General features: G+C 44.6%; 1 protein-coding gene across 1 annotated transcript; it reads right to left on the bottom strand.

Annotated features, from left to right (window-relative positions):
• Nucleotides 1-4,072: 4,072 nt before the first annotated feature.
• On the bottom strand, nt 4,073-49,775 carry LOC139645690 (carboxyl-terminal PDZ ligand of neuronal nitric oxide synthase protein-like). Its single transcript, XM_071521477.1, has 7 exons — nt 49,667-49,775; nt 35,634-35,769; nt 30,216-30,385; nt 16,930-17,091; nt 6,158-6,323; nt 4,413-4,674; nt 4,073-4,322 (listed from the first exon to the last, which is right to left on the bottom strand). The coding sequence occupies exons 2-7, from the start codon at nt 35,758-35,760 to the stop codon at nt 4,073-4,075; spliced, it is 1,137 nt and encodes a 378-aa protein (XP_071377578.1). The 5' UTR covers nt 35,761-35,769; nt 49,667-49,775.
• Between the last annotated feature and the right edge of the window lie 7,801 nt (nt 49,776-57,576).

The raw sequence follows: 57,576 nt of genomic DNA, 5'->3' as shown, positions 1-57,576 counted from the left end.
TTTAGTTTTTATTAGTTTCAGTGTTAGTTTTAGTCTTTTTTTTTGTAATATGGGGTATTTGTCAGGAGCGAAATTCAAAAATTCAAAATACTAGGATTATGTATGAAATAAATTGACAGATGAAAACTAAAGACATTTTCTCTATAATTTTAGTTTATTTTAGTTAGTTTTGTAAACACACAATACAGTTTCAGTTATCGTTTTTTTGTAAAGCCTCGTTTTTTCACACCTACTTTTCGTTATTTCGGTAGTTTTCGTTAACGATAATAACCTTGGTCTGATGTGGCTTATTGCAGGTTCAAAGGGTTAAGGGTTTGAGAGGGGATGTAGTCGGTGAAGGTCCTCACGAGCACAACAATACTCTCTCTTTGCTTCTCTCTATTCCTCTCTTCCATAATCCACTTTTTCCTCCCTTTCTGTCAATGCAATGTTTCCATTCCTTGTCAAAGAGCTCTAGTTGGGAAACAGAGAAAATGCTGAGGTTCAGGCACAGCAGACAAATGAGGTCGGGGATGCAATTTTCAGGAATTAAACGTTTCGCCCAGCCAACCGATGCTTTGCCGCACAGCTAGTTTGAAATATTTTCAAATTATTGGCGAGGGCAGCATCTAATAATATAACTTCCCAACAATGTAATAACTTGTCAAAATGTGATAAAGTGTCCCTCTAAATGAGTCCAAAATGTAATAAGGTCTGATATCGCTATAATTTCCTTGCTGATAATGTCATGTATTATTTCATTAACCGCAATTATTTCATAATGAGAGGGGGTCACTTTTTTTTTTTATTATTACAATATCAGTCTGATGATGTTATTACCTGGCAAGTTATTGCATTGACAGGTTTGATTTCATTTCAGAAGGACGTTTCATTACATTATCTGACCATTATTACATTATCAGCTGCTAAAAGGAGATTTAAACAGGACATTTTATAGTTTCAAAAAAAACTAGAGAGGAGAGAAGAGGAAAGAAGAGAGGAGAAGAGGGAAGAAGAGAAGATGAGAGGAGAGAAGAGGAGGTGAGGTGAGAGGAGAGGGAAGTAGAGATGAGACGATGGGAGGAGAGGGAAGAAGAGAAGATGAGAGGAGGTGAGGCGAGAGGAGAGGGGAGTAGAGAGGAGGAGAGGGGAGGCTGTCAAACAGAGGAGGACATCCTCCGTGCCCTTGTCTGTCTGACAGACGGCTGTCTCCTCTGTCTGTCTCCTGTCTGTCTGGGCCGGCCAGGTTAGAACACACACACTCACACACACACACACACTCACAGCCAATGGACGCTGACGCAATCACACATCCACACACCTAGAGCAGGGGTTCTCAAAGCGGGGTCCGGGGACCACCGGGGAAGAGGGTTCGAGGGGGTCCCGTGCAAAATGAGGAACAGTTTCATTTCATTGTAACAGCTGATTGTCTGATTCACAGAATGGGAATTGCTCTAAATTTTGGAGAAATCTTTTGCAGGATTTGTTCAAACATAATTCCCACCATTACTTCTGTGTTTGCCGCATCGCAGAAATTATAGGGCCCTACTCCTGCAATCATAGCTTGCACTCTCACCCCTATTATCTCACAGTGTAGAAAGTTCTACAATTCAATGCTAAATCGACAACTAAAATCTTATGGGGTCCCTGGCATAAAAAAAAATCTTTATCAAACATCCGTTGCCCCAATGTGTGTCTATTTGAGTCGAGACACATGAAAAAGTTCGAGAGCCCGCCGGCCTACACACACATACACACACACACACACACACACGGGTTACTTCTCATCTGAGATTCAGTTGGCAAGGCTTGGCACAGATTTCCAGATTACCTTTGGAGAAAACCGCATCTCAGATAGCATCTCTGTTATCCTTTAATACAAATTCTTTCAGAGGAGGGTGAGCGGTTAACTCTGGAGTTAGTTTCTCACTAGATTGGTTCGATCATATCGGGCTAAGGCTCTTTGCGCGAGATAGGGCGCGCACCGAGATTTGGCCCCGTTCCCCTATAACTCGCTCCGATTTCTGTATCGCCCCGCCAAATATATGAGAAAATACGCTTTGTTGATATGCTGGGGCTGAGCAGAGGAGAAAAATACTCCGCGGGTTTCTTGGGTGAAACAAACGGAATAGTTTAATAGTGCGTTTTGGCCTGGAGGCCGTACACAGAGCCGGGTTTTTTTTTTTAACAAACAAACACTTTTTTTTGGCTGTCGTCCGCGAGTCGCTGTTCCGGCACGAGGGGAAAGGGGGGGGGGGGGGGTTGTTTACGGGATGAATAAAAGAATCGACCGGCGTTTCCTCGAGGTCCGACTAATCCCGGCTTTACATAAATGAAAAAAGCAGGGGGATGCGCGGACGGGGAAGAAGAGTGCAAACACGCTCCGGCTACCGGGTCGACAAAAGGGGGTGAAGGAACCAAAAAAAAGAAAAGAAAGAGGGTCGACCCCGGGGGAGGGAGCGGTGCGGCGGGTTTCACGGGACGACGTAGAAAAAGAAAAGACATTTGTACAGTACATACAGATATAAGAGGTTATATTTTTCTGTCTAAAAATAGTCTTTTGAGTAATTAAGAACTGAGCAAAGGAGGCCGTTCCCCCTCTCCAAACGTACAGACGGTGACAGAGTTCCTCCCCGGATTTGGGTTCAAGTCTCATTTCGGATGAGTCAGTCTATACTCCTCCTGGTGGTCCTGGAGCTCGCCGGTCTCTCTCCAGTCCCGAACCCGCAAGATTATGTACATATTTTTACCCGGAGGAGCGACTTCACCTGGTGGCTCAATTTCTGTCCCGCTGGCATCCTGACAATCCCCCGTGATAAAGACCAGTGTGCACACAAGTGACATTTTGAATTTGAGTTTGAAAAAAAAAAAAACAGGTGTATTAGTACTTTAAATTATATGAAATACAGCAGAATTGTTACTATTCCTCATTTAAACCACCGGCTGTAAAGACATCTCGCCTCGCAGCTAGCAGTTCTTTCAATGAGGAATTCTACACCAAAAAGCCATTTCAGGCTAGCTGAAGGACAAATGGAGGAACTAGTCGCTGAAATTTGGAAAATTTAAGAATGCCAGACTTAAAATTCAATTATTAGGTACGCCTCTCAGTCATGAACATACACAGAAGCGCAGGAAAGGAGATGATAAGACGCAGGAGATGATCATTTTACGACTAGATGCGCAGAGAAGAGAAAGTAACTGGTTGTCAGAACACAACAGCGCTCTCAATTAAATTCGTGGCTGTTTCACTGGGTGGGTGGGTCGGCAGTGTGTATGCGTGTGTGTGTGTGTGAGAGATGAGTGGTTTGTGTGTGAAAGAGTAGGCAAAAAAGAAAGAAAACGGAGAGAGAGAAAGCGCTTTAGGAATAAGTAGGCGGGTGGCGGGTGTATGTGCACACAACCTTCTCCTGAGACACTTTGAGTGTGTGTGTGTGTGTGTGTGTGTGTGTGTGTGTAAGAGTGGGAGGAGGTCCATGTTAGGGTTCAACAAATATGGGTTTTATATTACCGATATTTTTAGGCTGAAGTCCCCAATAGCCGATATTTTGTGCCGATATTCGATATTGTTAAATTTGACAAATTCCAAGTATTCAGTGTTTTTCCCACGGAATCTGAAGCAGCATTTAGACCATCATGGGACACTAAAACTCTCCACTGAAACCCGGACTAAGGAAATTATTTTCGGTAGGTGAGCAGCTCCTGTTGGGGGAAACTGGGATACATTACTGCCTTTAAATGAAGAATTCATATACAAAAAAAACCCCACTTTTGAACAATGAAATAAAATGTGCAAAGAAAATCTAATTTCCTTACAGGTTTGACAGACAGTTTTTCTGTAGCTGTGGTCAGGGAGGAACCTCCATCATAAAACACCGACTGGCCGATATCCTACATTTAATAAAAGGCCTGATATATCGGGAAACGGATATATCGGTCTAACCCTAGTACATGTGTTTGTGCGCGTCCGACAGAGGTTAGTCCGCTATGTGGCTTTCCTACAGAGCAGTCTAAGTGAGCGGACGAAGACGGGTAAAGGCTACTGTGTCCTATCTCAGTGCTGGGATGCTTTAGGGGAGCTGGGGGGGGAAATGTGTTACACCGCTATCTCGTCTCCCAGGCAGTCGGGGGTTCCCTGCCTGTTGAGAACGTTGAGCAGCCTCAGCGTCTCCTCGTCCGTCCCCCAGCCATAGATCTCCATCCCCTCCCCCCTGTCGTCCTCCCTATCCTCCTCCTCCTCCTCCTCATCGTCCTCGTCCCTGTCGTCGCTGTCGTCCGTGTTCGACTCGTACTCCGAGGCGATGCCCGACTCGCGGAACCTGGCGAAGTCCAGGCTGCCCAGAGACCTGAGGCGGCAGGGCGAGGACTCGGCCGCGCCCTCGGAGAGCCGCTGGCCTTTGACCCCGGGCCCGTCGCCTCTCAGCGGCGGGGGGGGCGTGGGGAGCCGAGGAGGAGGGGGGTGCCCCGGGGGGCCCGGGAGGAAACGGAAACACTCCAGTTTGAGGAGACACTGGTCCCTACCTAGGGGGCTTCCCAGAGCCCCGCTGGACGACGAGAAGGCGTTGCCGGTCCCGTCGCCGGCGCCCAGGGAGAGCAGGTTCAGGGTGGCCACCTCGGGTTTAGGGGTGGTGGGGTCACAGAGCACCGGGGGCACGGTGGACCGGAAGGTGATCTCCAGCAGACTGTCCTGGGACCCCACTGGAGAGAGGAGAGAAGAAGATAAGAGAGATAAGAGTCCAGCACACATACAAGCTCTACACTGCTGTTGGAGCAACAAGCCTCATTTTTACAGAGATCATTCAGCGGTTAACCTCTGTAGTGAGAGCACTGTTACAACTTCTATAGTGTGTCATCTTGGATTAGATGATTAGCAGTGTACTGCAGATTGCTCTTTGAAAAGTCAAATAAAATCAATCAGTAAGCCTTGCGCTGTGAAGGATGTTTGGCTTTATTCTCGTTGGGCACAAAGTGCAGACCTGGAGATCAAAAAGAAAGACAGAGAGAGAGAGAGAGAGACCACAAGAGGCTCTAAGGTCAAAAAACTCTCCCCAACTTGCTATACAATGCCTGGTTCACACTGGGAGCGAGTGAAATGCTGCTAAATGCTGAGAATACTGTGAAACTGCTGTAAAAAAAAAAACCAGGAGCCAGAGCGGTGAATGTCGCATTTCATTGTACCGCTAAAAAAACACAGTCTCCACTTGAGCCAGACTTGTATTATAAGTGGCAGCTGACACTCTCCATGTTTTAGACAAGTTCTCATGACCCTGCGTTCACACCGAGCGAAATGAGGTGCATTGTGAAAATGTTCAAAAATGTGGAGGCGGCAAATTATCCGCCCCCCCCCCCTCAATTTCTGAAACATCGACTGATGAGATAAAAGGGTTGAACCGCGACAGCGCCGAGAAGATAGCCTGTCTGAACGGCTGAGGTTGACTAAGAGGCTTAAAAAAAAAAGGTGCGAAGCTGTGGCTGATGGGAGAGAGACGGAGAGGACGTGGAGGGTCGTGGAGGGAGAGAGCGGCAAACAGACAGTGTGTGGCGCATGATAAACAGGACGGGACAAAGGAGTGGGAAGAATCTGAAGCGAAAATGACGGCGGAGAGGAAGAAGCGATCAGAGGATGGAGGGAAAAGTGTGTGAGATGATAAGATTAACTTGTGTTTATATCCTCATGAATTGATCTTTCATTACATTTGCACTCTGTGTTTGGTAGCGAAGGATTATATGTGGTATATAATATCTATGAGCCTCATTAGTATTGGTTTCAATGGATATGCTGTAATGTTACATAATCTAGAGGCTGTTGCAGAGTTTCATTAGTATTTGTTTCAAAGGATAATTGTGATGCCACAGTCTAAATCCTGGTTTCAGTGAAGCATTGTGGTATCACACGGTCTAAACTTCATTAGCAGGGAATTCAATTAAGAGTTTTAAAGGTTTTTAATGCCCCATAGCACAAAATGACGGTAATATATTTTTATGCGGGGGGTTGACAGGGTTGGTGATTAGTTATTAGCATGGTGATATATTACACATTTCTGCTGGATCTCTCCTCTAATTAGCTAGCTTACACCTCTCTGTTGTAAAAATGTGACTATTATTTGTGACATTTACAGGCCACCGTAGCTCAAGGGGACGGGTGTGTGTTTATTGCGAGCCTCCCGTCGGACCCACTCACTGGAGTTCGGTCCGGAGAACTTGGTCTCCAGCTCCTGGATCTGCTTGACCAGCAGGGAGATGTGCTGCAGCAGGTCCTTGTTCTGCAGCAGCAGCTGGTGGACCCGAGCCTGGGCCTCCAGCCGCGCCGTGGCCTCCGCGCTGAGCTGGTCCTTCAGCAGGTGAACCTGGAGAGGGAGAGGGGGGGGGGGGGGTCGATAGAGAGATGGACAGACAGGGAGGGAGGGAGGGAGGGAGGGAGGGAGGGAGAGAGAGAGAGAGAGAGAAACAGATGCTCAGCAGTTAGACAGGTTGCCTGCCCTAAAGCTGTGGATATCAGCCTTTTTTTACTAACTTGTTGCTCCTAAAATCCTACACACACACACACACACACACACACACACACACACACACACACACACACACACACACACACACACACACACACACACACACACACACACACACACACACACACACACACACACACACACACACACACACACACACACACACACACACACACACTCCACCTTACTTGTAGCCCTCGGCCACAGCATGAGTTGACCTTTCAAACACACTTTGCTTGTAATTTGAAGCAAGTACATCCAGTCCTGATTTCACTATTTGACTCGGGAGAACAATGTCTGGATTGCAATAGGTTACTCATTGTCCTCCAAGCTCTTGAGCTCTCTCCAATATGCGCGCATACACATATGCAAACATACACACATGCACATACACAAGGGATCAGTGAACTGAGGAAACAGCGAAAAATAGATGAATTCCACAGCAGAAGAAAAATCCCTCATATATATACAGTATATGTATATCAAAGCTCCGCTGCTAGACCTTTGGAATTACTGTGGCTTCATATCCCTCCATTACATATAATATGAGGAGCGCATCTCCAGTGGCTGCCCTGATCCTCATGTAACCTTAATGCCACGGTCTGCTGTGGTCTGCAAGATTAAAGCAGAGCACAGAGGCTCCATTTCCATTTAAGACTGAAAGGCTAAAACTTCTATTACATTTTGAATCATTTATATAAGACGGGAGGGAGGAAAGGGAGAGACCCCCTTCATCTCCGTTCACTCAGTGCAGATATCTCCACACACACACACACACACACACAGCTGTTGTAGCAGCTTCCCGTTTTCACTTCAAAGTGCTCTCCAAATCAAATGCTAGTGGCCCCACCACCCGCCCTATTCAGCCATCTCCCATCCCCGAGTACATAATGGCCTTCAACATTTTCAAAAGGAGAAAATTCACAAGGTTTAAAATCACAAGAATTTCATCTGAACGGTTCAAAAGAAGCTCGGCGTATTGAAGGACCCCTACTCAATCGTTATTCCCCGACAGGAGAAGACGGCGCGGGGTCCCAATAGCTCGGCGCCTCCGGTTGGAAGACGGCCCGGCGGGACTTCAAATGTCAGCTCTCTAATAGGCAAAGGAGCGCTTACGGTAAGAGTGTGAGACATGCTTTTTGTAAACGGCACCAAACACGTGGCGTGGAATAGCGGAGATGGCAAAGAAGCAGCGTCCTGATGCTGAATCCTTGACATCCTCTTGCTCTTGACATTCAGGAGACGCGGGTTACTTTTCGTTTGTTTATCTCGGAGTGCCTGCCAATAATGTTTTCTTGTGGGTAGAGCGCTTTGTACTTCTGTTTTGAAAAGTGCCACACCAATTAATTTCTTAATCCGTCCATTAAGTAATAGACTGGCGTGCCTTTGTGCGGTGACTTTTTAAAAAGCAAACTGTGCACAGCGAAGGCAGTCGGCGGGGGGGGGGGGGGACAATTACGGCGGCGCGGGCAGGATCATCAGAGCGCGGTGAATCACGGGGCCTCACGCGGAGCTTCTAAGTCATGGAAACTCATAACTCCCCGCTCTCTCGTTTCGGCTCGACGTGTCCGCCGCTAAACTCGTTGCCATGGTAGCACGGAGGCTGCCCGGCTCGTCATGTCACCAAGAAAAAAAAACGAAAAAAAAACTGAGTGAGATTGCTGTTGGAACAATAAGCCAAGGACGGTGCCTTGTTCCAGAGAACTGTCACGCACTGCAGAATATCTCCTATCTTAACAAGTCCTTTAGTCTGATATTCAGTCTCCATATCTTACTTTAATTAAAACAAATGAAACATTCATGGGTGAGATAATTCCACTTGTTTCCGTGTCACTATGTAGAAACAAGGCAGAACAAGGCAGGACTAGTCCACTATATTATCAAGAAAGTGGCACAAATGAAAATTCTGGAGACAAGCTGATTGTCTTTGGCAACAAGTGAAATTATCTCTACCCATTGGCAGATATTTTTCACTTGCTTTATGAAAAATTTGATCTTCAAACTCCACTAGATTGAGTGACCTGTGAAGATCAGGGATGCATTGGAGGGTTAAACCCACCTGACCTCAGACCATTCTATTAGGATCTTGTCAGGAAAAGAGCATACATTAATTGTTTTTCATTGATTTTGGTGGTGGTTTGCTTTAGCATAATCACTGACTGGAGATCAGAGGTTACCCACCTTTTATTTACCACTTCAAGTTTTTTGCAAGGTGTATGTGCTTTAAACTTGTGACTTTTCCCCTTTTCGAACAAACTGAAAGTATGCGGTTCATCCATCACCTCCCGTCTCTCTCCTTTCTGCATCTCTGCGCCTCTTTCATCCCTTTCCTTTCACCCTTCCTCTTCTCCCTCTCTTGACACTTTTTTTCTGTGCGTTTTCTAACCTCAGTCACTCCTCCCTGCCCGCACTAATAAAAGAGCCAGCGGGGCGTGGAGACGCGATATGGAGTCAACAACTCACGGCCTTCATCCCAAGGCCTCTGTAGCCGCTGCTCCTCACCTCCCGCTCGCTCGCGTCCGCTCACCAGACAAAGAGGGAGTCATCTGCTCCCATTATCCCGCGCACTTAGCAACAAATAGAGGTGATTCCAGACGGCTCGCGGGCCGGGCCGCCGCCGCAGACCTCATTTGTAAAGACTTGACACGCCGACGGTGGCACCGGCGGGGTAATTTACGGCCCGACGGGAACCCCGAGCGCGAGCCGAGGAGGAAGGGGAACTCGACTCGGCGCACACACACACACACACACACCCACTCCCCAGCGCGGTTTATTCTCAGGCCTTGGGGAGGAAGTGTCACATTTTGTCCCGAAGCGGCCGGGCTCTCGGAAAGACGTGGTAAACGTCTCAGGGCGGCACGGCGGGCGGTAAACGGACACTGAACGATCGCGTGGAGTACTGGCGGTGGGCAAAGCATGAGAAGTTAGACCCAGACCTTTTCTTTTTCTGCTTTTTTTTTTTTTTTTTTAGCTGTGCCCCCGCAGCGTTGTCTGCATATCTGATCAAAGAGAGCACAGCGTCTCATTCTGGAGCAGCTACACAAGGTTAAATTTGAATTTACTCTGCAGGTGACCGGGTGTTTTTTTTCTTCTCGGGGGTCGCATTATATCTGCTGAAACTGGGGGTCTGGTGCTACAGATAAGATATGAAAATGGAAATGAGAATGAAAAATTGATAAAAAAAGGAGATAATCCCAAAATGATTGCGGTGGCACCTCCCTGTCCGTTTCCTTCTTCTGACTTTCTGTCGGTCGTCCTAATTAAAAAAGAGCGATGCTTAATTCACAAATAAATATGATGTCAGTTAGGGTTAATCAGATACAGCAGTTAACCAATATATCAGCCTGTTATTGCCCTTGTATTAAAAATCAGATCTGGTCCAGTCAATGTCCTCCACCTCTGATATGATGCAATTTGATTGATTACATATTTATTGGAGAATTGACAATACGGGTCGTCTATGGGAAGCCCTCAACCTGAACTGATTATAATGCAATGTGATCAAATTCCAGACAAATATTGTGTTAGGACGATATCGGTCGAACCCTAAACTCTTTATAAATATGATAATTAAATCGATATGCGGGACCACAAACAACTTTATAGAAAGCAGAGAACCAAGACAGGATGTATGACCTGGAGTTCCTCAGCTGACCATGAATGGGAGCCTGGGTCAGTGGACTCGCATAACGCTTGTGTGAACTTTTTCCCCAGAAAATCCCCCTTGTATGCTGCAACAGTCACTCAGTTCATTTTCTACGGAGGTGCACATCATGAGTTCAGTCATAGGGCAGCCGCTAATGCTGCAACAGAGAGGGAGAGTGGTTTTCTCTCTCTCTCCGGGGTTGTCTTTCTCCGGGTGGTAACCCAATCCACCCATTTGCCGGGAAATAGTCACTCAGGGAAGGTTAAAAATAGGGCTATTGGTAGCAACAGGACAGTCTCAAATTCTACATTTTATTACATCTAATTACACTAACTGCAGGAAAGGGGGGGAAATCTTTGTCAAGGACACTACTTTTAGGCCACAACCCACCAATGCAGCAACAATGTTAACATTCCCTTTCAAACAGATACAAAAGAAGAACACTAAAATCTTCACTGACGGCAGAACCCGGTCGATGAGCCAATTAAAAGCGATACCGCTCGCTTCTCCCCGTGGTCCACTGATAGGAAAACGGTTGAGGAACGACTCAACCCATCATCACCGAGGCTTTCCTGCCCTCTACTCTCACCGCCGTAAAAAAACCGAAGACACTTCAAGCAATTTAAAGACTCTTTAAACCGCTAATTAGGCAGCAGCATCTCCGCCTTTTTTATTGCTACCTTTTGTGCGAAGCCGTCCCCACGAGTCCAAGGGCATTCTCCTACTCCTAACTCCTAACTCTTACGACGGCTTGACATTTAGCGGCCCGATGTTCCTCGCATCTCAGAGAAGTGATAGCCACCATGGCGGAACGGACAAAGGAAAGAGCGCCAGAAACTCCAGCAAGAGAAAATCCAAGGAAAAAGACAAAGTCACAGTACTGGACACACTGTTTGATTGACAGGTGATCCGTGGGATGAGCAACCACAGCGATGAGCGGCAAGCACCGAAGACGGAGACAAAATAAAAAAAAATAAAAAATAGAATTGTGCCAATTACCGCTCTAATCTTGTAAGGACTCAGGATTTAAAATGCGCTAATAGTAGAACCCGGGAGATAATCCGGTTAAAGCGATGCCATTTGGGTTTTTTTTCCAGCCGAAATTGAGAAACAGTGACTCAACAAGCCCGCCGTTACCCAGAGTTCCCGGCTCTCCCGTCGGTGGTGTGAGGGGGGGGGGGGGGGGGGGGGGATTAGGACTGCCGGTTGCTGAGGATGTACTTTTCACACAGGATTACCGTCATCGCATCGCCTGCCCACGCCGGGTCGCTTTGATGTGGCTAAAAAGTGTTTGAAACCCCTCCAACGTTGGCTCGCCTCTCATTCCTTCTCATTTTTGGAGGGAAAGAGGCAGAGGGGAGGACGATAAGGGAAGCCGTATGGAAGGCACTTCCGCCCGTAATGTGTGTGTGTGTGTGTGAGAGGGAGTGAGTGAGTGAGTGAGCGAGCGAGAAAAGTCCGAGGGAAAGTGTAGGAGAAAGTATGGAAAAGGAAAAAGGAAAGACGGAGGGATAGAAAGGCAAGGTAGGAGGGAAGAAAGGGAAGGAGCAAGGAGGAGAGGTAGGAGGTACCGAAGGAAAGGGAGGAAATAAGAACGGTTGGAAGGAACAGAAGGAAGGAAAAAAAGAAAGAAAGGGAAGGAATGCAAGCGGGAGGGAAGGGGGAAAGGAAGGACTGAAGGAGGGATAAAGAAGCAAGAAAGTGTGTAAAAGACGAGTGGGAATGTGATAGAGATGGGAGGAGGGAAGGAAGGAAGACAGGTATGCGGGAGGGAAAAGGAGCGAAGGTGGTAGGAAAGAAGAAAGGAAGGGCAGACAGTAGTTATAAAGGAAGGAAAGAAGGAAGTAAGGAAGCAAGGTATGAGGTGGTGAAAGAAGGAATATAGGATGGAGGGAAGGGGGAAAGGAAGGATAGGAAGCAAGAAAGTGCGCAAGAGGAGTGAAAACGTGAGAGGAGGACGAGGGAGGGGAGAAAGGACGGAAGCGAGGATGAAAGGCGGGTAGGTCTTTTCATCCTTGCGGGAAGGCAAGTAGGAAAGGAGAAGAAAGGCGGACAGAAGTTAGAAGGGAAAAGGGAAGGAAAGACAGAGAGAGAGACAGAGAGAGAGAGAGAGAGAGCGGTCAGACCTCATTAAGCGGTGAGGGAGCAGCATGTGCAGACTGAGCTGGTCTTCACACAGAGAGTCGATACAGTCCCACTCCTCCGACTTCATGAAACATCCCACTTGCTCTCCTCCAAATGAGCTATGATTAGCACCGGCCAATTCACTTCCATTCACTGTGACCCGCGCTCCGTCTCCACAGCGGGGGGGTTCAACTTTACATCTTTTTTTCTGTCACAGCTCTACTCGCCGCTAATGTGTTTTCCGTGGCAAAAAAAATGAAAGACACTTTGAAATTATGAAATGACACTGTAATGACATGAATGAGTCACTCTTATTACCGATGTGTGTTACAGTCAGTATCGATTAATCTATCAATCATTTTTTGGGATTAATTGATTAATCATCTAATGTCAAAAATAATGACAAATGCCCAAGTTACTTACTTAGTCTGACCAGCAGCCAAAAAAAAACCCAAGTATGAATTTATAATGATATGGAACTGAGAAAAGCAAGCAAATCTTAACTAAAGCAAAGTCATTCCTACTATTCGGTGCCATTCAGCCTGGTTTACTTTCTATCAAAAATGTCAAATTTTATTATTTCATCTGGAGGGCTTGTTAAACTATAAGAAAAATATATTGGTCCAGCTCAGGATATTATGGTCTAATAATTTGGACCAAATTCTTTGCATGTGACATAGGCCAAATGTCCACCCTGTTACAGGACATTCTCATCTCTATTAATAAGTGTTTTGAATGCATAGTTATTGTAATATTTAAATTTTCAAAGAGCTAAAATGTCCCTGACTTTACCCTTCAAATATATTTTAACAAAGTATTGATAAACAAGCATTATCTTGAAATAAGACTTGTTCTAGTTTAAGGCACAATGTAATTTCAACACGTCTTTTAGAATAAAAAGGAATTTCAATGGAATTTGGCCCCATTTTTAAGTGATTTAATTTTGCCAACTAATTCCCTGCAAGTACCCGCAAAGACATGCTTAATATCTGTTGATTTGATTTAATTATCAAAAAACACACAGGTCATAGATTATCAAAATTATATGCCAATAATTTTCTCTCAATTGACTAATTGATTTTTTGTGATCAACATTTGTTATTGTTTTTCACAAGATGAATTGATTAATCGTTTCAGCATTACATTTATTATTATTACCATTTATTGTCTTGCATGAGAGTGACGTCGCTTTGTTAGCACTGCAGCTGAAATCATCAAACACAGATTTGTAGTTATGCCTTATTTAGTGAATTCATTGAACAGGAGATATGAGGAAAAAATTGGTTTCATTGGGCGTCTGGATCCCTGTGTGACTGATAAAGCTAGTCTCAAGTCAACACGGGTCAGCATGTTGTATGTATGTAATGCATGTATATTAATACATACATACATATTTGGCTTGTGTCCTTGTTTTGTCCTAGGTGTGCATTGTTTTCATGGGGGAAATATGCTTAATAAATGACAAGTAGACTAATGTGCTGCCTGAGTTTTGTCTAATAACATACACACACACACAAGTACATATGCACAGACACACACACATTATGCTGGTGTGTCAGCAAGTAATCCCTCTCTTCCTCCTGTGCGTTCATTCATGAAGTGCATTATCTGGGCTGAACTAATCAGCTTATTACGTTCTGCTGTTTGACCTTCAGTGGCAGAGTTAGCTCTCGTTCCCTCATTAAGGCTGGTTAGAAGTAGCCCCAGGCAAAGTTTACTCTACCTGTGTGTGTGTGTGTGTGTGTGTGAGTGAGAGTATTAATGTGCATGAGAACCAAAACTCTATAAGCCGTTGTGAGACTGTCTGATGAGTCACACTCTAAGTAACACACCCCTCTTTCTCTCTCTCTGCGCAAAAATACTTGTTGCATTCTATTTACTGAGGGGTGATACCCCCCGAGAGTCACCCTAGCACACTGATAAACACATTTGTGTGTGTGTGTGAGCGAGTACTGATCAGCTGCCACAGCCCCCTGGGATTCTTTGATTCTGCACATCAAAGGCCATGAAGAAGGGCCCGTATGTCAAATTGCTTGTGTGAAATACTTGAATGTGTGTGTTTGTGTGTGTGGACAAACACTTGCTGGCATTTAATTTCATAATCCCCTGGGAGACACCCTTACCCAGCAGAGAAAAACAGACAAATGTGCCTCTGTGTGTGTGTGTGTGTGTGGCCGTTCAGTCCACCCACCGATTCAAATGATTCAATTTCAGTTCCATTCAAGTTTGCTTTGATTTGATTTAGGAAATAGAAAGCACATGGTAATATAAATAGATGAAAACTACAACCAAGACATTTCATAAAACATGGCTGAAAATAAAATGACCTTACAGTCCATGCAAGGTAATTGAGATGCCGCAGGGAAGCTAAATGTTAGAGTTGCCCCGGGGGGGGGGGGGGGGGGTTTGACCACTGGGAAAACCTAGCTAATGGCAAAAAGAGCCAAGGTCAGACAGAAGCACCTCAGGGTGGCACCCGATATCTGAAATGTTCCACATTGGGCGAAACACTCCTTTCATGTGCCAAAGCGGGTTTTTATTCTTTCTAACATCTAGCGGAAGGTGGCTGTCGGTGGCCGGTGACCTTTGGCTTCATTAAGGCATAATTAATGGCGTTTATGTCTGGGCACACTCAATCTGAATGAGTGAACAGACAGATCAGGTGTTCAGGTCAGAGAAGGGGGACGCTAAGCTCATCGTGAACAGGCGCTGAGGGCGGCAGCTAAATCAGGACCCCCGTCTCCGGGAGCGATGAAACATCACGGTTTAACCACCTGGCATACCTCGAGGTCAGGTGTGTGCGTGTGTGTGAGAGAGAGAGAGAGGGAGAGAATGAGAGAGAGAGAGAGAGAGTGGTCATTGCAAAAGGCCTCGAGACCAGAAACAGCAATTTCACAAACAGGCTGACAAACTGCATACGTTTCTGTTTGTGCATTGATCCAGCACATAAGCCTGAGAAATGGTGTGACTTTGGCTTAAAGTAACTACAGTGACTGGCCACTTCTCATTGTTTATTTATTTATTTAAACCTTTATTTAGACAGGTAATCTCATTGGGACACGGGGTCTCATTCACAAGAGAGACCTCATGATGCTGGGTCCTGCTGTACTACAGAGCTGTATCGTGTTGGGTATGCTTGTTTCGCGCTGCCTGGTACCCTCCTGGTCATGTGACGGGTGGGTCAGGGCGGATTATACTACCGTGATCACGTGCATGAACATGCAGCGGTGGCAAAACAAACTCAACTCTAAACAAATAGACGAGCATCACTGCTGCTGAATTGACCTTATTTCCACGGCGGCCATTTTGAACTTAAGTCACAATTGAACTGACGTCACAATAAAATTTGTCTTACTTCACTACATAAGTGAGGACTTCAGCTAGACCTAAGAAAACATCAAATAAGCTAACAATCTCAGGGACAACTACAACCACTGCTTCAATTTAGCAGGGAAGAGCTAGCTTATTAGCTAGTTAGCTACTAGCTGCCTAGGCTACACTCATTTCATAATTTCACTCCATTTTTTCACATTCTGCAAAATTGAAACAAAATGTGGTTTTAGCAACAAGATGTTCCTTTCAACAAGATGTTGAAGTTGAGTAGTAGTCCCTAAATACACAAAATCAATCTGCAGCTTAACGACATGTTCATACTCTAGCTAGCAGTATGTGAGTTGACGGAACGCGGAAAACTAATGTAATGCCTTTTGGTTCATTTTATGAAAAGTGGAAATCAGTAAGGGGTGTTTGATGAATATTCCACCACATTATTCATCTCACATTATTGCTTTTTATATAAATCATAGTCTAGTGGTTGTTTACAGTCACAGCAGGCTTTAATTGGTTTCAATAGGACCTTTTATCATTTGGGCTGGGTAGAACAACAACTTCAACCTATTAGTGGCTATGGTGGTGCAGTACATCACTGACCGACTGGGAGACCTTAAACAAGACAATCCACTGTCATGGGAAACATTAGGTATTTAAGGGAAACGTTATGTATTTACAGCCATAATAGACTGCCAACTACTGAACACTGTAAAGGTTTTTGTAGACAAAATAAAGTTGTTCCTAACAAGCGATGTAGTGGAGTGGAAACTCATGGAAACTCTGTTTACCAACATTTGAATTTGCAGAAAAGAGTTTACCCACCTTTTTTAGGCTGAAATAAATCATTATGATGTAAATTCACAGTGTACATCATAGTGGGCAACATCAAGCTGGTGTTAATTAAATGAATGAAGGAAAATATGACTGACTTTTGTTTATACTGGTGGTTATTCGGTATATGATGGCGGTCATAGTTTGTCGCCTTTTTAATTTCCCCACACATCACTGGGGATAACTTTTGATAATATTGCCCACTGATGTTGCCTCCAACTGTTGCCACAATGGCCCTCAGGGAAGCTTTTGTCTGCTGAGTGCCATGTATGAATGAGGCCATGCGTAATGCTGCAGTCATTGTTATAGTGACTTCAAAATAGACTGGAATTGTGTAGATAGAGAAAGCCAATGAAACAGTTCCCAAGACAACAAAACCCTCAAGGTTAAAGCACCACTTGTTACAAGCACTGTTTGTGTTGGATGGTATTTGAATTGCACTCATGTAATCTGAACATAACTGCGTTTGTATGTGTATGTGTGTGTGTGTGTGTGTGTGAGAGAGAGGCCTACCTGTGCCACGGCCACTTGCGTCTGCTGCTGTTGCTGCTGGAGCTGCTGCTGGAGCAGCTGGATCTGGTGGTGGACGGACAGGGGCGTGCCCGGCGTCAGCGTGCCCGACGCAGGGAGCAGCATCCTGGGGCTGGACATCAGCAGAGAGGCCTCCTCTGGAGCCTGACACCAGGGGAGAGAGATCAAGGTCAATATTCGGGGTTCGGGACACTACAGGTCTTTATTTTAAAATGTGTCATTTTCCTGTGCGAGTCACACCAGTCACAACTCTGCTCCGGGCTGAATGCAAAACAGAAGAAATGAAAAACATAAAAGATACTTTCACATCGTGGGAAACCAAGGCTGAACCGATCGATAGAGGGTGTAACCCGAGATTTGACTTTCTTCCAGATTTGTCTTTTTTTCCCATTGCTCTCCTGCTGCTCCTTTCTCCTCCCATTTATCTCTCTTTTTCCCTTTGCTCCCCCTCTTTCTCTCCAACTCTCCAAAAAGCACTGACATCAGGTCACAGCCGGAGAATAGCAGCCGCAGAATAACAGAGCAACAGGAATAAGAGTACCACCACCGACCGCCGTCAAAAACCTGGGCAAGTGGATTGCTTCTCTTTGGAGTTCTGTGCATGCGAGCGCGTGTGCGTGCGTGTTTGAAGGACAGATAATTGTGTTTTGGAAGATGGAGAGAAAGAGACAGCACACAATGGAGTGGTGACAAAAACGTAAGAGAGCAATCAAGAGAATAAGAGACAGAGACAGTAAGACGGAGAGAGGGTGAAATGCTGATGGCTTCATTATCATGACAATTCACGGAAACTTGCCACAGTGCATGACGCAACAGACTGGAGGTGATTCACTGCTGACTAACGAGTTGGCCTACAAATAAATACAAATAAAGCTGCCGATAGCCTGGATTTCCTGCCAATATTCAACATCTTTAATTAGACTATTTGAATGGCCAAGAAATAAAAAAAACATTACAAGTATTCAGTGTTTCCTTCAGAATTGCAGGGTGGAAAAACCTCTAGAACCATCATGGGACACTAAAACTCTCCACTGTAAGGGTTAGCAGCTTTTTAAATGCAGGGTGACCCATCCCAACTATTTCATTTCATTTCCAAGAAGCATTACTCATATACACCATTAAATCAATGTATGTATGTAACAGAATGTTGAATCTGAAATGTGGAGTTGCAGGGTAGAGATGCAAGGAGTGTATAATGAGCATTGCTGAGAATGCTGCAATGCTCCGCTCCAATAATGATAAGCTATGGGACTTCATCCTTGTTCATCTAATGCTATCATGGCAATGCATCCTAATTGCTCCAAGGCTTTAGCACTCATCAGCTACACTGTGACTTCTCCACCGTCCAACTAGTTAAATAGAGATTTGCCATTGTTGAGTGCTGCCTTACCAGCACCAACCTGTTCCAAAAGTGGGCAATCCTGTCTCTTTTCCTAGTATTTTGCTTTTCTTACATGACTGTTCAGTGGCTACAGGAATACACACCGCATGACTGAACAGACCATCAACAGACTGGACATCTGTCGGGTTCTGGGGTTCACACACACACACACACTTCACGACCAATTGGGTTTGGGGAACACTCATTTGGCGACCATTTGGATTTGGGGATCACACAACCAGACGCCAAACCACACCAAAATCTCGCACCAGAACAAACAATCAAAACAAACCTGGAGGTGAAACAACTTGATGCTGTGTATCCTGCCTTTTCTCATTAGCTAGTGCCAGTCTCCATTCAGATTTTAGTGGTGGACCAGCTCACACTACAGCAAGGATGTAGAGACTTCCAAGAGGCCTGAACCAGTGCTGAACCACCACACACTATACAATCATGTGAACACCCCAAACTGGCTTGCTCAACTGTTAATAATTAGTTACAATGGCCAAATTGTGGCTATAATCAACCTAAAAGTTGTGTAGTGTGGCCCCATCTTTGCTTTCCTGAGATTTGGTTGCTTGTAATTTCTTGGTGACGAATTGACGCTCATTCAAACTGTTGCACTCATTGTAAGTTGCAGACAACAGACACAATCCCTCTTTAGACAATGGTGCACCCACACACCCATTCACTTACGCAGACACCCAAGGTGATGGCACGACAGTGACGGATGGGTGGCATTTGTCTTAAGCAGAAGGCTGCTTATTCATTCCACAGAGACGGTGCATGTGGTAGCCATCTTTTCCACCTGTGTGCTTATATACTGAGCTGTCCTCTACCATGCTCTGGGCTGATTACCACTCTACAATGTCACTGTTGTTCACGGCAAGTCATGTGTGTGTGTGTGTGTGAACTTTCTTGAGAGGTGTTAAGGAAACCATGCCAAAACGCTCTACCATCTGTCTCTCCTTAGTGCCTTCTGGTTACACACACACACACACACACACCATGGGAGGAGTATATGAGTGATGGCCTGTCTGAGCTGAACCTTTTGGGTTAATGAGAGGAAATGATCACAGAGATGACAGGTTGTTTGGTGCCTTCTCATAATGAATGGCAAGGCAGAAGTCACTAGTAACTGTCTCTCTCTCTCTCTCTCTGTGTGTTTGAGAGAGAGAAAGAGAGACCAAGAGAGAAGAAGAGACAATATAACTTAAATTCATTTGTTGCAGACTCATGAGAAATTTGTGGGATCACGCATGTAAAAAAACCAGGCCCTGCTCTCCGGTGAAGTGCCTCTTTACAACAAACACACCCTTCCCCTCTCCATTGAACCTGCCGGTGTAGCGGTCACATAAAGGACCAGGTTAGGCTGTCGGCCCGATGAGCGAAGGGTGTTACAACAGGACAGCTGCTGCAGTAGCTCGGACACAGTGAGCGTTGTCAGCCAAACACTGCAGGTTCAATCACCGGGGAGAGTGAATAAGATGAATCTCCACTCGAAGTAACAGAGAGGAGAATGATGACACGTTTGGCTCTCAAGCACTGTAGACACAAGAGCTATACTCATTTCTAGACAAGCAGACTGAGGATGTCAATAAGATACAGCACAGGCCGAGAAAAGTCATAATCTTTGACATTTTGAATGATATAACACAATAGTGCTTCAACCTATATCTCGTTCCGGGGGGGAAAAAATCCTCCGAGTAAAGACCTGCATCCTCAAACTCCGTTCCAGCCTCTCTGCATCGTGTTTACTTAGCAGAATGAGAAAACAACAATCGGTCCCCGTACGCGGAATCTAAAAGTTGTTTACCGCATGCAAAGCCAATTACAGCAGAAATCAGATTAGAATATTCAAACTGAGCAACGGAGTTAAAGAGGAGGGAGATGAATGCCGGCTGCTGCATCCGGGCCTGTCGCTATTACACTCCGATTCCCACTCAAGTGTCACACACACACACACACATATACAGTTATATACAGGTCCTTGGCAGGCAGCTGTACTCTCACTATATCTTCTTGCCTCTAGTTCTACTCGGTGACAGAGAAGGATGGACAGAGGGAGAGAGAGGAGAGAGAGAGAGAGGGGGAGAGAGAGTAAAGTAAGAGAAAAAGAAACAGGAAAGAAAGGAAAGATAGATGAGATGGGATGGAGGACGTATCTCTCTCTCTCTCTCTCTCTACCCTCCTCCAGCTGTGATTATAGTTGTTCTCTATCCATCGGACAGACTGTCCCCTCCCACACACACACACACACACACACACACACACATTAAAACACCCGGAGGTTAGACAGGGTCTGGCTCCCTTCACTGCTGACAGCTTCAGCAATCTCAATGACAGGCACTGCAACAGATTTACAACTTTCTCAAGGGCTCTGGGGAAAACGGCCCGGAGATAACCCCATTGTGCCACTGGCTATAATAATAATCATCAACCATAACAGCTATTATATAGCGGCGGCACATCCAGAAGAAGCACAACGCTGCATTTACATGCAGGGGGTAACCTGGCTATTGTCCATACTCCGGTTCAGGTCTTATTGAGGTTAAGCTGTTTACATGAACCTTTGATACCCTGAGATTGAGTCTCCCTGCTGCCATGAATAAACCAGAATGTTCCTGAGCAATGCTAAGTTACTTCTAATACAGTCAAAATGTACCCATAATGCATGCTGTTTAATATAGAGGTAAACCAGGCATCTTAACCAGGTTTCTCAGAATCAGAGTATGATTACCAGGTTATTCTAACCCAGTTATGATGTTTACATGAGTCAAACCATGGAACTAGTTTGCCATGTTTCTTATTTTGCATCTCCCTTTTTCATTATTCATTGAAGATAGAAGAAGAAGAATGACGGCTATAATTTAAGAGGGCATTATTTTTTGTAGTTTTGAGCACTTCGGTGATATTAACTGTATCATAGAAACAAGTACTGCTACAGTATATTATAATGCCTAACCTGTCCAGTCAATAATCATCGTAAGGTAAACAACCACCGTTATAAAGCCCAAAAAATAAAAGTCAATTATAATTTCAGAAAAGCGTTAAGTGTTAATTTAGGTTTTGTTTTCCGTAAACATGCTACGTGTAGCAATTCAACATCAGTAAACCACTACCACATCAATTTTGAGACATTAGTCGCGGCCGTGGTCTCATTTGTTTGTGATAATTACACCAAGGCATCAATTAACTTGACAATGATACACTGATGCTTTAAAATGCTACATGTAGTAGCTTAAAAGAACCTATCATAGCTTTCACTAGTCTGATACTACATACTGTTATGGGTTTAGTTGGGTTTATACACTCCAGTACACCTCTCACTAGGGTTAGCCACAGTTGGGATGGCTGCTGAACTATGATGGATGTGGAATATAATGCTATACTAATAACTGTTTAGTATTGTTGATACAGTATTACATATAAGCTCAATAAAGAAAAGCCTCTGAGGTATTATTGCTCCAGAGAGTGGGATGAAGGGAGAGGAAAGCAACAACCAAAAGTCTCCCGTGTTTCACCTCCACCTGTGTTCTGTCACCCAGCCAATGCACAAAGTGACTTTGCTGGATTCTCGGTGGAGGCGAGAGACAAAAAGGACTTCACGGCCTTGCAGGGAATGTGAATCAGCTGCTCCCTGACAAACCGTTGCGGCGCCTTGTGCTGCTTCCACAGCTGGACTGTTTTATTGTTGAGGGTCTATTTCAAAGTGTAAGGCCGTGATTGGAGTGTGGACATTTAGCTCGCTCGCTCCGAGGTAAGTTCAGTAATAGGGTTGTTCAAGGTAGAGCTGCAGAGACAGGATACAGAGATAACCTATCAACCCCCCCCCATAGATATATTACGGTCATTTTGTGCTATGGGACAAAAAAATCCTACTTGATGCACCTTTAAAAACTAAGGTATCGCCAACTGCTTCCTTCAGCCAATCAGAACGCTCGGCTGCAGCTTCAGCAGCATCCCAATTGCCTGGTATACTGTGTGGGTCTGTTACTATTGCTGCTTACTTCTTGTACTTGTTAATTGGTGTCATGTAATGTAATTGGCAATAAAGAGCCTCTAATTTTGATGTTACAAGCTATTGCATATCATAACTCAATGTTAGACATCCCCCTAAAACGATCAAACAAAACAAAAACTGCTGCCGGATAAAGCTAAATATTTCCTTATGATCAGCACACAGAGCTGAAATCAGTCTCAGAAGCCTGAATAAAAGATTTCTAAAAATTGTTAAAGACCACAGTAAGATGAAAGTATTGATCAGAAACTGCAGGAGTCTATACACGCCAGAGATATCAAAAGGTTTTGGTCAGGTTAGGTGGTTGAGCATCCTTTATGTCACAAGGTGGTGTTTATACCCCCGTCTTCGCCTGAGGGTGGGATTAGAAGTATCTGTAGAGGTGCTGCTGCTTTTATAATTAGAGGTTCAATTAGGTTCAATTCTCCGTCTAAACCAGGAAAGACCCACAAAGCGTGTATGGTGAGTCTAGAAAGAAGCTTTTGCTCAAATGGACGGAAAAAACTGATCCGATCAGACGGCTTTTAAACCCTCGGATTCCCTCAGCCGCCTTTGTCACTCTGTCACTGCACCCCATTGTTGTTGAGTTTGTTTGTTTTTTTGTCACTGCTATTCCTGGCTTCCCTAGGTTACAGTTACCCATTTAATCTTCCTGCGCCTGGAGTGTAAATAAGTGAAACGACACAAAGTCACAGAGAGCGTACACAAATTTGGATGTGTTTCTATTTCGGGGCGAGTTCCGACTTCATCGCAAGTGTACCAACGGCTTTAGTGAAGTGCACAGTCTCCCCTCGGGATTTTTGCAAAACTTTGCCATTATTTTTTGGGGGGGGGGTTTCCCACATTTTAACCAGGAAACTTGTCAAAATCAATTTCCATATTTTTCCATACTCTCCAGAAGCCCAGAGAGGTTTCTTTTTTTTTTCCCCCTCACTCCTTAAGATAGAAATGTTGCAGTACAGTGAGCAACAGATACAATCGTTAACTCTTCATGCCGTGGTTCTCGAGCCTTTTCCTCGGAACACTCAATAGAGCAGTGGTTCTCAACCTTTTTCATATCAAGGACCCCTAATTTAGTCCACATTAGGGCCACGGACCCCCATTTGATGCGATTTTGTCCCTCAGACCCAAATCTGAGAATATTTTTAATTGTTAGATATGATTTTGTCCAGAACTCCATGACTATCTGTATTGTAAGGAGAGAGATAGTGAAACTATGATCAAAATAGTCAGCCTCCTACATTCTATAATTGTTCTTGTAAATGAAATAATGAAGTTTAACGATTCATCAATTTGCTGGGGACCCCCTGGGATGCCCTCAAGGACCACTGGTGGTCCCCCGGACCCCACGTTGAGAACCACTGCAATAGGGAACACCTATTGCCTTAAGTGGCTGGGAACCCTAAAAGAATTTAATTAGAATGGCTTTCAGTGGAGAATTTTTCAGAGGGAAAAACTAAATACTTGTTTTTTGACATAAAAATGGTCCAATTTAAAGATATTGAATGTCAGCACAAAATGTTGGCGACTGGTAACTTAAGTCTAAAAAATATCTGCATCGGTATCATCCTTCAAAAACCAATGTGGGTTAAAGTGTAGCGTGTAAAAAGATGAGTGACAGCGAAAGCCCTTTCAACATGGACTAGCGAGCCAGGAAATACGAAACCCAGGTCAAGGTTCCGCTCGGGGTCAAAGGTCACTGTTTAACCTGTATCGAACACCATGTCGAACACGGCATACCATAATATTCCCGGGTCGCGTGTGTGAAAGGGGGTGTGGAAGGAGACGGGGAGGGGCGAGTGTGAGGAGTGTTGGCTGATAGCTAAAACGCCAAGGTTTGTACGGTGACAGGATTTTGGCCCGCCGGCTTTTGTGACTCCTTGTTGGTTGGCAGCCTGCTGTCCGGGCCTCTTAGCATGAGTTTACGAGTCTACACACACACACACACACACACACACACACACACACACACACAGAAATCAAATCATAAGGCCTGCAAGGCTCTGAAGAAAAACAAGTCCACTCCAGCTGGGGGAAAAAAAAACTTGAATATGACTGGGCCGAGCGATATTCTCACACGAACCCGTCGCGTTTACAAGTGAAAAAGTCGAGAGGCTGCATTTTTATTACCTGCTTTCCAGAGGGGAGAGGTGAAGAGTATTGAAAAGATAACTCTCTGTCCTGCAAGGCTGCCGAGGAGACAGCCGGGGGAGAAGGGCCAAGGGTTTGTATGTGTGTGTATGTCTCCCTGTCCCGGTGGCACAGTGGTCGTTAAGTTAAGGCTGAGGGTAAGTGGATGTTGGTTGTCAGCCGTCAGCGAAAGGACCGGAGGACGGATCTCTCACAACATAGACCAACCAGGTGAATTTAGATGAATCTTCTGATCCTTTATTGATGATTTCCCCGAATAAATCAATACAGTGTTGACATCCGCATCCCATGAAGCTTTATCGAGTAAAAGTTATGAAAGTCTAATTTTATTTTTTGAGGACGAAGTGGCACAGTTGCATCAATTTCCACATTTTGGTCTTTTAAATAAGATGCTATGATGATAAATATTATGGTATGATGATGATGCAAAAGAGGGCAAAACACAAACAAGGCAATAACTAATGTGATTGATTGATTGAGATGAACTAAAAGTGAACTCGGCCCACTCCTGCCTTCACGTTAAGCTGGAAATGTGTTTTTATGCCGATGACTCTTATTTCTCCGACCCATACTCATACTTTGGAAGTTTGAGTGAGCAAACTGCACAAGTCGGTTCTGATGCAACGGATTTGTTTATGTGTCAACGCGTCCATATCCGAGTCACACGGACAAAGAAAACTGTGATTTCTACCATCTCCTGTCTAACCCCCCCCCCCCGCGCTGCTTGAGGGGAAGAGAGACATTCACACTGAAGCAGCAACACCTTGCAGCACACTGTTCTGGTGTTAGGAGGCTGTTTTATGTGGAGAAAACTGTCAGGATTTCCAGTCTTTCCAGATTTTTGTCTTGTCATATTGACTCAATTTAGTCAATTATTTGCTGATTTTTGTAAAAAAAACATTGACATTGACAAAAACATACTTACTGCAGCATCACTTTGATTTTAGATTAGAGAGATTAGCACCACATGATTATATTTGTAATATGTAGATATTAAGTCGGGCTGGCTGATATTTTTGGGAACATTGTCAAAATGGATAAACGGTTGTTACACCCTGTATGTAAAAACATTCTGTGATTGGATAATTACAATTACCGTGTCTCCAATTAATGTACAAGCGTGCATCTGGCTTGTCTGCAAGAGTAAATGCATGTCTGTGATTGGATAATGCAAACTTCTTTCTGTTAACAATACAGTGACTTTTTTTTCAGAGGTAGTTGTGATAATCATAATAATCATAATATATTAATCTGCAGTGTTTTTTGCATATTTTCCTCAATTATAGAATGAAATAAAAGTATTTCTAATATAATCACGGTGCTGAATCACTACTTCTCATTAGCCGTCATTGAAATAAATAAATAAAAAAAAAATTGTCAACTGGTATTTTCATCATTCATTTTGTGACAATTTAGCTACAAGAGTGAGAAGGCAAAAGAACAGGCAGTCCAGCGATAGAGAGAGGGAGACAGAGAGAGAGACAGACAGAGAGCGAGAGAGAGAGAGACAGACAGAGAGCCAGAGGGAGACAGACAGAGAGAGAGAGAGAGAGAGACCAGTGAGTGGACAACAGTGTGTGTTTTCAGACGGAGAAGTGTGTGTGTGTGTGTGTGCAGAGCGCTGCTGGAAGCTCTACACTCATATATCACAGTGTTTACTCCGACCTGAAAGCATCTGAAAGCAGGCCAGAGGCGGACTGCTTTTAAACCGTTTGTTCTACAATCTCGCTTAAAGCACACATGCACATACATACATTCACCCACCCACATACACACACACACACACACACACACACACACTCCCCCCCCTCCTTCTCTCTCTCTTTCACACACACAAAGAAAAGAATACATCTCATTTAAACTCTCATGCCGCTAAAAGGTTTAGCAGCGAAAGCTCCTTGACCTGTACTGCTTTTCACATCTCTATTTAATCACTCTTGTACTGCTTATTGATACAAAATAAAGCCTCTCTATTTTTAGGGCTGCACAATATTGGCAACATATTGACTTTTTTTGTTTGTACTGAATACTGCAATTTCATTATGAATTCTGATGCGAGCGTGCCAAAAATCGAAGAGTTTTGTGTCGGGCAGCTTGATTTCATTGTTTGGTATGGATGAGACGTTTCAATATATCGCAATACAGAAATATAACAGTACAATAATATGGGGCGAAAACGAATCGTGATATTAGCTCCATGTTATTCTGCTGTAGTGATCACAAATGAGACGGCTTGCCCATCACAGTTTCACAAGCTCTCCATCCAAATTATATTATTTGCACTTTGTAATGACATTTTTAATTTGTTGTTTACATTCTAGCAAGACAATGCCATCGCCAGAGAGATTTGTGGCTCAGAAATAAAACATTTCTATAAACAATTCTGTCGTCCCAACAACAAACAACGTCATGGAACGTGGAAACCGGCCGTCATCACTACTACGTATTCGATTTCCTAGCGATACCCCCCCGTCTAATCCAGGAGGCGAGGCGGTAAAGCAGACGTCCCGACTCGACCCCCGCGGACGGGATCTCTCTCTCTCTCTCTCTCTCTCTCTCTCTCTCACCCGACTCTTCCGGGGTCGTTTTGAACGCCGAGCGCCGAGGGCCTCGGTCGTCAGCCTTAACGGGAGCTGACAGCCAGAGAATGAACTCTTAACACTCGCAGGCTGCTTTCCCTTTCATGAGCTTCCAGAGAAAACCCCGCAGTGAATCAAACCCCTCCGCTCGGGGGGGGGGGGGGGGGGGGGGACACACACATTCATTCACACGCACATCGTATTCCATGTTACATCCCCCCCCCCCCCCCCCCCCCCGACATGTCTCTACACATTCCTGTCTAATCTATCAAGCTGTTAAGGATGACAAATGTGTCTAAGAAAAAAAAAAAAAAAAAACATACATGCATGTATCCCGGAAAGCAGCTACACACACACACACACACACACACACACACACACACTTCCTCATGCATAGGGCGATGACCTGAGAATAGAGGTCGTTGCAGCGAGTCGGTTGTTTCAGTGATTTCACGCCGTGTTGCTTTCAATCAGGGCCCGCATTGAAAGGTCCCATAACTCTAACGTTAATGGGGCCCGAGGACTGTTAAACAGCTGAACGGCTCGGTTTCCCAACGCCGGTTAAGGAGCCGAAATGGGTCGCAAGCCGACTTCCGGAGGGTCTTCATCTGATGCGTACGTTTCGGCGGGCCCGCGCCCTAAGGTAACAGACGTTCTCATTCGGGTCCCGACATGAAAGACTGTAATAACCCCTGGCTTGGAGGGCTGCCTAACCGGGCTTGTCCGTTTAATTATTAGCCATTAGTAAGAGACCAGTGGAAGGAGGGAAGTGCCCAATTAACTTGTGTTAACTACAGATCAGGGGTTTTCCATTTTTTTTTGCACCTTTAGCGCCAAAGTGAAAGGAAAATGAGAAAAGACTTTTGCTTCGAATCGTTTGACTTTTTGGGCGCCATGCTGTCATCCGGCCAGTAGAGAGCGTTAAAAACAACTCAGCAGGAGCAGTAGAAGAAGAAAAACACTAGTAGGCATCTCATTGGTTGTGGAAGCGGCATTTCCCCTCCGAGCTGCTTGCTTGGCTAAAACAGCAACTGTTGCCAACTTGGCGACTTTGCCCCTAGACTTAGCAACTTTTCTGACCACAACCTTACTGCCAGCGATGAATGTTGCTGACCATGGGCACAAAATGTTAATGTGTTGACTCCCAAAGCATTTGGGAGTCTGCAGGGTGTCTCCAGGTCCTTAAAAACACTTTAATGAATTTGATTACCTATATTCAAGGCCTCAAAAGTCCTTGAACGTCTTCAGTTTTACAGGTCTTAAAATGTTGTGGTCTTTTGGTGTGCTGCTTTTGGTGAGAAATCAGCCCAACCATGTAGATCCATATTCTCAGGGAACAAGTTTTTTGTTTTTTTATGTTCATTTCAATGAAAAAAAAGGTCTTGAAAAGTCTTAAATGTACCTTTCATTCTGCAGATGAATTTGACACCACTGTTGGCAAGCTTGAATCCATCCACAGGTTTTGAGGTTTCCCATGGGTGAAACATGAGTGATTCACATTAGTGATTCAAAAGCTGTAATCTGAAAAGATTAGCTGACAACTAATCACCTCTCTAAATGGAATCTAAATGGAATGAACCCTTTGGGGGGGAAAAAAAAGAAAAAAAAATCTTTTCTTTTTTTTTTTTATACCAAAAAAGTAACATGGAGTGCAGGGAACAAAACAACACACAAGCCAATCCAGGCCCTCCCTCCCTCCCTGTCCACTACTGTCCTCTCCTACACAGCAAAGCAGTGGAAAGTAATACAAATAAAAATATAATAAAAAGATTAAGGAACACCGGGTTGTTGCCAGCTTGCCGCAGAGCCTGAGGTCTCTAATAAGCGTCACCCCGCATCCTCTCTTTACCCTCGTCACATGGTGTCCTGCCACTGTTTCCCTGGCTCAAAAACAAAATTACACCCCTGCAAACCAAATCCCAAGTAAACAACAGGCAGTACGCTGCTGTGCCGCCAGCCCAAGCAAAAGCAATACAGCCACCGCACAGATCTATAGATAGGCCAGAGAGCATTTCTCTGCTTATAGATAGGCTGCTGGTAGTGTTTCCACAGGCCTGAGTGCAGATGGGCCTGGCTGAGCTGCATCAAATCTCTAACATTATGAGGCTGCCACACTGCTCTCTCTCTCTCTCTCTCTCTCTCACACACAAACACACACACACACAGAGGAATTGGAGACCGATGTAGTGGTCATGGAGCTCAGCTGCCAACATAGTGCTGACAGAATTTCTGAATGGAGATGGAGCAGGGCAGCCTGGCACTGACAGACGGCTATTTCCACCATCATTCAATACACAAACACACATAGGACCCTTGATTTGAACTTGGTTGTGCTGGTTACTATAGCCAAATGAATGTGAAAAAAGTCTAGGCAATTAGAAAATCCATTAACTACATTCATTGCCTGACCCCGAACTCAGCGAACAACCATGAGGTCCTACACACTCCACCGCTGAAGCCTCTGATGCTACACTGCTACACTACAGCTATTACATTTGACATTGTGCTGAACTATGGTTGTTCTGATGTAACTTCTAGAGAATAAAATAACTATCCAACATTCATCTAGTATCCTACTCAAAATCAACTTTGAGATTGCTTGACCTGCACTTGGCTAGGCTACCATAATGACGCTAATAGACACAAATATATTGATTCTGAGTAACCATAATGACCCTAACAGACACAAATATATATTTAGAGTAACCATAATGACGCTAATAGACACAAATATATTGATTTTGAGTAACCATAATGACCCTAACAGACACAAATATATATTTTGAATAACCATAATGACACTAATAGACACACAGAAATATTTTGAGTAACCATAATGACGCTAATAGACACAAATATATATTTTTAGTAACCATAATGACACTAATAGACACAAATATATTGATTTGAGTAACCATAATGACGCTAATAGACTAACCTAAAAGCTGAGGAGGAGCAAAATGTCTCACTTTGGAAGACTTTCTTTTTTTTTTTTTTACATGCAGTTCTCCACTGAACCTCAATGATTGCGCCAGACCTGGTTGCTAGGAGATTTGTTACGCACCTCATAAGGTCAGCTGTACAAGAACACACACACACACACACACACACACACACACACAGAGGGCCGATCTACCTTGCTGTCTGAGTGGTTGAGGTCGGTGGTCTTGGCTGTGGCGTCCAGGTCGGTCACTCCTCGGCTGGGGCTGAACTCCTCGGCCGGCGGCGCCTGGCTCGGCTCCTCGGCGTCGATGTCCGTCTCCTCGGCGACGGCCGCCGTCTTCTCCGCGCCCGTCGGCTCCCGAGCTGAGCCGAGGAAAGCACACACACACACAGGTGGATGAGCACGCACGCCTGCACGCACCCGCACAAACACACGCACACGCATGGATGGGCGGACACACACACACAAACCCAAGTGAGAAAGAATGCAGCAACCGTATTGTAATACAGTGCATGTTTATGTATGTCCTTTCTCGCTAGTGTGGGTGTGTGTGTTAGTGTGTGTGTGTGTGTGTTTGTGTCCGTTCACTCACACACACATCAGAGTAACTCTTTGGCAATAAAACAGAGCGGCTCCACTGGCCTCATATTGTGTCATACTGTCACGCTGCCAGCACTCTCTTATTTCCTTCGTTATGTTTTTGAACAAGACTTCCATCCCTGTTAATACATTTTTAATGGGACAAATTGGTCCAAACACAAAACCGAGGCAGATATGATTACGCGGGCAAGTTTTTGGAGCCGATGGAGACGAACAACGCGGCCTGTGGAAAGAGTTCGGAAATGGCGTCCGGGAAGAAATCAATGCGGAGTGTAACGGAATAGGCGACGGCGAGCCCTCCTCTTCCTCCCACTCCTCCTCCTCCTCCTCCTCCCACACTCTGCTCCTGGAGTCAAATGTTTAAACTACTTGGACTGGCCAGACAGTATAACAGAGCAGAAGTATAAAACTGTTGTCAGAGTTGCTGGCACAATCCCCTAGCCGCATTGCCTTAAATTGTCGGTCGTGTGTCATGGCCTCACCACTAAAGTCTTGGGGAAACTTAAGGTGCCTGTGTGTTTTTTTTTTTTTCCCTTGCAGGAACTGTATTTTGTTGCAGTGTAACCACTGGAGCCATTCTCTTTCCAATGGCAAAGCTCTTTCTAGATAGTTGGCTGTAACTAATATAACTCAAGGCTGCAGCTCACACAGCCTCTTTGTAGGCATCAAATTTGACATTATTTGCAAACTGAAGTGCCTTCACTTATAAAAACAGCAAAATCCAATAATATAATCACCCATATTCTTAAAATATTGAGTTATTAACACCGGGAGACATTTATTTTTGAATATAGAAAGGTTTGGATTGAAACCCTCCAAATATTCTATAAAGCAGAAAGGGGCTGCTGACTCACTGCACAGCATGCACTTACACCTTTAACAATGCCAATTTAATGAGACAATATTCTTATCAAATGTGAGTGAAAGGTTAGGAGGAGAAAGGTAAGGGACTTTGAAACGAAAGAGAGGGTGGAGGGAACGTGGAAAGAGATCGTGGGAAGAGGGTAAAGAGCTGGAGAAAAGAGGAGTGAGGACATTTTCTTCTCTTCTCCTTTCCCTCCATTCCCCTAATCCCCGCAGTATCCTTCCCTCTTCCTCCTAAATCTCCTTCTCCGTAACTTCTCACCGCTGCTGTCCTCCCCTCTTCCTCCATTACTCCTCCCCCTCCTCCTCCCAAAACCCTTGTCCTCTGCCACTGTCCTCCCCTATTCCCAGTCCTCCATTCATCCCCTCACCTGTTCCCAAGATTCTCCTCCTTTATCCTCCCTCCTCCTCCTCCCAGCCCTCACTGCCATCTTCCCTTCTCAGGTTAGATTTATCATCGTTAAGTCATTTGTCACTAGGAAAACAACACAGTTCCTTCTTGGCAAAGCGGTTACTTTTCTACGTGGTTTGAATTGGTGAGACGATGCAAATAGAATGTCATTTAGTTTGGGTAGTAAATGACCTCTCCACTATGAAAGCTGAATGTACAGGTTAAAGCAGGCTCGGATAGATGTGAATGGGAGGAAATACAAAAAAATGATATTGAATTCCCCCTGAAGAAATCGCAAATGCTCTTTTTCCTCAGGATGAACCACATCTTGGGTTCACTGCAAAAAAATATCATTTAATTTAGTATCGAGTCTTAAAACCGTATGTTTCTTCACAGAAGTCCAGCAAAAATCACGTTAAGTGCCATTTTTTGGTACTATAGTAGAGTGATTTGCATTATTCTGCCTTGTTTTAAGATATTGACGTTCAGAAAACTCCTGAAAAAAGTGAAACTGCACTGGAAGCAAGTGGAGTGATCTCACCTTTTAGCAGAATTTTTCACTTAAAGAAAACTAAGTTTGAATAAGATGAGGCTAAACTGTTAAGATGGACATTTTTTGCAGTGTTGATATATTTAACAGGACCCAAAAAGATGTCTGAAATAAGCTGAGTGGGCTTTAACAAGCCAGCTATCATTTGTCCTTTAGGCTTCAATTTGGTGATGCACTGTTCAATGACTTTCAAGCCTATGGGCTTTACTGTTCCAGCTGTGTAAGACTTCCTCTTCCCCCTCTCCTCCTCCTTTATCCTCCTCTCCTCCTCCTCTATCCCCTTCTCCTCCTCCTTTATCCTCCTCCTTTATCCTCCTCTCCTCCTCCTTTATCCTCCTCTTCTTCCTCCTCTATCCCCCTCTCCTCTTCCTTTATCCTCCTCTTCTTCCTCCTCTCCTCCTCTTCTATCCCCCTCTTCTTCCTCCTCTCCTCCTCTACCCCCCTCTCCTCCTTTATCCTCCTCTTCTTCCTCCTCTCCTCCATCAGTATCACCCTCTTCTTCCTCCTCTATCCCCCTCTTCTTCCCCCTCTCCTCCTCCTCTATCCCCCTCTCCTACTCCTTATCCTCTTCTTCTTCCTCCTCTATCCCCCTCTTCTTCCTCTTCATATCCCCTCTTCTTTCTCCTCTTCTTCCTCCTGTCCTCCTCTATCCCCCTCCTCTATTCCCCCTCTTCTTCCTCCTCTCCTCAACCACTATCCTCTTCTTGCTCCTCTTCCTCCTCCTCCCTTATCCCCCTCTTCTTCCTCCTCTCCTCCACCACTATCCCCCTCTTCTTCCTCCTCTCCTCCACCACTATCCCCCTCCTCCTCTATCCCCCTCTTTCTCCTCCTCTCCTCCGCCACTATCCCCCTCTTCTTCCTCCTCTCCTCCACCACTATCCCCCTCCTCCTCTATCCCCCTCTTTCTCCTCCTTTCCTCCACCACAACCCCCCTCATCTTCCCTCTATCCTCTTCTCAAATTTGCAAAACTTTTTTTTCCCTCCTCCACTATGCCCTCTTCTCCGTCCTCTCCTCCTCCCTTATCCCCCTGTTCTTCCTCTTCTCCACCATCTCCCTCCTCTCCTCTAATCTGCTATTCTTCCTCCTCTCCTCATCTCTAATCCACTAACCCCCCCTGCTCTCTCTCTTCTTCATGCTCTCCTCTTCTCCCCCCCCCCCTTCTCTTTTCATCGCCATGATAATTAGTTCTCCAGATAAGCTCATTGGCTGTGCGTGACGGCTCTTGTGTTGCTTAACACACCGTGACAGTGTGTGTGTGTGTGTGTGTGTGTGAGTGTTGGGGGTGGGGGGGTGGGGGGCTATCGCTGTGTGTGTGCATGTACGGTGCGTGGGTGATCTCGGGGCTCATCAGCATGTGAAAGCGAGTCGGTCTCTGGAGGGCTGGAGGTGGTGGACGGGGTCGGGGGTGTGGGGGGGTGGGTTTGTGGAGATAATGTCCCCCCCCCAGCCCCGAGCTCTCCGTGTGGGGCGGGGGGGGGGCGGCCCAGAACGAGCAGATCCCGCATGGTCCTCCCGACGTTCAACCCGCTATCTCTTTCCCTCTTTTTACCACGCACGCACACACACACTTCGACCCACGTGTCTCCGGGCCAGAGGCGAACCCCCCCCTCCCTGCTCCCCCTCCCCCCTATCCCATCCCATCTAGAAACGAGGCAGTGGATAAAAGCGGCTCGGCCCACCAGCGCGGCGCCGTCTTTCTTTCGGTTGACTCATCCGTGGCCTCTCGCGCTCGCCGGCTCGGAGGGGGGGGGGGGGGGGCAATGCAGGCATGCTCTGGAGGAACGTGTGTGTGTGTGTCTGTGTGTGTGTGTGGTGGAGTGCGCATACAGCAGAACCTGCCTGTGCTGTCTGCGGACATCTCGAGGTGTGAGGAGGAGTGTGTGTGGGCGTGTGGGCCAGAGAGAGAGAGAGAGAGAGAGTGTGCTTGTGTACGGTGGAACTGAAACGGATGTGTCATCTACAGCACATCCACATTTTCAAGCAGCCACTGCACATTTTGGATTATTTTTGGACTATATACAAAGTTCCCACCATAATCATCTAAAAATTCCATGACTTTTCAGAACTAAGTCGAAGCACTTGAGCTGCCTAATGTCCCACCATCTAAACATAAAGTCATTAACAAAGCCAATAAATGCATTCATTAGGTAATATTTCTATGTCAACGTACTTGGGTGGTATTCATATGAACTCTGTATCTTATAGCATTAAGGAGCTATAGTAGTTTCAGGAAAATCAGTTTGTCCTCATTAATATGCAAATAGCTGCAGCAAGGTGTTCCAAAATCTAATCAGATCATCTGCACTGTAGGGGTTAGTATTCTATTATGTATTGATATTGAGTTCACAAAAATGTGTCTACTCACAGACAGACAGGCAGAAAGACAGACAGACAGACAGACAGACAGACAGACAGACAGACAGACAGACTATGTGCCATGGTGGAGGGACATAAAATATTCTGCCTTCCCTTCCTGGTTTGTTAATGTTGGGGCAAACAGTCTGGTTTCCGCTCCCTCTACCTCCATCCAATGTAATGAACGTGTGAAAAAAGTTTCCCGTAAAGTGAAGTTTGTGAAATGGCCCCCGATATTTCCTGACTCCCCCAGAGAAATCTACCTCATTCCCTGACTTTCTCTGTCTGGAATACATCTTCCGGTGGGAACCCGGTGTACAGTAAAATACTTCGTTTTTTTTTTTTTTTAAACAGTGTGGTGAAAGGATGAAAAATCTCTTCTTCAAAAGTAGCCGATTTCTTTTCATTTTCTTGTTTGATTCATGCACCTTAAAAGGAGCTTGCAAGGCTGTGACAGACCCCCCCCCCCCTCCCCCATTCATCAACACACACCGCACTTTGAAGTAATGCAATATGTGCTGTTCCCGACTAGACAAAGTGATTTGTTGGGAAAAAAAAAAAAAAGACAAAACGGCAAATTCTTTTGAAGAGTAAGAGCCGTGGCAGAAGTCCCACATCTAGCATTCATCTTGCATACTGTTGTTCTTCCACTAGTGCAGCCTACTGTTCCTGCCGTGGTGTAATATAGAGCTGTAACAAGCGGTGAGCATCCATCACTACATCCAATTTTCCAACAGTTCCTCTTCGGGGGCAGAGCGAGAGCAATTAACTTTTACATGCAATAGGCAAAGAGGTGCATGTGTCTCTCAGTGTGTGTGTGTGTGTGTGTGTGTGTGTGTGTGTGTGTACCTGTGATGGAGGAGTCGTTCTTTTCGCTGTGGCAGTCCTCCTGTCCGTCTGCGTTCTGCTGCGTGTGCTGCAGACTGAGTTTGTGGCAAACCTCGAACGCCTGGCCCACCGTCCGCACGATGCGCATGGCCTGGCTCTGTGGGAGAGGAGGGGGGGGGGGGGGGGGGGGGGAAGAAAGAGTTAAGACGGGTAATCCTTGGGATACTGCACTGCACTTCCCTGTCAATCAAACAGTGTGTCCAGCACTGAGACGTCTTTTTCCTTGGATTTTTTCTGTTGATGCAGTTTGAGTTTCTCTTTTCTTTGTCTGTTCAGCCATGGTGGCTATCACTGCTCATGCTACCCAGTTCTTCTTCTTCTGTTTATTCCAAACAAACCGGAAATGTAAAACGCATCACTTCCCCGGTCACTCCTGTTTTTTTTTTTCCCCAGGAAAGCGCTACCAGACGCCGGGTGTTTAGAACAGCCAATGTAAAAGCTGTAAAAGCAAAACGTATGAACATTTCACAGAATTTCTATTTTTGCTTCAGTGGAGTAGAGCTGGGGGTTTGGCAGCATGTGTTGTCTGCTTATCTCGCCCCTCTCTCGCCGCGTGCACTGCTCTGAAAAAGGCAGGTCAGGTGAAAACAACGGGGGGGGGGGGGGGGGGGGGGGGGGGGCGACTTGGGTCCGCTATCAGCCCCTCTCATGTCCAGTTTGTCACACAGTAGAGAGGCCGGGAGGAGGAGGAGAGGCAGCAAAGATTTCGTTTCAGAGCGCCGAAGCCTAACCTCCCAGACACTATTCATCTCGGCTGAACGAGCAAAGACAGCCGCAGAACATTATTAAAGCGCGGCCAAAATACGAGAACAGTAGAAGGATCCCGACTCCGGAACAGTATCAAGACTTGCCCGAGACACGGCACCGGTGCCGGAATGTTATTTGGCCTCGGGTCCAGTATCGGGACAGTAATACACTTTATTCATTTGGGTGTCAGACTTAAAAAAAAAAAAATGAGTCTGGGTTTGGATAGGCCTGAGGTGCTACTGGGCTCCAGATCCCAGAGTGCTATAAGCCTTGGCCTCAGTCCAGAAAGCTTTTTGGGCTTTGGGCTGAGAAAACTCCCTGCACACTCTCTTTCACTTCCCTTACGGTACGGAGGTTTGTTCACACTACCGCATTTCTTTATTTTCACTAATCAGAAACGCTGCCTCAACCGCATTTTGTGCTGATGATTTTTCCACAGTGACTAGGCAGTAAACAGTCCTTAAGGTCCAGCTCTGAAACAACAGCCAGTGTTGCTCCATGCTGACTCTTCATGATCAGAGTAACAGCAACTTTCCAACAAGAACGACTGGATGTTGCTGTTGCCCTAACCTGTGAGCTGCCTGCACAGCATGGAACCCCAAATCCTCTTTGCTGTGTTGACATCATGTGGTCACCTCTAAAAAGTTTTAACTTGAGAAACTTTAGAAAACTTCCAAACCCACCTATGTCCATTCAATTCCTGGGGACAAAGAGTATCAATGAGTGATGACTGACGATATAAATACGCTAAATTATTAGATCTAGGTCACCAAACTATCAGCTTACATTAGTCCTGAATGCTCCACTGATTATATATTTTTTAGATATGGCTTCCAAAAACATTTCACATACTTCAAATCTTTATATTTATTTCATATTTTCAAATTTGGACTAACTTAGGCTAAAAGGGGCACAATGCACAACTTTCAGGCCCGTTATAGCCACAATTTGGCTGTCAAAACTGATTTTCAAGACCAGAAGGCGACTTGGATCTGACCAGAGACCAGCAACGCCCGAGAGAATCGAGCACAAGGCAAGGGAAGAAAATAAAGCAGCAAGTAACCGAGCTCCAGGTGTGTTTTGGTCCAGTGTTGCAGTAGCATGGGAATTCAAACTCACTGAGGAAAACTCATTCTTTGAGGTGGTTTCCGGTCTTTTAGTGACATGAAATCACCTATATTTGAGAAGCCAAATATGAAATTTCATATCAGGGAGTTGGTCAAGGGTCTCCGGATTTGTCTGTCTGTTGTCACTGTTACGCTATCTCCCTCTTTCTCTATAACTCTCACCTTTTCTCTCTTTCTCTGACTGCTCTTAACGGATTTCTCTGCCTCACTGCCATTTCGCCCCTTTTCTAATTTTCCAGAAACAAGTGTCAATATCTTGGAACAAGGTGGATAAGGCAGATCGCTCCACTGTTGTCAAGATAAGATGAGACACACTGTGTTGTCCCTGGAGGGGAAATTGGTCTAGGACTTAAAAGAAACATCAAAACAGGCTTTTTAGATATCTATATGTCTGACCACTGACTCCTCATATGCATAAACACACAAATCTCTCATTGGCAGAATTTTCACGAATTTTCAAGAATGTAAATGTCTGCTAGGTTATGTGTAGGTGTTTTCTGTTTTCTGCACTACCCATCTTTCTCTCTTGTCTTTTCCTCCCTCGCTTCCTCTCCAGACCCCCCCCCATCATCATCATCCCGCTCTCTCTCCTTCGACACCTCCTCCATCTCTCTATTATCCTCCTCTCCGTGGACCCCTCCATTGGGTTTTTTTTTTTTTTTTTTCCCCCATCCCACACCATGTCTTCTTGCCTGGCGGTAAATGCGTGTGTTTTCCTGAGAGTCTGCTTTCCAGAGGCGGGCTGTACAGGGGGGGGATGAGAGCAGATGCCTGGGTTATTGTATACAGTGCAAACGCCCACGCTCCGGGCTCCCCTGACTCATAGGCCGGCTGATTAGAAAACACACACTCAAAAACACTGCTGTGCGGTTTATCTCTCTTGCTCCCCCTCCCCTGTATGTGTATCTGGCTCTGTCTCAGTTAAATCTCTTTACTGGCATGACTCTTGATCAGCGAGCCTATACAAAATGTCAATTTCCAACAACCTCCAAGAGCAGTGGATACATTCACAACCATATTGAGACTATTATTTGGTTTGAATACATGTACTATACAATATAATCACCAATAGAGGGCTTTCAGGTGATGTAACACACCCACTGCCACTGTCATTGCCACTGACACATCTGCTCAATTGTGTGTTTAGATAAACCGAAGCTAACAACCAGCTGTTTGTTCAGTTTACCTGAGCTGACTCTTCTCAAAGTCAGTGAGTAAAGACTAAGACCAGAGGGCCGAGGGCTAAAGACATGAGTTTCTTGTGTAACAGACACCTACAGTTGGAAATAAATCTACCTTATTAGACTATTCCCTTTTTACTTATACCTTACTGCATGGTAGGGATGGAGAGTGGACTCCAAAAGAGTCGATTCTCGATTCCATTATGTCGATTCTGAGAATCAATTCTACTAAGAAACGGAATTGGAGTCGACTCCTGCTGCAATCTTGACTCCAAACTCTGGAATCGAGGAAAACGTTTCATTTGAACAAATTTGTAATTAAGTCATTTTGATTTAGTCCTATCTGTACTAATCTGTGTTTGATTGCCTCAGTCTGATCCATTTCATAACAAGTGGGGAGGGTGGAGGGAGAAGCTCAAGGCTCATTGGTTGAATGCCAACGGGCGTAAAACTTACATTTTTGCGTCGATTTTCATTTGGGATCGGAATCGATTTAGAACAGATTCCATCAGTTCCATTACAAGGAGTCAGAATCCATCCATCCCTGCTGAATGGATCCACAGCCACACCACAGCAATCTTTTCAGCATTTCTCTCTTTCTACTCTAGTTGTTATATATTTAGACGTTACCTGCACCACAGCCGGTTCTCCAGTGGACCGCCGTGATGGAGCCAGCAGCGGTTGATAGGAGATTTGTGACACATCTGCACAGCCGGTCTATATCTCTAATAATGTGAAACAGTTCTCAAGTTGGACATCTCTCACCATCTCTGTCTGCACTCTCCAATTCTCTCCTCTTTCTCCCCATCACTCTTCCGCTAAGTCAATTCAACTGAATAAATGCACCGCCTCTCTCTCTCTCTCTCTCTGTCCTCTCTGTATTGCAAGCTGCCAGTAATCTGGATGCCAGCAACAGGGCATCCCCTCTCAGCGGCTATACGATGAAGCCTAATCAAAAGCCTCTCCACATTATTTATCCCCGATTACCCGCGGAGGGCTTTGCCGGGCGCTTTCGGCATCCTCTCAGAAAGCGGAAAAAAGCCTGGCGCCGGCAGAGAGGAAGGGACAAAGGGGAATATAATGCAATCGAGTAAAAAAAAAAAAAAAAAAAAAAAAAGCGGGGGTAAACAAGAAGGGGAGGACAGCAGGGGAGTTTAGTTCTGATTAAAGCCTTCCCCCCCCTCCTCTCTCCTCTGTTTGCAAGCTCCTTCATCCCTCTTTCTCTTCTCCCCCCTGTGTTTACACGTTCGCTCCATCCCTCCATCGCACCTTCCGCAGCCATCGCACGGGTGTACACAGGGTGTTTGTAGCGCAGCGGAGGGATTTACAACAAACGCTACCGCATATTTATCCCGCTCTCCTTTCATTAACTGTCGTTCCAGCAGGTGTGCCGTCTGACCCGGATGAAAGTTAGACAATTGTTTGATTTCCAGTCGGGGGGGGGGGGGGGGGGAATCTGTACCGGCGACTGCCTGATCACCGGCTAACCCGCTCCGATCATTAGGCCACCGCCGGCCCCCCGATGCTCATCAAACGCTTTTGATTGCCTCAAGGAAATGAATGGGACTGCAGGGAGGAATAACAATTGTGTACTGAGGCAGATTTTATCAGAGCAAAACAAGTACTAATCGATGGATGGGCTGTGTGTGAAATAAGTGGGGTGTAATGAACTCATGATGCCTCGGTGACTCTTCTGAACCATTAGCTCGCTTTGCAGGCCGCGTACAGAGCGGGGGTGTATCATACAAACACACACACACACACACACTTGTACTTCTATCCTGTTGACTACATAATCTACCTCACCATAGGGCTGGGCGATAATTCAATATTATCGTTTATCGTCTTTCGGTGGAATCATATCGTGATGATATGAAGATATTTTAATATCGTGACACACATTTCTGCTGTCTAAATTGATGACAAGCAAATTTTACTTAAAAACTCTCATAAAATGAGGTATGGTAGGAATATTATATTTGAATATTTCTGTTTTGTTTGACATCACACCTAACATTACCATTCGGTTCAATGAGATGAACATTAATTTGAGTATTTAACGTGATTTTGCATACATGAACCATATTGTGATATATATCGATTGAGAAAAATCCTGATTATCATGATATTGATTTCAACCATATCGCCCAGCCCCAAGTGAGGGTACATCATACAAACACACACACTTGTACTTCTATCCTTATGAGGACCTGTTGACTACATAATCTACCTCATCATAATTCTAATCTCAACCCTAAACCCAAACCTCACCCCTTGAAGGAGTGCGGATGGGACAAAATTACCTCACTTAACAAAAATCACCTCCCTAACTGGTTCTCACAAGGACAGAAGTACAAAAAACACACACACACACACACTCTCCCTCCCACTTGTGTTGGGGACACATTCACTGTGTACAGTCAATAAGCCGACAAAGGTGGCACAAAAGTGAAGGAGACAGTCAATCGGCGGGGTCCATTGTCATAATGACTGGCTGAGCCTGTGTAATTGCCGCTCCTTTGTGCTGGCACGGGGCATTTTGCCTGCCAATTAGCGGGCATTACGGCTGCGGGTTCCCAGACGGTCGTTAGCGCCGACGAGGCTCAGGTGCGACCGTGACTTCACCGAGGACTGAGCAGTGAGCGAGGAGTGGAGAGAGAGAGACGCTGGAGCGGTAGAGGGCGAGAGACCTAGGTGGAGATTGCCCGTGTTTACATCTCCGTACTAACATCTGTGTGTCAGTAAAGCAACAATATGAAGTATAACGTAATAACAAGTACACGCACATTTGTATGCAACAAGTTCAGCTTCATTGTAAGTATACCGCTTCCTTAACAGAGACCTAGAGAGAGAGCGAGAGAGCTATAGTGAAAGGAAAAAAAGAAAGCTGAAGACAGAGGGCTCATTAAACTGAGATAGGGTTATTATATGAGAAGTGTTGAAAGGCTATAAGCCCAATGGTCTTAAACAGGCCGCGTCCAGAGCGATATGAGCAAAGTGCATGTCCTTATTATCAGCGTGTCTGGAAATAGCCTTATGCCATTTTACATCAGCGCCCTTCAATGTCAACGCTCATTGGTCCCTGGTTGGGAGGCAGAGGCCTGCTCCTGGAGCTTCACCTGGGCACACTATATTTGAACACATCCGCTTTGGGATATAAATCCCCCACACATCGAGTAAAATACCGCTAGAAGTGGGCTTGATTTATCTCGCCGGTCACTCAAGCCAAAGCGGATATATCACGGGCAAGGTAAGACAAATCAATACCAAGATAAATCAACCACCGCTCATGTCGAAGAGTAAAGTAAGAACGTATTCCATGATTATTTTGTCCAGACTGCACGACAAAAGCGCTAAATAAATCAAGTTTTTCATTTGTGTTTGGCTGAAGAAGTTGGAGCACTGCTGCCCAAATGTTGAGCCGCATCCAACTTTTCCCTCTGACAAGACTGAGTTGCTCGGCTCAAACAAAGCAATAGTTACAGCTCTAGTTCAGTGAATGTCTTTGTTGTGAAAATACTGTCTTTCCAAGTCAGAGAGCTAAGCAAGGTCTGATGAACTGTACAAGCAAAAAGCTCGTAGAAGGAAGTGCCTATGAGAGCAATCTAGCTTGGCGATTGGTCAATCTTACAGCCAATCATACAAGGTTTGACTTTTCCCAAAGGTGTGAGGGATTAGCCTGCTAGATCTGTCCAACTTTGTCATCTGATATGGATACAGCTGCCTAAACTTTAGCAAGAAATACAATACCAAATCAAACAAGATTCTGTCCAGTCCCACGCTGCACTCCCCTTTAACACCAATGTCAAAATTCTCCTTTTCCTGTCTCTTTCCTTCTGAGGCTGTCATAAATCCTCCTGTTCCGACAATAAAAATGACATATTTGTCTTCTCTACTGCCACATATTTTATGGTTTTCGAGGAATAAATGCATAGGAAGGCCTGACTTTTGAACCCTGTTCGCTACCCTAACAAAGATGACAATCTTTGACGATTTTGGTTTTGCATGACGAGTTGGACCTGCTGTCTCCGTTAGAGCCTTCAGCAAAGGCAGTCTACTGGGTTTTACATAAGCTGTCTGCTCCAAACCACGCAATCCCAGGTTTTACCGTGGGTGCAGAAAGTGGAGCTGTGCGAGGTGCATTGGAAATTCTTCTTGCTGTTCTGTGGCGGACTTGAGGAGTCTCAGGTGTCTGTTCATACTCTGATTAACAAGAATATCCCCGATCATCTTCATCCCAAAACCATTTCACTGTCACTACTGCTCTAAAAGGTATGTGCATCCTCGAATTACTATGGCCACAAATGGCCTTTAAAGCCCAAATATTTAGGAAAAGTCTTGGAAGGATGAGACCAGAGACAGTGTGAAATTTCGATTTCAAATCTCAACGAGCAATGGTGACAGCCCATGGCTTTTCTAGCGTTCCGCTCAGTTTCTATGTGACAGTGAATAAAAAATTGCCGAGGGTGAAGATTCACAGCTAAGGTTTGAGAGTCATAGTCAAAGTTGAATTTTCACAATAAGACAATTTACTTCATTTAATTAGTTATACTGCCCAATAAAGAACAGACATCATTTTCCTCGAGTGTCGCAAACCTTGACAAAATGATCCCTGACTAACTGACCTCAATTTGCCTCTTGATCATTTGTGCCATGGTAAAAATACAAGATGTGATAAGATGTTAAAAATAATGGAGATAAATTTTACTGAAACCCACATTACATGTTCCAATTCACTGTGAATGGAGCTGAAGATCTTGATTTGATTTATGATCAAGGACAGACCACTGTGTAAATCCTTAAATCCGAGTGGAATTCTGCTTTACACTAGATATCACTCAACCTGATGAAAACAGAACAAAAAACATCTGATGCTGGATCAGCGTCAGGGGGAGTTATCGTCATCTTTACAATCTGCTGCAAGTCTATGAACCTGAAATGATTGGACTTACAAGGCCGTAACCGCCGCTGAGGACACCAAGGTCATGGCCGTCTACATTTTTTATGTTTTTCTTTTTTTTTTTTTTCCAAGAAGCACAATAGAGAATTGTGCCTCAGTTTATAATAGTGACATTTTCAAACTGAACAATATGTGACTGTAGCCTCTATACTGCGACAAATGTTGCTATAGAGAGCTGAAGCTGAAGAGGGATGGGGCTACTTCAGCGTTCAGCATGGTTGGGAATGAGAGAGTTCTGGCCAGCAGAGAATGTTTTTTTACTCACTAGTACTTGAAGTCCTCAAATTGGATTATGCCTGATGGTGGAGCTTTACCCAAGTGCAGTGGTGTTACTTTTTCCTTAAATATGTTATCTAGCCTCGGCTTATATTCGATGAATTTCAATCTTTAGTGCTACAGCTCATTTGCAGTTCATTTAGGCTGGGGATGAATGATGTTTGTCTGACATTTTCTCGAATCAGAGCCTAATCCAAAGTCAATGAATCGAGTCCTCACAGCCAAGAAAAAAGTGGTATCTGAGATCATTTTCCACTGTGCTAAAATATATATATATAAATCCCAAAATTGAGCAAGGAATATGTGTACATAAGGCAGACCACATGCTGAAAAATATAACTTTTTTTTTTTTTTTTAAATTGGGCCATTTTTTTCAGTGTTGGCTCTGAAGGGAAAATAAAATGCTAAGTCTAATTCAGAAAAGACATATTGTTGAGTGTGTGCTTTCCCTTATCTATGTACGCATCCTAATCCAAAGTCAGCACTTGCACCTCAGAAGTCAAGAAAACACACACTTGAGTCTCATGACCTTGGTAATTTTTGTGATTACGGCCCGCCACACTGCAAACTAGCAGACACTGAATGACAGTATATAGTTGGAGGGCATCCACCCATGGAGAGAGATCCATTAACACTTGAGGCAATAACCATATCTCTCTCTCATTAACCAGCTGTAGACGGCAGATGAATCTTTATCGCTCTCATTATCGGGGTTGAAGATCTCATGTCACTGATACAGCTTGAAAATCTTGAAAAAGACTCTGGATGAAAAAACTGGGCATTTTTCCCCATTGACGCCCATTCATTTTTTCTTTCTTTTTGTTTTTTTTAATCGTAGTAATAGTGTTGTGGAACTTCTCCTAGCACAAGAATCGTGTCACCTATCAGTACAATTAAAAAAAAAAAAAAAAAGTGATGTCCATGCGGTGTAGTCTATTATCAGGTTTAAAAGGCCGTATCCAGGTTTTACGCCGGCATCTTTATCTTAATGTGTGTCTCTGTTCACGCTTGGCTTGTTAATGTGGTACCGCCTCATTGGTGAAGATATAGGATAAAGATTAGAGGGAGGATGGAATGATGTCCCGGCTGTGAGGCAAATACAACACATGACAAGTATACTAATACACGCTATGGTCTACGGCCGGGCTGGTTTCACTATACGCACGCACATATTGTGCTGCCAAATTAGTTCACAAGAGATTAATTTGGGAATTCTGGAGTAAAATCTACGCAAAATACTTCTGATACCCATAAATACCCACTGATGTGAAAGTGTAAGATTCTGAGAGGAGGAAAATTTTACTTACTTGGGCTATATTGTCTCACTGGGAAAAAAGGACATAAAAAATTTTGTAGCACAAGAAAATGTTCAAAACTTCAAGAGGGTTGGCAGCCGATTTGTATTACCTAACCTACCATGACTATAGTGCAACAGAACTACTGTCTACATGAGCCATTGCATTTTCCATAACCCTTCCCATCTGTAGAAACATATCGCTTGCTCATACTCAACATAAAAGCAGCAGAGCACAACGTACAAATGTGTTAAGATTTGAATAGAAAGCTCCGCTACGCAACTCTGCACACTGGCGGCCCCAAATGGCAGTGAGAGGCAACTGTTCTTTGAATTTGGAGGACTTCATTACCCAGAAATCCTGTAAGGTGATGTCAGTGAACTACATGTCTTCTTCTCAGTGTGTGGTGGAGGTGGAGGAGGTGAAGAGGTTCTGCCATCGTTGGTGAGTCCAGCTTTCTCTCACTCACTCACTGCTGTTTAAGAGACACTGTTGGATTTCGCTCTCAAGTTTTTATTCTTATATGTATGTGTAATAAAATGTGTGATCTTTGCCATGGAAAACATGCGGTGAAATGATTTTGCTAGGTCAGCATGGGTCTGTTTCACACGCACAAGGCCGTACAAACACATAAACTTACTATTAAATTCACCAAAGGGTTGTTAAGCCTTGAGACAACTGAGACATGGATTGTGCAGAAGGAGGTGCAACTCAATACGAGATAGGCAATCCTAATATTTTGCTTCTTCAGTGTGTAGGCATATGCTGTTTTATTGTATATTATTACACTTTGTTAAAGGAGGGGTATCATTTGCTTTTTCAGCAATTCTATATAATTACCTGGTGTCTATAAAATACATCTGTTAAGTTTTTTTCAGTAAAAATAGTTTAGTTATAGCTTTAGCTATTCACTTCCCAGTGTTTGTTTCCCACCTACAAGAAAATAGGTTGTTTTACATAAGCAGCTTCTTATGCTAATGAGCTACTGCTCTGATTGGCTCGCCATTCTGGAAGGCCCGCCCTCCTCTTAGCGCTGATGGGTTGATTTCAGACAGTCCAGTGTCTACATAGATACTGGAGCAAAATCTGACTGGCTTGTTTTATAGTTGCTAACTGTGGGGAAATGGCATAGCAATATGATTCAATTTTTTTACTGCGATTACTTCACACCTCCAAGTACCAAAATCACCATAAATACTAAGAATTGCCACATCCAAGCATACCTCCCTTCAATGTTCAATTGGCTCAGATCCACTCTGAGCCACTTTTTCACTCTCTTACCTAAAACAGCCTCTTTCAAAGCAAAGATGGACAAAATGCACTCAATTTAGGGGATTATAGACATTTTCTAAGGCCAAAACAAACATACACACAGACACACACACAACACACACACACACACACACACACTCAGTGACCGCTCAGCCCAGGCAGTGTTGTCTACTCTGATGAATACCCCCTGGTCTATCACTCTCACTTCAAGTGTACTCAATGGAGGCCGGGTCATTCATTAGCCTCCTTTAAACAGTCGATTGGAGGAAGACGTAAAAGAGAGAGGAGAAAAAGAAAGAAAGAAAGAGAGAAAGAACGAGAAAGAAACAGACAGTCTGTCTTGGTGTTAGAACAGATAGGGCAGTAAAGCCTTTTTATGCCAGTGTGATTTAAAGCGAAGCCAGTCTTTCACTGCTGGTAGTTAAGAGGGAAATAAAGTCTGCTTAATCTTCTCCTTACACTGGGAAACCTTCCGCACGTCAAAACACACTCGCACACACTACTTTGGATGACATTTTCATTTCATGTCTGAGATATATACATATATATGCATACATTTTTCATTATGCCAAGAATTTTACGTTCTCTTTTCTTGTCTTGTTGGTATTGTTCCGTCTCGCTCCCTCCCGCTCTCTCGTCTCCTATCTTTCTCCTCTCTCTGCTCTCTCTCTTCTTCTGCGGTCTGCAAGTGTGATTTCCAAGGTTTTACAATAGCGGAGGGGAGAGTTTATTCATTCTTGTGCGGTGTGAAAAACAACTTCCACAGAGGCCACGACTTAGTAAAGTGTGCGCATGAGCTACTAAAACATGGCCGCCATTTAGTTAAAGTAACATTTCTATCATTTCTGATGGTAGAGACGGAGATTGAGACCTTGGATTGAAATACCACAAATTATTGGAGTCACCTTTTTCGCATTCATTGTGCTGAGTTGAGTGTTTTCATATCAGTACGTACATTAAGTTATCCTCTGCTACATGTCGCCTTGCAAACTTTATTTTCACATCTGTTGCTTTTTATTTGGGCCGTTTTTGTTAGTTGGGACAGCAGTTCATTTCAAGCTAGGTTCGACACCATAAAGTTTGCATTTTAAAAATAATGAAAAACAAGTAAATGTTCAAAAATCTAATTACATTCTGCATACTTTGCAAAATGTTTGGGGAAATGTAAACTAGTCAGCATTAAATGGGCTATAACTCTATAACTCTTGCCCGCATCTCTCTATCACCACTATGCTCTAAAGCACACTGTATGACTGTACACACACACACACACACACACACACACACACACACACACACACACACACAAAGTGCTTTCCTGCCTAATGGCCTCAGGGCCAAACTTGCCCCAGAGAATCTTGGTATGCTTCACTTTCCATTCTGCCTTCTCGCTGGGATGTGTGTGTGTGTGTGTGTGTGCGCGTGTGTGTGTCAGTGTCTGTCTGTCTATAAGAGATAATGAGGCAGTGTGTGATTCAACCAGCCAACCCCTGAACTTAAGCGCCAGTCCTGTGAATTGGCAGCTAAAGTGGAAAACCGGGAGCACAATCTCTAAGTAATTCTGTCGCACATCTGGGCTCTGTTGCCGAGCTCCCCGGCAACTCAACCACTCAAAAACTTGACAATTCAAGATACTTCGCCCCCCCCCAAACCTTCACCGTGACAGGCACACAATGTCGAGAGAGAGAGAGAGAGAGAGAGAGAGAGACGATTGTACTGCTGGATGGCAATGTGTCTCCTCATCAGGGAGTCGGGATATGACTCAGACAAAGACAGTGATTTAAGAGAGTGGGAGGGATCGCCTTAACTACTACAAGACTTTGCAGAGAGTGAAAAGATTGGATAATGATACACTTAACCACTGGCTTCCACAGATGGTTTTCATCTTGTCATTGTACAGGAACACAGTCTGACAATGAGTTGGATCTCGCAAATCTTCCACACAAAGTCGTTTACTAATGCGACACGGAGACAAAGCGGACATGGAGGCGGAACATTCTTTTCTTTTCACGCTTCCTGCACATTTTTCCTGCTCTTGTTCTCATTGGCGATTCTTAAAGCTGTTTGACCAGCTCACACTACAGGAGAACGCCAAGTCTTGCCCAGCTTGGAGTCTGAAAATGTTTGTTTGAAATAAAGGCGATGGCCCTGAGTGGATCAAGAGGCAACAGATTAAAGTCTTTAAGCCTCACACACACACTACAAGATCATCTGTGCGACCGCCCCAAACTAGCGCAGACTCCGTCCAGTGTAACCGGGCTAGTAATTGTGTAGTGTGTCCCTGGCATTTATTAGGTAACAATCAAATGTCAAACGCTTTATGAGAAATCCACTAGGAGTTTCATATCTCAGACGGAGATATTCTGGGGTTTTGGCATCTAATCTAGGGTTTGGCATTTGTGCCTAAACCCAACTGGACCCAAATGGACCCAATGGGCTAAAGGTCAGGCCGAATTTCCCCCAGTTGATAACCCGAGACTAGCAATAAGATACACCCATTGGGCTCGATTGGGGTTCAGAAAGAAGTCTTTAGGGTTCAAGTCAGGACAAGTTCAAATTGTCAGGCCAGAGGGGGTGCGGGGGGTTGTTTTTCAGACAGGGCTTCTCTGGCCTTGTGTGTCTAAAGGGCAGAGCGGTGTCAGCAAGTATCCCCATGAATTCCAATGTGTCCCCTCTACCTCTGTATCGTCTGGGTGACAACACCGTCTAGCAGAGTGGTTCTCAACCATGTGCTACTGAGACCCAAGCCCTTTGAAGCCCTTAATAACAGCTACAAAAGGGCACAAATAGGAGTCCTCCTAGTCCTGCTGTCATCCTACACCCTGAACTGTGTGTAGAGGATACTGGAGCTTTCTTCAAGAGGGAAAGCCTCCAGTTCTGTGAGGGATGAAGGAGGTAGAAATCTACTTCCCATAAAGGTTCGGTGAGAAAGGGCTTTGCAACGTCCACATTACGTCCCCCAACCTTAGTCCCTCAATGAGAACAAGGAAAGCAACTCTATCATATCGAGGCTAGGCCTACAGTAAACAATGCATGAAAAAGAATATTCAATAAATAAAGTCAAAACAACCGAGCTCCGACCAAGCTTCAGTGTCCCGACCTGGACGCCAGATGTTAAGAACGCTCTCTTGCTCACCTTCTTCTTGGACTTGAAGACATTGCAGCGGAAGACGTTGCTCTGTCCATCTCTGGCGATGTAGCTGAAGATCTTCAGGTCCTGGGAGTCATGAGACACGTAGAATATCCTGGAAGACAAAATACAAATAGATCAGAAACCAAAAAATACATCAAGAGACGTACACTCTCGACCCAAAATGGGCAATGGGACTGTTTTCACCCATAATGTTTTATGAGTTTCACTCCCAAGAGACCGAATTTTCGGAAGTTAGGGTTCCAAGCTGAAGAAAGTTTGAAGAACCCCTGATACGGGACGGCAGGGAGTCATTATATAGGATATTCTGCAGGGGGAAAGAGTAGGCCAAAAAAAACACAATCCCAAAAATTTTACATTTCAGAAATTGAGAAAAAAAAAACCTATCCTCTGTGGTGCTCATGCATTTCTGAATAATTCCCATGGGCCCTTAGGACAGGAAAATCACTGACACACGGCCATAGACGGCCATGTCAACTTTTAATCCAAGCAAAAAAAGACAGAAACACACAATTAGAAGATCTTCATGTGACAGCAGTGATAAAATCCTGTGTGCAACGAGGAGACGGAGAAAGGAATACAATTACGAACACACAATATCCTGTAGGGGGAGAGGATGCAGGGAGAACTAAGTTACAGACAAAAATAGAGTTCTCCTGTGAGGCAGAGATTGGGTGCAGACAACAGTGAGAGATATACAATATCCTGCAGAGCGGGGGTAAGTAGGAAGAAATAAGTTCGGGAGCAAAACATACCGCAGCATAGCCTGCATGGGAGAGATAATGGTGGAAATATACAATAACCTGCAGGAGGGAGGACATGGTATGATCTAAGCTCTAAGCTGTATCTAATTTACGATGACAAAGGAAGAGTATTGGACAGATAAAGCATTATGGGCGATGACAGCTTTGAAGCCAAGAAGCTGGAAATTGTCTTGTTAAGAGCAGTGTTCAAGTAGCAGTATTATTCTGCGAAGAGGGCTTTTAATGCCAAGGACGCCCGAGAGAGAAAGAGAAATTTTGCTGATGACCCCCCCAAGAAAAAAAGGAATTAGGAGTAGACAGGCAATTAAGCTTCTTCTACCTCTTCTACAGAGGGTGGAAAAAATAATGGAAATACCCAACGATTACATAATAAGGAGCAGGTCCAGCCTTTGCCTTCAGAACAGCTTCAGTCCTCCTGGTCCTGCTGTCATCCTGCATCCTGAACTGTGTGCAGAGGATACTGGAGCTTTCTTCAAGAAGGAAAGACTCTGGTTCTGTGGGGGATGAAGGAGGTGCATCTACTTCCCATAAAGGTTCCAGTGATGTTTAGATCTGCTGGCTGGGGCCATGGAAGGAAGTTTGACTTGGAATATGAGAACATCGTGAGAATAGTGGTCCTGTGAAATGGCCTCATATTCCTTGGCTCGCACGCAAAAAAAAAAAACATTGGACCTACTGACTCCCAGCCGATGGCGCTACACCATCACAGATCCACCGCCATGTTCACCGGTTGGCAACAGACACTGTGGGTTGAAGGAATCCTTTCACTTTTTCAAGATGTAAAGCCATCTGAATGGAGGAAAAAGGGTGAAAGGATGGAAGATGACTCATCAGACGAGATACTTTCATCTATTGCTCGAGGCCTCAGGTTTTGAACTCCTTACACCGGGTTATGAGTCTTTGTGTGTTGGCCTTACGCACAAGCGATTTGTGAATGAAAGCCCTGCCATAAATAGCGGCTTTGTGAAGCTCATGATGTACAGTTTTTTCTTGAGACTTGAGAGATTTTTGTGGTGTTCTTCATCTATCCTGTTACGTGTCCCTCTGTCTGTCAGCGAGCTTCAACTTGCAGCCGCTGTTCCTCTTTGCAGATGCAGTTTGTCTGTGTTTATATGCTGTCGTGGTTTTCCAGACTCTCCCCCTTGCCACAATAAATAACTTTGCAGTTGTTGTGACTGCTGCAGCTGCAACTCTAATCACATACTTGGCCTCTTTGGAACTAGTTAGTTGCCTAATGTTTTCCTCTTTTGAAGCTGATACATACTGCTAATTACTTAATGAGTCATCTGTGTAGCTGCCTTTTGTAGAATTGTGATGTAGTTGCCTCGAAGTCAAGGTCCTTATTAATGTGGTGGTTCTGCTAATTTGTCCCCCTCCTATATATAATCATATATATTGGATTTGGTTCAGAATTGCTTATTATTGTCTATAATTAGAAGAGCAAAGCTAATGATCGCTATACTGTTACATAGGGCTGGGCGATATGGTTGAAATCAATATCACGATAATCATAAGGATTTTTTTCGATATCAATATATATGACGATATGGCTCACATAAGCGAAATCACATTAAATAATCGAATTAATGTTCATCATATTGAACCGAATGGTAATGTTTGGTGTGATGTCAAACTAAAATTGAAATTTTCACATAATATTCCTACCATACTTCATTTTGTCTGAGTTGCTAAATAAAATCTGCTTGTTCTCATCAGTTTAGACAGTAGAATTGTGCGTCTCAATATCCCAAAATCACCATATCATCACAATATAATCCCACTGAAAAATGATAAACGTTAATATTGAATTATCTTCCAGCCCTGCTGTTACACCCAGCTCCTTGTACTGTATAGTCAAGTTAATAATCTGCATTTCTGGGAGAAACTCTACTTTGAAAACTAGTGCTTGCAGACTACATCTCCGTGTGACTTTGCAAAGGGCAAAAAGTGTCCGACCAAAATCTCCAACCAACTGCTGCAAATGGAAAAACACGAATACAAATGGCACTGATAAAATACCCCACTGCAATGATACAAGCCTAGGTTCTCAACGAGTGAATGACTCTCCGACGCCGGTTGTTGCTCCTGCTTAATACGGTGAACTTAAAATATCAACCGGCTGAGGGAGGGGACCGGGAAACTCAGGCAGAACAACTTCCTAATTGGGCAATTAGCGCCGAATTAAGGGGCTTGGCAGCACACTTAGAGCAATTTGTCACAATAAGACAATGAACATGGGGGCAGCTGCCAGAAATGAGGTGATGAAGGGTATACAAATGACAATGTCGCCTCTGTCCCAGTGTGTGTGCGTCCGTGTGTGCTTATGGTTTTTGAGTGACTGTGCATATTTCTGTGTATATGTGTGTGTGTGTGTGTGTGTGTGTGTGCGTTTCAAAGCAGGGGTCTCGTCTCAAACGCAGTGACATTTCTGTGGTATTTGTTTTGGCATTTTCCCTGGCAGGCCGGACGAGCGGGGGTCTTGTGGTACGGATGGCGTCTGTGTCAACACTGCTTAGCAGACTGTCATAATACCAGACGCAGGTATCTGGGATGACTCATACATCACACACACTCTCACACACGCAGGGGAACGGGAGGGATTGTGTCTGACGTCTTATCCAGTCGGTGTCCTGCATAAACTGTACATGTCCTGATAGCAAATCAGGCTGAATTCCCCATAGACGCTAAAGTATTATTTTGTTACAATGCATTATGAATGGTTTTGGCTTAGTCCCCGGGCCCCGAAACATTTCCTACGCGTGTGAGAAAATGTCACATGTCAGTGTCAGTATAAAGCAATGGAAGGTACAGACACACACACACACACACACAGCCAGTCGGGTCTCGATAATCAGGGTGTGCCATCTACTGGAGGAAAACCACCGACCACTCCCATCCGGCTGTTCCACACAGCATCCCTTTCATCACCCCCCCCCAGTCCCTGTGATACCCATCGACCTCCCAACAGATTCCCCTCTTTTAAGTCTAGACCGGGGGGGTGGAGAAAGGGGTCCTGAGCCCTTTGCCGAACGGGGTGGAGAAACCGAAACTCGCTCGCCGATTGCGGGCGACGATAACAGAAGCGTTATCTACCGCCGGGGAAAGAGAGTAGCTTCCCCCACCCCCCCCCACCCCGGAGTAGTGAGTAACAGTGAGCTTAGTCTGACTGGCTTAGCTGACAAATCCCGGAGCGGCGCGGAGATGACGGCGCTGATACATCTCTATCAACTGTCTGCGAAGGCAAACAGCTGTCAAACAGCCAGGTGGATCAGATGTTAGAGCGGGAGAGAGAGAGAGAGAGAGAGAGGCAGGCTCGACACGAGAGCCGTGGAAGATGGCGTACGGCAAAATAAATCAGCCTGCAACGACTGTCGAGGGAAAACGTACCCACTCAGGTTTCGAAGGGTGTTCCTTCTCTCGCTTAAAGTGATGATCCGCAACACTGTCATATGAATATGAATTTTGATACTCTTTATCGCCAATTGATACAACACTGTAGTGATACAACCTAGTGGTAGACCAATAGAAACAATACATAGGTAGAAATCTGTGCCATGGTTTAGATTTGTCCATACTGCGTAGGGCTGGGCGATAAAATTCAATATTATCGTTTATCGTCTTTCAGTGGAATCATATCGTGATGATATGAAGATATTTTAATATCATGACATACATTTCTTCTGTCTAAATTAATGATGACAAGCTAATTTTACTTAAAAACTCTGATAAAATGAGGTATGGTAGGAATATTATTTGAATATTTCTGTTTTGTTTGACATCACACCTAACATTACCGTTTGGTTCAATGAGATGAACATTCATTTGATTATTTAACGTGATTTTGCATACATGAACCATATCGTGATATATATTGATATCGAGAAAAATCCTTATAATTATCGCGATATTGATTTCAACCATATCGCCCAGCTCTAATACTGCGTCTGCAACTGAAGACAAAACATGATTGTGTGTGAATAATGTATGCTTTTTTTCTTTCAGTTTGATCCAGAAGTGTATATGAATGTTCCAAAAAAACATAAGTCAGATTAATTAATTGTGATACCTGCCCTTAAATTAACAAAATGTTAAAGTAACCGCACTGTTGAGATCCTTGGCAAAAAAAAAAAGGTATTCCCGCAGGGTTCTTGTACATAATATTTTACAAATGACATGACCAGAAAACAAGTATACCATAATATACTCCAATACAGTCCATAATTTATACAGCATCTCACTAAGCGTTACCTGACTGACTGACAGACTGACTTCAACTGTGCTGTGGGAAAAAAACATCATGATATAAAATTAAAACCATATCAGCCACTATTATTTCAAACTACACCCAGTTCATGAAAGCTCTTACATCTGCTGTTCTGAATACCCAGCAGTCTTTCCCAGGAAGTCTCCTCTGGTGCACAGCAGGTGATCCGCTTTAGCTTTCCAGCGGCAGCAGGGGTTTGTTTGGAATAAACAGGGAACTGGGGAGTTAGGATGAGCAGCAGCAGAAGCCACCGATCTCGCAGGTTGCAACTTCAAATTGAAAATTTACATGGCGGGATAGGTGCAGAATAAGAACGATTCAAAGACAAAAGAAATACAGCTTCTCTGGCATAGGCAGTTTAACGGCAAATAAGCAGAGATCACACAGGTCAAAGACACTCAGCTGCAGCCACATTAACACTGCTAATAAAGTAGCAGTAGTAAAAGGTAGATCATATGAATGCAGCGGTACTACTTCCTCATCCCACAAGGAGAGGAAAGGAGGAGAGGGGAGAGGAGAGGAGGGGAGAGGAGGAGGGGAGAGGAGAAGTGGAGAGGAGAGGAGAGGGGAGAGGACAAGAGAGGAGAGGAGACAAGGAGAGGAGAGGAGACAAGGAGAAGAGAGGAGGAGAGAGGAGAGGAGACAAGGAGAGGAGAGGAGGAGAGGAGGAGAGGAGACGAGGAGAGGAGGAGAGGAGACAGGGAGAGGAGAGGAGAGGAGAGGAGGAGACAAGGACAGGAGAGGAGAGGAGGGGGAGAAGAGAGGAGGAGAGGAGAGGGGAGAGGAAAGAGGAGAGGAGACAAGGAGAGGACAGGAGGAGAGGAGACAAGGAGAGGAGAGAGGAGAGGAGAGGAGACAAGGAGAGGAGAGGGGAGGGGAAAGAGGAGAGGAGACAAGGAGAGGAGAGGAGGACAGGAGACAAGGAGAGGAGAGAGGAGACAAGGAGAGGACAGGAGGAGAGGAGACAAGGAGAGGAGAGGAGACAAGGAGAGGATAGGAGAGGAGAGGAAAGGAGAGGAGGGGAGGAGAGGAGAGGAGACAAGGAGAGGAGAGGAGAGGAGAGAGGAAAGGAGACAAGGAGAGGAGGAGGTTATAAATTCTAGTTCCTGTAACTACTCTTCACTGCAGAAGACTGCAGACTGAAGCCAATACTATTGGCTGATACCGAGTAGCGATCTGATCCATTACATCTACGGAACAAAGACTTAGAGCATTAAAGGAAAAATCCACAACATAATTGAACACGCGCGTTCAACGATCATACAGGGAGAAAATCCATCCAATTTCTCCACTGACAGCAGCCTTAATAGACCAGAATGCAATGCAGCTACAGCTTGCATGTTTGAGGATCTGTCATCAGTAGCGCGTGAAATACAACTTTTTTTTTTTTTGTAATTTGAACAATCGGGTACGACATTGTTCTCTCTCGACTCACTTTTTCTCAACAAAAACTTAATATGCTATCACTCTCTCCACCTACATGTATAAAGCACAGAGAGCCCCATTCTCTGTGAGTCATTCTGGGAAATCTAGGGAATCACTAACTGAAGTAGAAGTGAGATAAGTTGTCAACAGTATTGTCTCGCAAAAATCCATGTTACAAAAATCCATGTCCATCATTAAGATTTTGAGATTCTGCTGAGCGCCTCCCTGACTCTACGTTACCACGCATCAACTTTAAGAGGCAGCCAGAACCACACAGTGCTCACAAATTCTTAAATTTAAATAAAGTTATTAAAAGAACGAGATGAATAAACCTCGGAAGAACCGTCAAGGACTGGCAGCGGGGAGTCCGGTCTAACTGACGGGGAATCACATGAAAAGCACTGGATGGTGGTTTAGTATGTGAGGGAGAGAGAGAGAGAGAGAGAGAGAGAGAGAGAGAGAGAGAGCGAGAGAGAGAGAGAGAGAACCATATCTTCTGTACCAAGTATGAACACATCAGGCACACATACTTTTCAAAAATCTCTGAAAGAACAGAGAACTTTCAAAATCTCAGTATGAACGAAAAAATGTGTCTCCTGCTTGAGGAAAATGTTGAAACAGCAGAACTCTGTGCTCAGCACGTGATGTCATGATGATGTCATGGTGATGTCATGCCATAATCTAAGAAACACATCAACTCTGTAAACTCTTCTTTGACTTTTCTTCTTTTTGTAATCATCACTGTTATTGTTGTTACTGTCCAGAAATATGCTATGTGATGAATCTATGTATTTAATATGCAGTTTATTTCATTTTATTTTACTTTATTTCTATCTCATTTATGTACATGAACGTCATGCCAACTAAGCTCCTTAAATTGAATTGAATTGAATTGAGAGAGAGAGAGAGAGAGAGAGAGAAGAGAGAGAGAGAGAGAGAGAGAGAGAGAGAGAGAGAGAGAGAGAGAGAGAGAGAGAAAAGTCAGACAGCAAATTTGTCAGTGAGAGATTATGGGAGAATAAGTAAGTGGCGAGGGTACGAGAGGGAGAAAGGGACGGATTATGAGCGGAGAAGTAAATGGAGAGAGACAGAGAGAGAGAGAAAGTGAGAGAGAGAGAGAGAGAGAGAGCGGATGATTTATGACTCAGGCGGTGAGTTAAAGTTCAGCGGTGCATTAACAGTTTGACAAACACACTCCCATTCGCTCACAGCTAACCTGCAGTTGACGCCTTGCGGTTCAGCCTCCGTCAGCAAAACACAATTAAAGGAACAAGCGGGTGACTGGCGGGTTCGCACAGAGTTACACTACGCTAAGAAACACACACAAACTCCACTGTATGTTAACAAGACCACTGACATCGCTCTCAGTGACACCACACACACACACACACACAGAGACCTAACCTTGTTAATAAGCCGCACTTGTTAATAGGCGGAATCTA

Source organism: Centroberyx affinis, unplaced genomic scaffold, assembly GCF_046629955.1.
Source record: "Centroberyx affinis isolate AG114_WGS23_722 - 3 ecotype Tasmania unplaced genomic scaffold, CSIRO-AGI_Caff_v1 ptg000892l_1, whole genome shotgun sequence".
NCBI classification, from domain to species: Eukaryota; Metazoa; Chordata; class Actinopteri; order Beryciformes; family Berycidae; genus Centroberyx; species Centroberyx affinis.
Note: the sequence above shows the minus strand (reverse complement) of the source record. Positions and strands in the feature narration are given on the sequence as shown.

Coding starts and splice junctions, on each gene's coding strand:
- LOC139645690 (XM_071521477.1), bottom strand. CDS start 35,760: ATGCGCATCGTGCGGACGGTGGGCCAGGCGTTCGAGGTTTGCCACAAA. Junction 30,386..35,633: donor GAACGACTCCTCCATCACAG/GTACACACACAC, acceptor TCCTCGGCTCAG/CTCGGGAGCCGACGGGCGCG. Junction 4,323..4,412: donor CCTCCTCCTCGGCTCCCCAC/GCCCCCCCCGCC, acceptor CTGCCGCCTCAG/GTCTCTGGGCAGCCTGGACT.